The 72,089-nt window shown below is 42.4% G+C and overlaps 1 long non-coding RNA gene across 1 annotated transcript; it reads left to right on the top strand.

The window, feature by feature from the left end:
- Nucleotides 1-51,105: 51,105 nt before the first annotated feature.
- On the top strand, nucleotides 51,106-57,004 carry LOC311516719. Its single transcript, XR_014710492.1, has 3 exons — nucleotides 51,106-51,318; nucleotides 53,388-53,440; nucleotides 56,180-57,004. It is a non-coding gene; the product is annotated as an uncharacterized lncRNA (long non-coding RNA).
- Nucleotides 57,005-72,089: the final 15,085 nt, after the last annotated feature.

Raw genomic sequence — 72,089 nt, 5'->3', positions numbered from 1 at the left:
AATATTTTTTTATTTTTCAATAAAATGTAGTTGTATCATACGACGTACTCTAGTGATTCTTTTCTAAATTTTTCAGTAACTGACCTAGAGGCTCAAACCTGCAAACTAAGTTGAATTTTATTGCACACTTATCATTTAACACTTAATATAAATTGAGAACATTTCAACATAACAGTTACAAAAAGGTTACATCAGATATATTGTACTGGTATAGTCCAAATGGGAGGTGACTGTGGTATGAATAATTGAAGCCGGATCATCATCCATGAAGATAAAATGGAGTCTCCTAGCTGACCAGAAATGGTGGAAAGCATGACTCATGGATGCTGTTACATGATAGTTTAGTGTCAGCAAGGAATCCAGGATCACTCCTAAACTACATACTGAACTGACCTATTGTGGGTGGGAACCTTCAAATAAAAGAGAAGGTGCTGTGGCTGCAAACTCTCCTAGTGCTTTCCTTTGTTCCACCAGCATCACCTCTGTTTTCCAAGGGTTCAGCTACAGCCAGCTGTTCTTCAACCACAAGCTTTTTTCATTTAATCACTGGATCATCTTGGAGATAGTGGCATGGTCATATGTGGTGAAGGATAAGTACAGCTGTGGTAACAACTGTACTTATCAGGAAGGGTAACATACAAAAGCCAGTAAGAGAACACTTCGATCTTCCTAGACTTTCTATAACAGATTTAAAGGTAGCTATACTTGAACAAAAAAACTTCAGAAACAGACTTCAAAGAGAAACTGCAGAAGTAAAATTCATTTGCAAATATAACACCATTAATTTAGGCTTGACTAGGGACTGGGAGTGGCTGGCTCACTACAAAAGCAGCTTTGTGTCTCCTGGAATTGACACCTTCTCATCAGTTATTGGGAGTGGATTACATCCACCCTGATTGTATTGGCCCTGTCAACACTGGTTCTCCACTTGTGAGATAACTCCCTTCTCTTCATATGTCAGTATATAATGCCTGCATCTGTAATTTTCATTCCATGCATCTGAAGAAGTGGTTTTTTACTCCGAAAACTTATGCCCAAATAAATCTGTTAGTCTTTAAGGTGCCACAAGACTCCTCGTTGTTTTTGTGGATACAGACTAACACGGCTACCCCTGATACTTAAGTACAGGTGTGTGTCATCTGCACATTACTGGTACTTGAGTCCATGTTATCTTACCAGTTCACTTAATGGCAGCATATAGATGTTGAATAGGACAGGAGAGAGTAGTCAAGGAGAGTAGGACTCCACAAGTGTTGGGTATAATAGTGGAGATGCAGTTTTCCATCACTAGCCTCCCTGCTTGAAATCTTAGCTGAAAACCCTCTCTTGGTGGTAGGCTCCTATGCTGTTTTGGGAGAAGAGGTCCCTCAGAACTTTTAGCCCAGGGGTGAGAGTACAAACATGGAATGTGGGAGGCTCCCATTTCAAATCCCTTCTCCCTATCAGATGGAGAGGGAATTTGAACAACAAACTGCTACTTCTCAAGTGCATGCCTTAGCTAGTTGGCTAGAGGATATTCTACTGTGAGGCTCCCTCAGTCTCATTTGTTGAAATTGTTTTTACTGTGGACAAATAATTTTTAAAAAGTCACTGGAGCAGGGGGATTGGATCATGATCTGCCACATCCCAGGTGAGTGCCTTAACCATTGGGCTAAGAGTTAGGAGGCAGGCTCTTCCCCTTGTCCCAGTCATTTTGGGTAAATTCTTCTGCAGGGCTGCAATCCAGTGAGTGGGTTCAGAGGTTGCCTATTAGATTGGCCCTGTCAAATGAGCTAGGCAGAGAAACACCTATTTTCCCCTGGTTCTTGCATCACTCTGGGACTTAGGTGTCCAGACGCCTGGTGTAGGGCTGCAGTGTGCATGCTCAGAGGCAGGAACGCAGGTGGCTATGGAAATTTTCCTGCAAACATGTAGATACCATGGGTTTAGGTCCCTACAGGGTAGGGGGGATGGGCTGCTGAGGGTGTGCATGAGATGTTAGGACCTGATTCTGGGATTTAGGTGCTGAAAGCTGCAGTTAGATGCCTAAGTCCTTTTCTGAATCTAACCCACATTGCCTAGCACAATGGAGTCCTGGTCCATGACTGGGGCTCCTAGGTGCTAGGATAATAATAATAATAATAATTAATAAATAATTAATAATAATAAGTGTAAAATTCCATCAGGTAGGTCTCTCCCCCCACATCCAGTACGGAGGGAGGGAGGGAGATGGAGGGAGAGTGGGCCATGGATTTCTTCTTTGATTACAGAATGAAATATACCTGTTTTTCTAAAGCTTTGAAATTTGTGCTCATTTGCCTTCCTATGTTATGATAGACGAGTAGCCTTACAAAGGTGGTTGTTGTGTTCTGTTGCAGATTTAAATAGTCAGGCATGCAATTCACTCAGAGAGAAAATCCTCCAGCTCCCTGAATAATTATGGTGAAGCCCACAACATTTTTTTTTCTGAAATTGAATATCTGATCCCTTTTTTGCCTCGAAGAACCATTGAAATCAGCAAACATTGTGTTTGACTGTATTATATATTGCTATAAAGGTGATAAAACTAAGCGCTCAGCGAAAAACCATACAATTATCATTCCAGTTATGAGATGCTAATTTGACTTTTTAAAGCTAGAATTGCATAATTAATTTTAATTTTGGATGCTCCTCACATTTTTTTCTTTCGACATTATCAGTGTAGAATTATAAGCATGATATTTTTCTCCCTTCAGCCATACAGTATCTTGAATAACAGAATTCTATTAGCATGAATATTTGGATTTTTCCAGATGGGTGCATTTGAAGAATAGTATCCACTGAATTTCAGAGCCATTTGGACTTCTTTCCAAATAAGCTGGGTGAAATTAATGAGGAGTGCTTCTTTTTGCCTGAATGGTTTCTTTAGGCAACAGATTGATTCGGAGGAGAGATTGTTTAAAAAGTTCTTTTGTATTCTTACTTAATCTCATGTCACCTCTTCAAAGGGGTTTCTATAATAGAGATCCAGGACAATATGTAATAGCTAAAATATATGCATAAATAATTAAATTGAACAAAATAATATCATTGTGATATATTTCATATACTGTTATTGTAAGTAGTGTTCCACCGTACTGTGAAAACAACATAGTACAGAGCCCAGATATATCTACTTCCTGAGGCTGAGGTTTACTGGAAACTTAAACAAAAAAATAACAAAATATAAACTTCAGCCTAGGATTTCTCCCCAAGCTCTTACTAAAATTTCCCTACAGGTCCTTCTCAATTCAAGCTCTTAATTCCTTCTACCTCAGAGAAAAATATCAGCCCCCTTACATTATGGATGCAGCTAAGAGGATTCACCAGCCAACATGAATTAGCAGTAATAACTCGACATCTTAGTACAGGATTCTACCAGCTGATCTAAGAGTAACTTAGGGAGACTTAGTGATCTAATGGGGAGAGCAGTGGATTGGGATTCAGGAGATGGGTTCTATACCTAGCTTTGCCACTCTTGTGCTGGATGACCTTAGGGGCAAGGATGTTCACTTAGGTGCCACAGTTTCACACCTGTAAAATTGAGATAATGATACTTATCTCCTTTGTGAAGCGCTTAGAGACCTACTGATGAATAGCACTGTATAAGAACAATGAATCATTTTTATTGTTTTATTAATAGAAGAAAGACCTGCATCCTTATGCAGTATTCCAGAAACTGCTGTCTCGATGTGCAGAAGCAGGGCTCAGATACACTCAATGAAGCCACAGCAGGTGTATAAGTATAACCAGTTTTATTGCCAAAATATAATAAGCTTTCCAGCCTTTATGCATTATTAAATATGTGCTTTTTAGCAATCAAGCAGGCAAGCAAGAATCAATGCTTACGCCCCTTCTGCTACGGATAGTCCCAGACCCGCCAGCCTTGTCCTTGAGGGCTCGTAGCAGGTATTGCTCCAGCGTGGGGAGTTTCTGGGCACCCACAAGGCCAAGGTCCACAGGTGAGACTGTTCGTTAAAAGCTATTTTTATAGCCATTTTTATTATTATTATTATTTTTTAGGGGGCCTATACATCCACAAGCAGGCTCTGGCAGGAAACACTATTGCTTTTTATTTTTGCACTTAACATTTTTGGGCCCCGCTTATCTCTTCACTTGTTTATTTAGTCGGAGTGGCTGCAAGCCAACCAGACTAGTCAAAGCCAGTTCACGACTAGCTCCACCCGGACCATTTTGTAATAACAGGCCAAGGTAACTTGCTGTCAGTCCCAACACAGGTACATAGATAAAGAACAGAGTAATGCCAATTTTGAACATGGCAATTTTCTTAATGCACATTTGAGGACTTAGGCCTGAAAGAGCCACAGGAACCTGATTAACTGCTACATGCTTATGCTATTGAATATTCAGCCTAATTATTGCTTTTACACTTAGAGCTCACATTGGAGAAACAGGAATGTGTGAATGATCCATCAGAGCTGTTGTCACTAAAATCAGTACGAGTCAGTCAGAACATCTCCAGAACCCTAAGAGAGTGGATGACAGAGTTGGGAGCCCTGACGTAAGGCAAAGGTACTGTCCGTTCTCTGGCCCTGCACTCTTCCCCTTGTTGATGTAGAAGGGGGATGAAGTCATAGCAATAGCTTCATGCGTCCCCCTTCGGGGTGTTGAGCAAAGAAGATCCAGCATCTATTCATATGATAGATGTTTTCTTTTCTTCCATTGCTTGTTTTTTACCTTTTAAAAAACCCTGACCTTCCATAAAAAAATTAAAGGTAGCAGATGCCAAACCTCACCGAAGTGAATTATTATTGAACATCTGCCTTCAACCTACATAAGGCAGGACATTCATATTTAAAGTTAAAAATCTGGGCCACCATTTAGTGTTTAACTTGTGCCACTGGTAATAAAGGTGAGAAGGAAGGCATGCAGATGTTCAGAACGGAGCGATAAGCTCCATTTTTATTGTTACTTTTTTGTTCAAATGCTAGTAGTAAAGGATTACTAAATTTAGTCATGCGGTGCTCACCTAAGTAGTCCCATTCATTTCTATGGCCCATGATTGAGTAGCCTTCAGAAGGATTGCTCCCATGAGTAAAGCAAGCAGAAATAGACCTCATGTCTTTAACAGTTCTTTCCTTTCTTGGGAAAGAAATGGTGGGAAGAATTAGCATCAGAACTGACCTCATTGTTTTGTCATTATACTTTCTGTCTTCATGTATGTTTTCATAAAAACAAGGGAACCATTAAGCTGAAAATCATTTCCCTTGTATTTAGCATCATCTTCATTTCTATGCCTTTAAGATGTTAGACTGGAATGTGAAGGTATTGGTGTCAGAATACACTCACCTAGTATATACTGTAAAGACAAATTGGGATTGATGGCTTTTTCAAGCAATTTTAGATAGGAAAGGCTCTGTGATACATAATCCATATTTTAGTTTGCTTACTGCTCAGATCATTGTTTTGTTTGTTTTATAAATCACTTGCTACCTGCGTATCTTTGCTAGTTCTTAGGGTTGATGGTTAGCTATATGGCAAAGGAAGAAAGAATGTTCAACCTTATCAGCTCAATGTCATTTTCATTGGTGCTTAATACTAGAAGCTTTATTTAAAGCTAAATTTGCAGTCTAGTTAATAAACACATCTCTCTGTGTTTCCTAGGTCTCCTAAAGGTCTCTGTCTCTGCTGTATGAACACATTTAGTGTGATGCCAGAACTGCATAGGAAATTAGAGTTACCATCTTCACCAAATAATTTTTACTCCAGTTTTAACACAGAAAATTTCAGGTGAATGAAGAAGGCAAGTCAGTCCTTTTTACTGTCTCCTCCCTGCTACCATAATGAAGCAACTTCCCATACTTTTCCATTCTACAATATAAGACCTTTTCCCCCCCTTCACAGCTTCCTCTAATATTGGGCTCCTATATCGCCTATATTTAATCCAAATGCTAAACTAGATATCATTGTTGTCATTGTTTATGCTACAGTGTTGGTCACCAATATGAGAACCTAGCCAGATTAATTTCAGAGTAGCAGCTGTGTTCGTCTGTATCCATAAAAAGAAAAGGAGTACATGTGCCACCTTAGAGACTGACAAATTTATTAGCGCATGCTCTAATAAATTTGTCAGTCTCTAAGGTGCCACAAGTACTCCTTTTCTTTCTAGCCAGATTAAATAACTTGAACCTGATGTAGTTGCATACGTACATAACCAAGTCAACTAGCAATAGTTGCAAGCATTCTGTCTATCAAATGGATCAGAATACAATAACATGACTGCTCAAAAAGATGCAGCCTTCAGAAACATTTATAATTGAACAAGATAATTTTGTGACAATCCCTGTATTATAGCCTCCTTATGCACTCCTTTGCTTAGCTTACTCCCGCACTTTTTTTGTCTCAAATTTGCCTGTGCCACCTTCTTCCATGGCTAACTCCATTGTATGTCAAATCATTACCTTCTGGAGGAGAGGCCTGATTCTTCATTGCCCTCCACCTTGTTCACTGATGTCAGAGCAAAGTGGGTGCAAAACACCACTAAATCAAAATGGAAATTTTCACTCACTTTGCGCTCATTTTGCACAGATGTAATTGGCTTCACAAGGTGAAAGGCAATGGAGAATGTGACCCAACTTGTCCACTATATTATGTGCTTTAATCTGTTTTTCCTCAAGAAATGTATGCGTATATACAAAGTACATAGAAATAGTGAACTACAAAAAGAAGGACCTCATCACTTCCGTATCAACTGATTACAAAATTTCAGGGAGTACTTTGTTTGTTTCTATGTTTAGAGGCAGGGGTGAAGGGAACAAACAAACTGTGATGGTATCCCCGGGGTGCAGCCTGGGACTGTGGGACCACTGCGTCCCTTTAACTCTCCAGCCTGGGCTGTCTCTCATAATGCTTTGCTAGTGACAAGCAGCAAACCTCTCCAGGCACTGTGATCACTCAGCACTACAGCACATGGAGCCCCACCCCCAGCTAGATTGCATGAATGCTCTCAGAGCCACTCATGAATCACACAGTGAAAGGCACCAGCCAAATCTCCCCAACCCCCAACCCCCAACCTTGTGCCTCAGGAATATGCTGTCTTGCATTGCTCAAGACGAACAGTGCAAATTTATTAATTAGTTCACCACTTCATCAATGGAAAGTGGATATACACTAATCTTTGCAAACCTGAGCAGATTTACTACACACTTCAGTCAAACTCACTGGCAAAGATAAACAGTAAAACAAATGTATTGACTACAAAACAGATTTTAAGTGATTATAAGTGATAGGCAAAAAATCAGAGTTAGTTACCAAAATAAAATATAAGCACATAGTCTAAACTCTCAACCCTATTAGACTGAGCTACATCTAGATTAAGCTGTTTTTCTCACCCTACTGGATATTGCAGTCATTAATATACAGGTTTGTCCCTTAAATCTGGGCCAGTCTCCTCTGTTAGAGTCATCAGTCTTCTTCTGAGTGTCTTTTTTGCTTGCAGCATAGATAGGGGCAGGACAAAGGCATAGAATATAGCCACTGTATTCCATTTTATACCTTTAGTCCATGTGCTTGGAGAACACAAGTCCAGGCATGTCTGCTGGCCATTGCTGAGTCCCTAGGTAAGGTTGAGCAATTCCCCTGGTATGGTCTCATGCAAGTGAGTCATTGAATTGTAGCTCCCTTCCTGGACAATGGCTGTTAATGGTTTTTTGACACCCCTCCCGGGCATTGATTGCTTTCCTTGTTGTTGTCTCTGGGGAGCTAATATCTGGCTGATTCCCCAATTTACAGCATGGTTTAGTGACAACCATACAATACAACCTCATAACTTCATGTGCACTAAAGATATACATATTTAGATAGAACAGTGACTTTCAGCCAATCATAGCCTTTTCCCTGATACCTCACATGGCATGCTTTATATGCAATATCACAATTATATACAGATGAGGAATATGGGGGTTACAATATATTCCCCCTAGGTATAATATGTCACACAAACCGCAAAGCCATCACAACAATATTGCATTATATGTTTTGGATTCAAGAAGTGCACGCACTACAGTAACATTAGGAAGTTGGTTTCAGTTGGGAAAGAGATAAATGGGGCTGTGTCCAGAGGATCTGGAGAAAGCCAATATATATACTAGAAGGGAAGTTGATAAGGTTAGTATTTAGCAAGCTCGTTATGGGGAGAAAAAACAAAGGGGGAGAGAGGTCGCTTGGGTTGCTCCTGTAGGTGAGGTTTGGCATTAAGAGTTGCCAAGTATGTGGTTAGTAGAGTCAATGTTCCCACAAAAGAAACCCCCCCACAAAGAGTTGGAAAGAAGAGCTCTTATAGAATTATGCTTTCTCCCCAGACGATAAGCATCTGGTTATCAAGAGCATTGTGCCGCTCTGCTTTAGAGGAGTCGCTGCCAGAACTAACAAAGCTTACTTTTAAATGCTGACATTTTGATGCTAAAAATATTTAGGGTGTTGTCTCCTGACTCCTGGTTCTTTCCTAATAAACATGGTTTTGCTTTTCTTCCTCTCAATGGAGTGGTGGGTGTACAGAGGTAATGAGGGAAAGCAATCAGCTAAGTAGCAAAAAAATCTTTTGAATAGCATAGTTCTACAAAATAAAGCTAAAGTAAAATCAAATATCATGTAAATTATTGGTGTGGGTTGTACTGTGATACAATAATATTAAATCATATTAACTGAGATGCACTGTAGTTTAACTGAGGAACTGCAGTGGCCTTTTCCACTACCAGCTAACTTCTCTTAGGGCAGATTAATGTTAGAGAGTATATGCTGTAAGAATGACAGTTTAATCAAACACAGCTACATATAAAACTTGGTTCTAATCACAGCTTTAGGGCAATAACACCATGAACTAATGCTTTTACTAAGATTTAAGGAGGGTTAATTCTAATTGATTTCACATTAGCAATGCCCTGATTCACTTTCTGAGATAGTTATTCCTGATTGTGGAAAGAACATTTTTCTTTTTAGTGCATTGAGTTTGAGAATAGGGTGGTTTTTGTTAAGAATACAGGTTCATGTAGCACATCTGGAGCAAAAGAAACTGTAATGACTAAATTAGCACTCTGTCAGGGTGACTAAATTAGCACGCTGTCAGGCAATACGGTAGGAGAAGTCTAAAATGATCAACCACATTATGTTCTAGGTTTCAGAGTAGCAGCCGTGTTAGTCTGTATTCGGAAAAAGAAAAGGAGTACTTGTGGCACCTTAGAGACTAACAAATTGATTTGAGCACAAGCTTTCGTGAGCTACAGCTCACTTCATCGGATGCATTGTTATACAGACTGGGCTCCCATTACATCACATGGAGCCCTCACTGTGTAGCTGAGAGAAGAATCTGGACCAATAAGTACACATTTGTTTATATATAAGAATTTATGTTTTCTTCATTTGAAATCGTTAATCTTAAAGGTGTATGCTAACCAAGGTTCCCTCTAATTTTTGACAGGCCGTGTGCGCAAAAAATTTCTTCTGTGTAAATTGTTTTGCTTCTGTGCAAATTTTTGTGCGTTTTGCTGTGTGCGCAGGGTTTAGGATCTGTGTGTGCATGCACACATGTTCACAGCTTAGAGGGAACAATGACGCTAACCCTGAACATCCAGGTATAGGCAAGCTCCTGACGCCTCTCACCACCATCGTCACCAGCAACTCTACTCACTGAGAAAGAGCCTTTCCAGAAAGCACCAGCCACACCGCATATCTCTATTTGGGGAAAGAAAACTGGGAACAGGGGTGCACAAGATCTTTTCCACTTCTTGGTTAATCTTTAAGGAGGTGGACATTTTCAAAGATGCTGAGCACCTGCAACTCCTATTCACTTTTGTGGGAATTTTGGGTGTTCAGCAATTTCCAAATCAGGACACATTTGGTTAAGGTGTGCAAATATGGATTCAGGAGTATAATGTTTTGTACCTGAGTTTGAAAATGTTGGCCACTATTGGGTAATAAGAGTAGGTAAGTGGAGAAAGCATTGGACAGGGACTCAGGATACCTGATTTTGCTTCCTGGTTCAGCCACAAATCTCTGTGTATCCTTGGACAAGGTATTGAATCTACTGTGTGCCTCTCTTCCCAATCTATAAAATGGTACAATATCTCTGTATCTCACAAGGGTGTTGTGAAGATAAAGTTCACTCACTTTGAGATGGGCTCAGGTGCTACAGTGCTGAGGCCCATAAAAATACTTAGCAGATAGAGGTTCCAGGAGGGGAAAATGTCTCATTTCTGCTTAAAACCAATATTCCGAGTGAAAGCAACCTCCATTGTCCATATAGTAATGTGGTGTCACTATAACAGGCTCAATAGACCTGCTGCATTTTTAATAGCCTTCCAAAAATGACACTGAAAAATAAAACCCTCTACCTATGTGGTAGGGGAAACATAAGCTTCCTAAATTATATGCTACCTGAACAGAACCTCTGAATCAAGTAAAAGAGTTAAGCAAAACATTTAAAAAACTTTTTAAAACTCTTTACGTCCTCCTGTACTTTGATTTGTACTGTTTCATATTTAATGACACTGTGAGTAACATGACCTAATGCAACACGGCACACTTTCATTGTCTTTTGAAAATGGAACAAGGCAATATGGTAAAGCGTGAAATACCCTGGTGTGCGCCCTTGATTAATCACTACTCAAATTCACTTTATACTAGTTACAGTCTCTCCGACCCCTTGCACTGCATTTACAGACTTGTGCTTTTTAACTGGGTCTTTTTGTTTCATCCTCATATGTTGTAAATCTTCCTGCTATATTAATCAGAATTCACCACTACTGCTTTATCTGAGAGTGAGCTAAGGTCATCCTTTCAGATACACAACTGTACTTCCTTTACAACAGTCTTCTTAATCACGTTTCCCATAGTTTTAATTGGTTTTAAGACCAGAAGGGAACATGATGATCATCTAGTCTGATCCCTTGCTAACACAGGCCATAGAACTACAACCAGTAATTCCTGCATCTAGCCCATATCATCTGTTTGAGCTGTATCTTTCAGTAAGAGATCCTATCTCTATTTAGAAAACTTCAAGTGATGGAGAATCAATGACATCCCTAGGTAAGTTGATCCAGTGGTTAATTACCCTCACTATAAATAGGATAATTAACTCTTCTCTCTCTCTCTCTCTCTCTCTCTCTCTCTCTCTAGTGTGTGTGTGTGTATATATTTATATTATTTATAGCTGACTTTTTTTCTAGCTTCAGCTTCTAGACATAGGATATTGTTATGCTTTTGTCTGCTATGTAGAAGAGACCTCTATTATCAGAAATCTTCTCCCCATATAGCTACTCATTGACCATGATCAAGTCAATTCTTAATCTTCTCTTGTATAAACTAAATCTGTTGGGCTTTTTTTTTAGATTCCTCTTGTAAAGTAAATTTTCCAGACAAAGATTAGTCTTATAGCTCTTTTCTGAACCCTTTTCAATTTTTCAACACCCTTTCTGAAGTGTTGAACCAGTATTCCAATAATGATCCCAATAATGCCATGCACAGTGGGAATAACCTATCCCTTCTTCTGTTTACACATCCATGAATGACATTTGCTTTCTTAGCAATGGGTCACACTGGGAGCTCATGTTCAGTTGGTTATGAACCATATCCACTAAATCCTTTAATGAGTGAATGTTTCCCAGCATATATATGAGCACCCCTTAAGGGTTTAGTTTTCTGTAAGAAGCGTTTGGTATCCTGATGTCTTGTGAGATGCTAAGCCAGTTCAGGGAATATCAGGTGGTTGCACACCTGGGGAAGGGACTCCATAACTCCATGTGGAGGGTCACGCTTATACAAAGGTTTTGATTACCTTTATCTGGTAGGCCATATTTTTTTTTAACTGGCCCTGGAGGAATTAGTGATTTAAGGGTGAAGGAAGATTTTCTGCTTAAGTAAATGTTTCTTGTTGATACTGAAACCACTCCTGTCATAAATATAAAGGGAAGGGTAAACCCCTTTGAAATCCCTCTTGGCCAGAGGAAAAACTCCTCTCACCTGTAAAGGGTTAAGAAGCTAAGGGTAACCTCGCTGGCACCTGACCAAAATGACCAAGGAGGAGACAAGATACTTTCAAAAGCTAGGAGGAGGGAGAGAAACAAAGGGTCTCTGTCTGTCTATATGCTGTTTCTGCCGGGGATAGACCAGGAATGGAGTCTTAGAACTTTTAGTAAGTAATCTACCTAGGTACATAGAATCATAGAATCATAGAATATCAGGGTTGGAAGGGACCCCAGAAGGTCATCTAGTCCAACCCCCTGCTCGAAGCAGGACCGATTCCCAGTTAAATCATCCCAGCCAGGGCTTTGTCAAGCCTGACCTTAAAAACCTCTAAGGAAGGAGATTCCACCACCTCCCTAGGTGACGCATTCCAGTGTTTCACCACCCTCTTAGTGAAAAAGTTTTTCCTAATATCCAATCTAAACCTCCCCCACTGCAACTTGAGACCATTACTCCTCATTCTGTCATCTGCTACCATTGAGAACAGTCTAGAGCCATCCTCTTTGGAACCCCCTTTCAGGTAGTTGAAAGCAGCTATCAAATCCCCCCTCATTCTTCTCTTCTGCAGGCTAAACAATCCCAGCTCCCTCAGCCTCTCCTCATAAGTCATGTGTTCCAGATCCCTAATCATTTTTGTTGCCCTTCGCTGGACTCTCTCCAATTTATCCACATCCTTCTTGAAGTGTGGGGCCCAAAACTGGACACAGTACTCCAGATGAGGCCTCACCAATGTCGAATAGAGGGGAACGATCACGTCCCTCGATCTGCTGCCTATGCCCCTACTTATACATCCCAAAATGCCATTGGCCTTCTTGGCAACAAAGGCACACTGCTGACTCATATCCAGCTTCTCGTCCACTGTCACCCCTAGGTCCTTTTCCGCAGAACTGCTGCCTAGCCATTCGGTCCCTAGTCTGTAGCTGTGCATTGGGTTCTTCCATCCTAAGTGCAGGACCCTGCACTTATCCTTATTGAACCTCATCAGATTTCTTTTGGCCCAATCCTCCAATTTGTCTAGGTTCTTCTGTATCCTATCCCTCCCCTCCAGCGTATCTACCACTCCTCCCAGTTTAGTATCATCCACAAATTTGCTGAGAGTGCAATCCACACCATCCTCCAGATCATTTATGAAGATATTGAACAAAACCGGCCCCAGGACCGACCCTTGGGGTACTCCACTTGATACCGGCTGCCAACTAGACATGGAGCCATTGATCACTACCCGTTGAGCCCGACAATCTAGCCAGCTTTCTACCCACCTTATAGTGCATTCGTCCAGCCCATACTTCCTTAACTTGCTGACAAGAATACTGTGGGAGACCGTGTCAAAAGCTTTGCTAAAGTCAAGAAACAATACATCCACTGCTTTCCCTTCATCCACAGAACCAGTAATCTCATCATAAAAGGCGATTAGATTAGTCAGGCATGACCTTCCCTTGGTGAATCCATGCTGGCTGTTCCTGATCACTTTCCTCTCATGCAAGTGCTTGATTAGATTATGATTTCTTTAAATGGCTGAGAAAAGAATTGTGCTGAATAGAATAACTATTTCTGTCTGTGTATCTTTTTTGTAACTTAAGGTTTTGCCTAGAGGGATTCTCTATATTTTGAATCTAATTACCCTGTAAGGTATCTGCCATCCTGATTTTACAGAGGTGATTTCTTTACTTCTATTTACTTCTATTTCTATTAAAAGTCTTCTTGTAAGAAAACTGAATGCTTTTTCATTGTTCTCAGATCCAAGGGTTTGGGTCTGTGGTCACCTATGCAAATTGGTGAGGCTTTTTATCCAAGATGTCCCAGGAAAGGGGGGGTACAAGTGTTGGGAGGATTGTTCATTGTTCTTAAGATCCAAGGGTCTGGGTCTGTAGTCACCTAGGCAAATTGGTGAGGCTTTTTACCAAACCTTGTCCAGAAAGTGGGGTGCAAGGTTTTGGGAAGTATTTTGCGGGGAAAGACGTTTCCAAACAGCTCTTCCCCAGTAACCAGTATTAGTTTGGTGGTGGTAGCGGCCAATCCAAGGGCAAAGAGTGGAATATTTTGTACCTTGGGGAAGTTTAAAGATAAGCTTAGGAGGTTTTTCATGCAGGTCCCCACATCTGTACCCTAGCGTTCAGAGTGGGGGAGGAACCTTGACAACTCCAAGTAAAACTCATCCCTTTTGATGTATTGGCACTGCCAACATCAGTTTCAGCCTGCTCCAGAGAAGGTCAGTCATTATATCCCTGATCCTGCATTGACTTGTTCAACTACTTAATTTTATATACTGAGAATAATCCCACTGATTTTGTTTGGGCTTCTCGAAGTGTGTAAAGTTAAGCGCATGTGTACATCTTTTCAATATTGGAACTTATGTTTGGTGTTTGATGGAGGGAAAATAAGCTACAAAAATATATCAAACTATTTAAGATTCTTCCATTAGGTGCTCCTATGAGTCTCCCATGAACTTTAGTGGAAGTACCATATGTATCTTCAGGAGCAGGATTTAGCTCTAAATGTTTTTAAAGCACTTCATATGTATGTTAAAGAGGGCTGAGGTGTCTTAATTGAAATTTTAAGGTCCTATTTCCACAGGTTCAGAATCATTTTACAGGGATAAAGTGGGAAAGAGAAGAAAGAGTGAGAAAAGGAGGAATAAATGGGGGACAAAGCAAACATTTTATTAGTATTATTTATTTATGCATTAGTATAATTATTGGATATGTGAGAAATTTTTGAAAAACACTGAAAATGCTTCAAGTTTTCACTTTTGGGGTTGTGATGCATATGCTAAAATGCACTGTTTCCTGTGATTTTGCATTAGCAAAAATGACTGATTTGATGACAACATCATCAAAAAGTCAGCACAATTAGTGCTGATGCATTTTCAAATTCTGAGATAGGTTATGGTTATTTTTGTCCCATGATTCAAGTTGTGTTATTTCTTCAGGTTTCCTGGTTGAATGAGCATAGCTTGTACACAGAGGCAGGTCTGCAGAAGACATCTGAATGTGTTTGTTCACAGCACATATTAGGAATGAGATGTTTCAATTACCAGAGTGAGCCTTCACCAAACACATCAGAGGGCAGTAACAGCCCATCCATTCTCCTCACCTGCAATAACAAAACATAGGGGGCATTGGGGTTATCTGGTAAAGATAAAGGGAATTTGTGTGGATGGAGGGATTTGTGGCCTGGTGAAGTCATCCAGGTTTAGATGTTTTGGGGTATATCTGGGTACCAAACTCTTGTTACTGATCCAATCCAAACTACTGTATGAACACTTTAAAGTTACCACATGACTAGATTTATATGAACTTTTCTAAAGTTGAGAATATTTTACTGTCAAGGTTCCTCCCCCACTCTGAACTCTAGGGTACAGATGTGGGGACCTGCATGAAAAACCTCCCAAGCTTATCTTTACCAGCTTAGGTCAAAAATTCCCCAAGGTACAAAATATTACCCCCGTTATCCTTGGACTGGCCGCTACCACCACCAAACTAATACTGGTTACTGGGGAAGAGCTGTTTGGACGCGTCCTTCCCCCCAAAATACTTCCCAAAACCTTGCACCCCACTTCCTGGACAAGGTTTGGTAAAAAGCCTCACCAATTTGCCTAGGTGACTACCGACCCAGACCCTTGGATCTTAAAAACAATGAACAATCCTCCCAACACTTGCACTCCCCCTTTCCTGGGAAATGTTGGATAAAAAGCCTCACCAATTTGCATAGGTGACCACAGACCCAAACCCTTGGATCTGAAAATAATGAAAAAGCATTCAGTGTTTTACAAGAAGACTTTTAATAAAAAATAGAAGTAAATAGAAATAAAGAAATCCCCCCTGTAAAATCAGGATGGTAGATATCTTACAGGGTAATTAGATTCAAAAACATAGAGAACCCCTCTAGGCAAAACCTTAAGTTACAAAAAAGATACACAGACAGAAATAGTTATTCTATTCAGCACAATTCTTTTCTCAGCCATTTAAAGAAATCATAATCTAACACATACCTAGCTAGATTACTTACTAAAAGTTCTAAGACTCCATTCCTGTTCTGTCCCTGGCCAAGACGACTACAGACAGACACAGACCCTTTGTTTCTCTCCCTCCTCCCAGCTTTTGAAAGTATCTTGTCTCCTCATTGGTCATTTTGGTCAGGTGCCAGTGAGGTTACCTTTAGCTTCTTAACCCTTTACAGGTGAGAGGAGCTTTCCCCTGGCCAGGAGGGATTTCAAAGGGGTTTACCCTTCCCTTTATATTTATGACATTTACTATGAGCTGACAGCATTCAGTATTATTTTTGCAGTATTCAACATGCATAGTAGTGATACCAGCAGAACTAGTAGGTGGGAGTATATCCAACACCTTTAAATTAGAGGGGAAGATGCTGTAAGAAAAGGAGAACGAGGAGGAATATGCTAGAAAAAACCTTAAGAGATGTCAGAAGCAACTCCAAAGTCCTCAATCTTTGATGTGTGAATCTTCTTGACTCTGCATCTTCAGTGTTGTCTTCTATTTGCAGAATAAAACAGTAAGCTGTAGCATGGCTGGGACTCATGTTCACACAGAGGTATTCAGGCCCATGTACCTATGAACTAAAATGTTTGACTGTGGAGGCATGTCGTTATGAGGCCATTTTTAAATACTAAATCTATTTTAAAAGTATCAGTACCGGACAAGGATAATTTCTGATCCTGAGTCAGTCAGCAGAGCAACAGGGGAAGAAATGGGAAAGAGTGAGGACAGTTGGGGGCAAAACTTCATGGATGAATCCTCAGCTACACCAAGCTCATGCTGAACACACCTAAGGAGAAGGGTGTGAGGCTGAGGACTGCTCTGAGATAGCTTGGCTGCACCACTATGGACCAAACTCTCCTCCTTCCCTCCCCATTCCTTTCACATTCCCTGTGTGAAATGGAAGGGAGCAGATGGCTATGCTGGGCTTATGATATCTGAAGATTTCTACAAAGTAGGAGAACCTTTAAGGCAATCTTCAAGCTGCTTCACCTCAGCAATGCAAAGTAGTCAGAATGGTGGCTGAGGATTTGTTTCTCCAAGTTGATCATGAAACAAAAATTATCCTTTTCAGTACAAGTGAATACATAATTTTCTCTCTGTGTCCCTCATTCTGTCCCTTTTCCTTCTTCCTGCCAATTCCTCCAAGCTGTCAAGAATTAATATTTCTTCTGTATAATATGCATACCTGTCTGTCATATGTGTATAATGTGAGTGTGCTTAAGGGGTGAAGGTGGGTGTGCATGTATGTGTGTGTATACACACTACTCATGATCCACATACAATGCTTGTCACATGGTATTTCTCTCCTCAGAGTGCATTTTTTATGGCTGTCTATTCAAATGACATAAAAATGACATCACAACTGGGAAAAATGGCTTTATGGATACTTTGAAGGTTGCTGTACCTGTCTCTGTCTAATTTCTACCAAAACCATCTGTCATCCAGTTGGACAAATTGGCAGAGCTTCTGACTGTGACTCAAATTGGAGAGATAAAGTAGTATGTGGAAAAGAATATTGTGAAGGGAAGGTGGGGGGACAAGAGAAGGAATGCTAGTTAGGGTAATGCTAGTTAGGGTAGTCACATTAACATTAGCAGTAGTGTTTGCATAGGTAACCCAATGATCTGTGTACTGATTGCAACACAGTGGATAGCATCCAAACTTATTTAATTCATTTCCAAATGTGGTATCAAAATATGCATGACTGAAAATGTTCATGATACAATTAATCCCCAGTAGACCCAGTCCAGAAGGAGTCTTCCACCTAACACAAGTTTTTTAGTCATGAATTGACTGTATTGGGTGACCACAGTATGTGAAAAAAATAAAACAAAAAACATACAACAGTGGTACTAATTAAACTCTCATGTAATATTATGCCTCACACAAAACTAAATCTGACCCAATATTTGATGAGACCTCAGGCAGTTACTTTGAAATAATTTCTGATGGTCAAAACTATAACTGGGTTCAAAAAGAATTAGATATATTTATGGAGGATAGGTCCATTAGCCAAGATTGTTAGGGACACAAGCACATGCTCTGGGTGTCCCTAAATCTCTGACTGCAAGACTCTGCGACAGGATGACAGGAGATGAATCACTCGATAATTGCCCTGTTCTGTTTGTTCCTTCTGAAGCATCTGGCACTGGTCACTGTCAGAAGAGACGATGCTGGGCTAGATGGACCATATGGTCTGACCAAGTGTGGCAATTTATACTTTTATGTTGTTAGCTAAAATATCTGGCAAAAGTGTAGATTTGTTTTACAGAAGGCTATCTGAAACCCTAAAGCTAAATTGGTGGTACACCCCTATAATAAGACCTATAATTCCAGACCATATATTCCTTCAAATTATTTTGATATTTTGAGTATTCCCAACTAATTATAACCACCTTCTCTTGTCTTTTCCTTGTATTTGCTCCTGAGAGATTAACTTGCAGCTAGGAAAAACAACAAGGAGTCCTTGTGGCACCCTAGAGACAAACAAATTTATCTCGGCATAAGCTTTCGTGGGCTAGAACCCACTTAATCAGATGCATGGAGTGGATAATGCAGGAGCAGGTATAAATATATGAAAAGATGTGAGTTGCTTATGTATTTATACCTGCTCCTGCATTTTCCACTCCATGCATCTGAGGAAGTGGGTTCTAGCCCACGAAAGCTTATGGCCAAATAAATTTGTTTGTCTCTAAGGTGCCACAAGGACTCCTCGTTGTTTTTGCTGATACAGACTAACACGGCTACCACTCTGAAACTTGCAGCTAGGAGTTTTCTAGACTTTCATTATGTAGCAATCTGTTTGTGACTCTAACAACACCCAAATGCAACAGGGCAAGGGGCTCGCTGATGTCTGGTAGTAAGTTTCATCTGGTCTGACCAATTCAGTGTACCCCAACTCATTGGTGTCATAACCTATATCTAAAAGGTGTCATGTAAGACATCAATGGAAGGCTAATAACATAATGATCATTAAGATTATTACATGATGTACATATGGAGGACAAATGCAAAATTAAAAGCATACTGGAAATTATTTTATCAAAGCATATCTATCAGGCAAGGCTAAAGTTACTTCACCCTAGAAGAACATAGTTCTGGCACTTGGAAGGTACTTTAAGAGACAATGGGAATGCAATTTACACAGAAGGTAAAGAGGACCATCAAGCTAACAATGGGAGGAGGTAACACTAAAGCATCACAACAGGGGGAGGCGATTTCAGGAAACAGAATAATTTGCATTTTAGCAAACAACAGTGGGATAAGAAATTAGCAGAAATCACCAGACTCCATGTTGCCTTCCTCATACCTTGAATGAACTTTACTTTGTGGGGCAATAGTCAGAAGGTTGACCAGATGTAAAAGAAACGGGCGAAGAACCACAAGGGATCTTTCTCTAAGAAGACAAAGGAACCAAGCACTTTGGACTTGGTGAGAGATCCTGACCAAAGGGTTGGTCAGTCACTTTACTGGAAGGTAGTATGATAAAAAATCTCACCTTGGACAAAGACCGTAGTTTTCTTAAGTCTTATGCTATAGAAAGCATGTTTTCACTTTTATGTCCTTGTAGCTATTCCTAATTCTACCCTTTATACCTGAACTCTCTTAAAAGCATATCTCCTTTTGTTAATAAACAACTACAGGAATACCTCACTGCTAAGTGTAGCAGGAAAAGTTTTCGCAAAATTCATCTTATAGACTCATAGAATCATAGAACTGGAAGGGAACTAGAGAAGCATTAGTAGGGGAAGCAAAAGTGGATGGGAACCTGGGAGGCAGTGACCATGAGATGGTCGAGTTCGGGATCCTGACACAAGGAAGAAAGGGAAGCAGCAGAATACGGATCCTGGACTTCAGAAAAGCAGACTTTGACTGCCTCAGGGAACTGATGCGCAAGATCCCCTGGGAGAATAACATGAGGGGGAAGGAGTCGAGGAGAGCTGTCTGTATTTTAAAGAATCCTTATTGAGGTTACAGGGACAAACCATCCCTATGTGTAGAAAGAATAGTAAATATGGCAGGCGACCAGCTTGGCTTAACAGTGAAATCCTTGCTGATCTTAAACACAAAAAAGAGGCTTACAAGAAGTGGGAGATTGGACAAATGACCAGGCATGAGTATATAAATATTGCTCGGGCATGTAGGAATGAAATCAGGAAGGCTAAATCACACCTGGAGTTGCAGCTAGCGAGGGATGTTAAGAGTAACAAGAAGGGTTTCTTCAGGTATGTAGGCAATAAGAAGAAAGCCAAGGAAAGTGCGGGCCCCTTACTGAATGAGGGGGGCAACCTAGTGACAGAGGATGTGGAAAAAGCTAATGTACTCAATGCTTTTTTTGCCTCTGTCTTCACAAACAAGGTCAGCTCCCAGACTACTGCACTGGGCAGCACAGCATGGGGAGGAGGTGACCAGCCCTCTGTGAAGGAAGAAGTGATTTGGGACTATTTAGAAAAACCGGACATGCACAAGTCCATGGAGCCGGATGCGTTGCATCCGAGAGTGCTAAAGGAATTGACGGATGTGATTGCAGAGCCATTGGCCATTATCTTTGAAAACTCATGGCGATCGGGGGAAGTCCCGGAAGACTGGAAAAAGGCTAATGTAGTGCCAATCTTTAAAAAAGGGAAGAAAGAGGATCCTGGGAACTACAGGCCGGTCAGCCTCACCTTAGTCCCTGGAAAAATCATGGAGCATGTCCTCAAGGAATCAATTCTGAAGCACTTAGAGGAGAGGAAAGTGATCAGGAACAGTCAGCATGGATTCACCAAGGGCAAGTCATGCCTGACTAATCTAATTGCCTTCTATGATGAGATAACTGGTTCTGTGGATGAAGGGAAAGCAGTGGACGTGTTATTCCTCGACTTTAGCAAAGATGTTGACACGGTCTCCCACAGTATTCTTGCCAATAAGTTAAAGAAGTATGGGCTGGATGGATGTACTACAAGGTGGGTAGAAAGTTGGCTAGATTTTCGGGCTCAATGGGTAGTGACCAATGGCTCCATGTCTAGTTGGCAGCTGGTATCTAGCGGAGTGACCCAAGGGTGAGTCCTGGGGCTGGTTTTGTTCAATATCTTCATTAATGATCTGGAGGATGGTGTGGATTGCACCCTCAGCAAGTTTGCAGATGACACTAAACTGGGAGGAGTGGTAGATACGCTGGAGGGTAGGGATAGGATCCGGAGGTACCTCGACAAATTAGAGGATTGGGCCAAAAGAAATCTGATGAGGTTCAACAAGGACAAGTGCAGAGTCCTGCACTTAGGACGGAAGAATCCAATGCACCGCTACAGACTAGGGACTGAATGGCTAGGCAGCAGTTCTGCAGAGAAGGACCTAGGGGTGACAGTGGATGAGAAGCTGGATATGAGTCAACAGTGTGCCCTTGTTGCCAAGAAGGCTAATGGCATTTTGGGGTGTATAAGTAGGGGCATTGCCAGCAGATCGAGGGACGTGATCGTTCCCCTCTATTCGACACTGGTGAGGCCTCATCTGGAATACTGTGTCCAGTTTTGGGCCCCACACTACAAGAAGGATGTGGATAAATTGGAGAGAGTCCAGCGAAGGGCAACAAAAATGATTAGGGGTCTGGAACACATGACTTATGAGGAGAGGCTGAGAGAACTGGGATTGTTTAGTCTACGGAAGAGAAGAATGAGGGGGGATTTGATATCTGCTTTTAACTACCTGAAAGGTGGATCCAAAGAGGATGGCTCTAGACTATTCTCAGTGATAGCAGATGACAGGACAAGGAGTAATGGTCTCAAGTTGCAGTGGGGGAGATTTAGGTTGGATACTAGGAAAAACGTTTTCACTAGGAGGGTGGTGAAACACTGGAATGCGTTACCTAGGGAGGTGGTGGAATCCCCTTCCTTAGAAGTTTTTAAGGTCAGGCTTGACAAAGCCCTGGCTGAGATGATTTAGTTGGGATTGGTCCTGCTCTAGGCAGGGGGTTGGACTAGATGGCCTCCAGAGGTCCCTTCCAACTCTGTTATTCTATGATTCTATGTCATCTAGTCCAGTCTGCTGCCCTCAAGGCAGGACTAAATATTATCTAGGCAATCCCTGACAGGTGTTTGTCCAACCTGCTCTTAAAAATCCCCAATGATGGAGATTCCACCACCTACCTAGGCAAGTTATTCCAGTGCTTAACTTCTCTGACAGTTAGGAAGTTTTTCCTAATGTCCAACCTAAACTGCCCTTGCTGCAATTTAAGCCCATTGCTTCTTGTCTTATCCTCAGAGGTTAAGAAGAACAATTTTTCTCCCTTCTCCTTGTAACAACCTTTTATGTACTTGAAAACTGTTATTATGTCCCCTCTCGATCTTCCCTTCTCCAGACTAAACAAACCCAATTTTTTCAATCTTCCTTCATAGGTCATGTTTTCCAGACCTTTAATCATTTTTGTTGCTCTTCTCTGGACTTTCTCCAATTTATCCACATCTTTCCTGAAAAGTGCGCCCAGAACAGGACACAATACTCCAGTTGAGGCCTAATTAGTGCAGAGTACAGCGGAAGAATTACTTCTCGTGTCTTGCTTACAATAATCCTGCTAATACATCCCAGAATGATGTTTGCTTTTTTTGCAACAGCATTACACTGTTGACTCATAATTAGGTTGTGATCCACTATGACCCCCAGATTCCTTTCTGCAGCTCTCCTTCCTTGGCAGTCATTTCCCATTTTGTATGTATGTTTGTATGATTGTTCCTTCCTAAGTGGAGTACTTTGCATTTGTTCTTATTGAATTTCATCCTATTTACTTCAGACCATTTCTCCAGTTTGTCCAGATCATTTTGAATGTTAATCCTCTCTTCCAAAGCACTTGCAACCCCACCCAGCTTGGTATCATCCGCAAACTTTATAAGTGTACTCTGTATGCCATTATCTAAATCATTAATGAAGATATTGAACAGAACTGGACCCTGAACTGATCCCTGCGAGACCCCACTCATTGTGCCCTTCCAGCATAACTGTGAACCACTACTCTCTGGGAACAATTTTCCAACCAGTTATGCACCGACCTTATAGTAGCTCCATCTGGGTTGCATTTCCCTAGTTTGTTTATGAGAAGGTCATGCCAGACAGTATCAAAAGCCTTACTAAAGTCAAGGTATACCACATCTACTGCTTCCCCCCCATCCACAAGGCTTGTTACCCTGTCAAAGAAAGCTATCAGGTTGGTTTAACAGGATATGTTCTTGACAAGTCCATGCTGACTGTTATTTATTATCTTCTAGGTATTTGCAAATTGATTGCTTCATTATTTGCTCCATTATCTTTTTGGGTACAGAAGTTAAGCTGACTGGTCTGTATTTTCCCGAGTTTTCCTTATTTCCCTTTTTATAGATGAGAGCTATATTTGCCCTTTTTCAGTCTTCTGGAATGTCTCCCGTCTTCCATGACTTTTCAAAGATAATTGCTAATGGCTCAGATATCTCCTCAGTCAGCTCCTTGAGTATTCTAGGATGCATTTCATCAGGCTCTGGTGATTTCAAGAAATCTAACTTGTAGTAGCCCTGGTCTACACTGGGGGGCGGGGGGAGATTGATCTAAATTACGCAACTTCAGGCATGTGAATAATGTAGCTGAAGTTGAGGTACTTAGATCGACTTACCGTGGTCTCTCCATGGTGAGTTGACTGCTGCCGCTCCCCCGTCGACTCTGCCTGTGCCTCTTGTGGTGCTGGAGTACAGGAGTCAATGGGAGGGCGCTTGGGGATCGATTTATTGCGTCTAGACTAGACGCGATAAATGCATCCCCACTGGATCGATCACTGCTCACCGATCCGGCTGGTAGTGAAGACATACCTGAAGTAATGTTTGACTTGTTCTTTCCCTATTTTAGACTCTGATCCCCCTATCTCATTTTCACTGGCATTCACTATTTTAGACATCCAATCACCACCAACCTTCTTGGTGAAAACCGAAAAAAAGAAGTTATTAAGCACCTCTGCCATTTCCACATTTTCTGTTATTGTTTTTCCCCCTCATTGAGTAATGGGCCTACTCTGTCCTTGGTCTTCCTCTTACTTCTAATGTATTTGTAGACTGTTTTCTTGTTTCCTTTTATGTCCCAAGCTAGTTTGATCTCGTTTTGTGCCTTGGCTTTTTTAATTTTGTCCCTACGTATTTATGTTGTTTGTTTATATTCATCCTTTGTAATTTGATCAACTTTCCACTTTCTGTAGGACTTTTTTTAGTTTTAGATCATTGAAGATCTTCTGGTTAAGTGAGGGTGGTCTCTTGCTGTACTTCCTATCTTTCCTATGCAATGGGATAGTTTGCTCTTGTGTCCTTAATAATGTCTCTTTGAAAAACTGCCAACTGTCTTAAATTGTTTTTCCCCTTAAATTTGCTTCCCATGGGATTTTAACCTACTAACTCCCTGAGTTTGCTAAAGCTTGCCATCTTAAAATCCATTGTCTTTACTTTGCTTTTCTCCCTCCTACCATTCCTTAGAATCTACCATTTCATGATCACTTTTACTCAAGTTCCCTTCCACTTTCAAATTCTCAACCAGTTCTTCCCTATTTGTCAAAATCAAATCTAGAACAGCCTCCTCCCTAGTAGCTTTCTCCACCTTCTGAAATAAAAAAAATGTCCCCAATACATTCCATGAACTTGTTGGATAATCTGTGTCCTGCTGTGTTATTTTCTCAACAGATGTCTGGGTAGTTGAAGTCCCCCATGACCACTAAATCCTATGCTTTGGCTGCTTTTGTTAGTTGTTTAAAAAAATCCTCACCTGCCTCTTCTTCCTGGTTTGGTGGTATGTAGTAGACCCCTACCATGACATCAACCTTGGTTTTTATCCCTTTTATCCTTATCCAGAGACTTTCAACATGTCTGTCTCTTATTTCTATCTCAATCTCAGTCCTAGTGTATACATTTTTAATATATAAGGCAACACCTTCTACCTTTTTACCATGACTGTCCTTCCTGAGCAAGCTGTACCCTTCTATACTCATATTCCAGTCATGTGTATTATTCCATCAAGTCTCTCTGATGCCAACTATGTCATAGTTGTGTTCATTTACTAGCATTTCAAGTTCTTCCTGCTTATTCCCCATACTTCTCACATTAATATACAGACATCTAAGATACCAATTTGATTCCCCCCAAGTTGTCTTGTCTCTCCCTATCCCTTCTATAACAGCCCATTCTCCCCCCAGATTCTGATCCTTCTCCCAGGTCTCCATGTTTTTGACTTACCTGTGGGCTTTGGTCACCTGCCCCTGTTGAACCTAGTTTAAAGCCCTCCTCACTAGATTAGCCAGTCTGTAGCTAAATATGCTTTTCCCCTTCCTCAATAGGTGGACCCCATCTCTGTTTAGCAGTCCTTCTTCCTGGAACAGCATCCCATGGTCAAGGAAACCTAAGCCCTCCTGGCGACATCATCCTTGCAGACAGGTATTCACCTCCAGGATGCATTTGTCTCTGCCAAGACCCCTACCCTTGACTTGAAGGACTGAAGAGAACACCATCTGCACTCCCAACTCCCTCACTCGTACTCCCAGAGCCCTATAGTCACTTCTGATCTGCTGAGGGTCATACCTTGCAGTATCATTAGTGCCCACATGGATGAGTAGTATGGGGTAGTATTCAGAAGGCTGGACGATCCTTGCATCTTAGTGCAACTGTAACATTGAGAAACCCCAGTCGTCATCGGCAGGATTGAACCTGAGGCTTCTGGAGCTTAGTGTATGAGCCTCTACTGCATGAGCTAAAAGCCATATGGCTCTTGGTAAGGCTTTAGTGCAGACACATTAATCTCTCTAAGTCATCTCTGTGCCACTAGATGGGACAGAACACCACACCCAGGAAGGGTGTGGGTTACACAACTACAACAGTTAGCTAATCATGTCTATCCTGAATCACAGTGCAGATTCAGGGCTGGAAGATCAACCATAGACATGATATTTTGTCTGCATCAACGCCAAGAAAAGTGAAGAACAGCAAAACGAGCCATTGCACATCACCTTTCTGGACCTAACCAAAGCATTTGACATAGTCAGCAGAGCAGGTCTATTTGCAGTACTATAAAAGTTAGGGTGCCCACCAACACTGTTAAGCCTTATACGTTCATTCCATGACAACATGAGAGCAATTGTCCAGTTTGACGGATCCACTTTGGACATCTTTGAGATGAAAAGAGGAGTGAAGCAAAGATATGTTCTTGCCCCTACACTCTTTGGAATCTTCTTCTTGGTACTCCTGAAATGCACATTTAAGGACATGAAAGATGGAGTGTATCTCCACACAAGATCAGATGGGAAACTCTTCAAACTGTCATGACCTCAGTCAAAGACTAAAGTCAAAAAGGTGCCAATCAAGGAACTTCTATTCACTAATGATGCTGCCCTTAATGCCCATGATAAAGATCTACAACAAGAACTCATGGACTTTCAAGTGCTTGTTAGCCATTTGCTCTCACCATCAGCATTAAGAAAACGGTTGTATTAAGACAGGGAGGTTCACAAGATTCTTCAATTAGCTTAAACCAAACCAGCTAGAAATAGTCCAGAAGTTCAGCTACTTAAGTTCTACAGTGACCTCCGACCTCTCTCTGGATGAAGAACCAAATGTTCACGTTGGAAAGGCTGCCGCCACCTTTAGCAGACTAACTGAAAGAGCATGGAACAACTCAAAGCTTACCATCAAGACCAAAATGCTATTGTGCCAAGGTTGTGTCCTCAGCACTCTCATGTATGGCGTGGAAACATGGACAACTTGTGCTCATCGGGGAAAAGGTTAAACAGTTTCCATCTACATTGTTTATGCCACATACTCAACACCAAATGGCAAGATAAAATCACCAATGCACAGGCCCTTCAAATGGCAAATTTACTAAGTGTGACAGCCCTGCTCAAGCAAAGATGACTGCACTTGCTGGGCCATCTGAGTAGGTTGGAAGACGGATGCATACCCAAGGACATGCTATACGGGAAGCTATCAGAGGGAACAAGAACAACAGGACATCCCAAGCTTTGCTGTAAAGACACATGCAAGCAAGATATGAAAGAATTTGGAATCGGTCCTGACCGATGGGAAATCTTGGCAAGTGATCATAACAAGAGGCGCCATTGTCTCCATCAGGCATCAAAACCATGGCAGGAGCTGGCTCTTACAGCTTGAAGAGAAAAGAGCTTGTAGGAACCAAGCAGCCCCCAAACAAGATACATACATTTGCAATAACTGCCAAAGATCATGCAAATCTCAAATTGGACTATTCAGTCACATGAGACATTGAAAACCATCTACATCATAGGCTGCAATTCCCACCATCTCTAGCAGATGAAAGGATGCCAACAACTTTTTAATTAAACCAATCTAGTACTGTGTTTGATTTAAAGTGAATGTTAATTCCAGTTAATGTGGCAGGAACAAACAAATGTTAATATGTCTCTGAAAGGTCTAGGAGAGGGCTGGACATTGCAGACCAGATGGCTTTGAGACAATTCAAGACTGGGGGTGTTTGAGTCATCTTGCTAAGTGAAACTAGAATGTGGCTGGGTTGTAACAAACAGGCTGCTGGAATCAGAGCTGTTTAACACACACACACTCAGTCCAGGCTTGTATGCTGGCTGGGAGCAGCCAGGCAAGGGCTATGCAGCAGCAGAGCAATTTAAGGCATCCAGGGTAACAAGGCAGCGAGTGACACAACCCATCACTGGTCTGGATTGCCCCCCAGAACATGACAATGTTCCATTTAATTTCTCATCATTTGTATGTCTCTCTTTTTCATCCAAATGGCCGTCTCTCTTAAATAAAAGTTGTGTCATAAGAACAAAAAGTAATATTCTTCCCCCCTTTGCCCTGGTAGATCCCTGAAAGATGATAATTTGACAGTCTAATGAAAAATCAAGTAAGACAGCAGGGCAGGGTTTCTTTTTAATTGCTATCATAGGATATGGCTTTTTGGTTTCTTGTCAGTAATGTGTCAGTGCTTAAAATCTAAATGAAATGCTGACTTCTGATAGCATGAGAAACTTCTAGCTGGGGAGTAATGGAATGAAAATGTGTGGGAGAGACTTAACTAGCTCAATTATTTGAGGAGGCTGTCAGCTTTCTTAATTCCACAATACATCAGGCATGAATCCACTTTAACAACTGGAGGAGGAAGCAGTGGTAGCTAATTTTAAGACTCCATACAATCAGATTGAAATAAGTCCTCTTATTTCTGACCTCCGGAATGTGTACTTAGCAGTCCACACCAAAGCCTGTGCAGGAAACAGTGCTAAGAAGTAATAAAATGGCAACCATCAAAGTGTTAGTTATGTGTTTATTCTACAAAATTATTTTTGGATTTTTTTTCTTTGAGTATCCTTGTGTGAAGGACAGTCTGAAAAGGTGCTTGAGAATACCTTATTGACATTTCCTGTAGGCTGTCAAGGCTAGGCCTACAGTGCTATCATTTTTTTCCCTTTATGTGCTTCTTAAAATGGATATATTTTAATAGCTTACTGAATTTATTTAACTATGATTTTGCTAAGATTTTAGCCATCAGCTGTAAAATCACAAGACCATTTAGTAAATGACAGAACTGATCACAATCTGCAGGGTCACCATTTGATTAAATTATTTCACAAGATTTTTCTTACATTTGCAAGCCAGGCATAAATCTGTGTTCTCTGTACCATCTCCTCAGTAAAGTTGTTCTGAAAGTGTCAGGAGGCACTTTATAGCTGATCTACACCTCAATCTTTTGCAAACCTGTTCGCTGACTTCATAAATAAAATGAATTCTCTCTCACTGACTCTGGTTCTGATATTAAGTTCTGTGCAGTTTTCCTCTGATATCTTTTTTATAGTCAGAGACAGGGTTGGGGCTAACACACATGCAATGCAATCTAAATATATACACAAACAAGCAAGACCGCCTAAGGTTTTTGGAGAATGATTTCCAATCAGCAATATGGTTACCAATAGTTTAAAGGGGAATTGATTCTATTTCAGTCTTATTTACTCTATTCTACATAAGTTCTTATATCAGCCAAGTACCTTCCAATATCACATGAAGTGATGTGACTAACATCTGTCATGTGTGGTTCATTTTCTTTCATTATGGCTGATCACATTCTGAGTATCTGTGTGGTTGTGGCATAACCTTCTTATTGAAGTTTACATTGCACATTTATGTCAAAGTGTGAGTTTTTGCTGGCATTTCAATTGCTCAATTACAAAAAGAGATATAGCTTTCCTCTGTGTGTAGGTAGCATGTGCTTACACACATTTCGTATGTGAAAGTGAGAGCCATGTGTTACATTACAAAGGCATGTGACACATTTATTCATCATTCACCTATGTGCATTCATTTGCTCTTCATCCACGAATCCACCACAGCAGTATTTACTCTAACATTCTAGATCACTGAGCAACTTCATGCAGCTGCTATTAAAAAAATAGACACAGAAATCTTTCTTCCTCTTCCCTGCAAAAGTGGAATTTCTCCCCAAAAATTATACTTGCCTGAGTCCCAGGATGGGCAAAATCCAGTCCTTCAGCAACAGATTTCTACACATAAAATAATCAGATCTTTAAATCTGTGATATGTCACCAACCTCAGAGATGGAAATAAGGGGGCTTTTCAAGAGGACGAGAGGATTTAGACACACATTTACAACCTATCCTGAAAGATGACCCAACACTCTCACAAATCTTGGGAGACAGGCCAGTCCTTGCCTACAGACAGCCTCCCAACCTGAAGCCAGTACTCACCAGCAACCACATACCACACAACAGAACCACTAACCCAGGAACCTATCCTTGCAACAAAGCCCGTTGCCAAATGTGCCCACATATCTATTCAAGGGATACCATCACAGGGCCTAATAACATCAGCCACACTATCAGAGGCTCGTTTACCTGCACATCTACCAATGTGATATATGCCAGCAATGTGCCAGCAATGCCCCTCTGCCATGTACATTGGTCAAACTGGACAGTCTCTACGTAAAAGAGTAAATGGACACAAATCAGATGTCAAAAATTATAACATTCATAAACCAGTCAGAGAACACTTCAATCTCTCTGGTCACGCGATTACAGACATGAAAGTTGCGATATTACAACAGAAAAACTTCAAAACCAGACTCCAGTGAGAGACTGTTGAATTGGAATTCATTTGCAAATTGGATACAATTAACTTAGGCTTGAATAGAGACTGGGAGTGGCTAAGTCATTATGCAAGGTAACCTATTTCCCCTTGTTTTTTCCTACCCCCTGCCTCCCCCCCCCCCCCCCGTTCCTCAGACGTTCTTGTTAAACCCTGGATTTGTGCTGGAAATGGCCCATCTTGATTATCATACACATTGTAAGGAGAGTGATCACTTTAGATAAGCTATTACCAGCAGGAGAGTGGGGTGGGGGGAGAGAAAACCTTTTGTAGTGGTAAACACCCATTTTTTCATGGTTTGTATGTATAAGAACATCTTCTGTATTTTCCACAGTATGCATCCGATGAAGTGAGCTGTAGCTCATGAAAGCTTATGCTCAAATAAATTGGTTAGTCTAAGGTGCCATAAGTACTCCTTTACATTTCCCATAGTCAGGAAGTAGCCATAAGGAAGGTCTCAGTCATCCAGTTCTTTCATGGCACTAGTAGGCACCAGAATGGGGACCAAGAACATGGGTTTTTTGAAGAGCTGGAGGCCAGGAGGTTAGATGGAGGCAGGAGACTGTGTGGTGGATGGTTTTACAGAACTGAGGCTTGGGGAGGGGACTTGCAGGGCTTGGGGGACTGGTATCCAGAGGATTTAAGGTTACGGTAGCAGATGCAGTTAGGGCAGCTAGAGCTAGGGGGGATTTGGGGAATGTGGAAGACCATATGTTTGGACTGAGGATGGGAGGAGTTGGGGAGATTGTAGGTTGAACTGAAGTATGAAAAGGGGTTTGGGATAGCTGAAGATCATGGAAGTTTGGGTCTCAACTTTTATTGAACTAGAAACGAGATTTGGGGCCCGGCTTGTGGAGACACTTGGTCGTTGGAAATGCCTTTCAGAGCAAGGAGCATGGTCCAGGTGGAGCTTCACACTCGTGAAATGAAGCACAAACAAGACCCCTGACTTTCTGATGTTTGGGATCCAAACCAAATATAAAAAGTGGTTTCCCTGAAGTTTGGCTCTGAATTCAGATTTGATAGTGTGCTTCAAATTGTGCTGGTGTGGTGGTCTGTATTTCTGGTTCAGGCTAATCTGCACATTTTATTTTTAAAAGTTCTTTCTTTCTCTTTCTCTCTTTCTCTCTTTCCCTCCAAAATAGTTAAGATTTTGCTTAACTATTCAAATATGATTTGAAAGCTTCTTTGGTTCTTTCCACTCTGTATAAGATCCTTGCAACAACATCTGAGAGAATAAGCAACAGTGTCTTGACAGCTCAAGTTGGAGCAGCACAAAAAAAAAAGGAGCATTGAACTAATTTGTCAACAGTTCTAATTCCACTGTTATTCATTTTGTTCTGATGAGACAACCCCAGTGAAATCAAATTGTATTCCATGATTCAGTGGTTAACTTAAATGCATGAAAACGCAAGGCTGTGGCCTTGAATGTCAGTGTGGCATAAATCCATTCCACATGTTGATTACCGGGTTATAAGAAGCATTGCGAATGCATAAATATTTAATTTTACTTGGTCAAACAGATACGCTTGTCAAATACATTTCAAAACATAGATAGCGTATGAAATTGTTTCAGACTTCTTTTCTCTTTTAAACTGCCTTTTGATAATTCCATCAGTAAAGATAAGATTATGTTATGACTGCACAGCAATAAATACCACGTGCATTGCTGTACTATTTACACCATGTTGTTCTACTCCTGCGCCAAAAGCCATAATAGAATAATCAAATGCATCCATTGATTTTTACCATAGATGCATTTGATCTATTGTGTATTAAGGGGCGTGAACTGACAGAAGGAAGGATCAATGCATGTAAAGTAGGATTTTCAGAAGTCTTCAGTTGCCATTAACTTCAGTGGGACCAGAGTTAGGCTGATGCTAAGCATATATTAAAAGACTACCATTAAGGTCCTTAGTCTAATTTTTTTGCATCAGTTTTCCAGACAACCCTGTCCTGACCTTTTATGACTTCTGCATGGATGGCGCAACAAAGTTAAATAAAATGGTTTTTCATTTAAGGTGGCTTCAGAGTTACGGTTTCCATGGTTTTTTTGTTTGTTTGTTTTTTGTTTCATAGTAGACTAGAGTTGTAAAGCACAGAAGGATTTTTGTGAAGTTTTAATGCATATGGTTCTCTAAAGATCTTAGATACCAGAGAAGAAAATTTCTTCAAATAACATTTTTTTCAAAATATTTCCCTGTATCTTTCCTAAAAACTCCACCTGTCCCATAATAGTAATCTATTAAGGCATTGGCTCTCAAAAATGGATACTCTCATAAAAAAACAACCTTCCACACAAACTTCCTCGTGGCTGGACTTTACTAAAACTAGACAAGCCATTTACAACACACACTTTGCTTCCCTACAAAAGAAAAAGGACACTAAACTTTCTAAACTACTACATGCCACAAGGGGCCACAGCAATGGTTCCCTCAACCCACCCAGCAATATTGTTAACCTATCCAACTATACTCTCAGCCCAGCAGAAGCAGCTGTCCTATCTCGGGGCCTCTCCTTCTGCCCCTCCACCCCCACGAACATGATACAGTTCTGTGGTGACCTAGAATCCTATTTTCGACGCCTCCGACTCAAGGAATATTTCCAACATACCTCTGAACAACATACTAATCCACAGAGACCTCCCTACCAACACTATAAAAAGAAGGATTCTAGGTGGACTCCTCCTGAAGGTCGAAACAGCAGACTGGACTTCTACATAGAGTGCTTCTGCCGACGTGCACGGGCTGAAATTGTGGAAAAGCAGCATCACTTGCCCCATAACCTCAGCCGTGCGGAACACAATGCCATCCACAGAATGCCATCCACAGCCAGCCTCAGAAACAACTCTGATGTCATAATCAAAAAGGTTGACAAAGGAGGTGCTGTTGTCATCATGAATAGGTAGGAATATGAACAAGAGGCTGCTCGGCAGCTCTCCAACACCACTTTCTACAAGCCATTACCCTCTGATCCCACTGAGAGTTACCAAAAGAAACTACAGCATTTGCTCAAGAAACTCCTTGAAAAAGCACAAGATCAAATCTGCACAGACACACCCCTGGAGCCCTGACCTGGGATATTCTATCTACTACCCAAGATCCATAAACTTGGAAATCCTGGGCACCCCATCATCTCAGGCATTGGCACCCTGACAGCAGGATTGTCTGGCTATGTAGACTCCCTCCTCAGGCCCTACGCTACAAGCACTCCCAGCTACCTTCGAGACACCTGACTTCCTGAGGAAACTACAATCCATCGGTGATCTTCCTGATAACACCATCCTGGCCACTATGGATGTAGAAGCTCTCTACACCAACATTCCACACAAAGATGGACTACAAGCCGTCAAGAACACTATCCCCGATAATGTCACGGTGGCTGAACTTTGTGACTTTGTCCTTACCCATAACTATTTTACATTTGGGGACAATGTATACCTTCAGATCAGCGGCACTGCTATGGGTACCTGCGTGGCCCCACAGTATGCCAACATTTTTATGGCTGACTTAGAACAACGCTTCCTCAGCTCTCATCCCCTAACGCCCCTACTCTACTTGCGCTATATTGATGACATCTTCATCATCTGGACTCACGGAAAAAAAGCCCTTGAGGAATTCCACCATGATTTCAAAAATTTCCATCCCACCATCAACCTCAGCCTGGACCAGTCCACACAAGAGATCCACTTCCTGGACACTACAGTGCTAATAAACGATGGTCACATAAACACCACCCTATACGAGAAACCTACTGACCGCTATTCCTACCTACATGCCTCCAGCTTTCACCCTGACCACACCACACGATCCATCGTCTACAGCCAAGCTCTGCGATACAACCACATTTGCTCCAACCCCTCAGACAGAGACAAACACCTACAAGATCTCTATCAAGCATTCTTACAACTACAATACCCACCTGCGGAAGTGAAGAATCAGATTGATAGAGCCAGAAGAGTTCCCAGAAGTCACCTACTACAGGACAGGCCTAACAAAGAAAATAACAGAACGCCACTAGCCGTCACCTTCAGCCCCCAACTAAAACCCCTCCAACGCATTATTAAGGATCTACAACCTATCCTGAAGGATGACCCAACACTCTCACAAATCTTGGGAGACAGGCCAGTCCTTGCCTACAGACAGCCCCCCAACCTGAAGCCAATACTCACCAGCAACCACATACCACACAACAGAACCACTAACCCAGGAACCTATCCTTGCAACAAAGCCCGTTGCCAACTGTGCTCACATATCTATTCAGGGGACACCATCACAGGGCCTAATAACATCAGCCACACTATCAGAGGTTCGTTCACCTGCACATCTACCAATGTGATATATGCCATCATGTGCCAGCAATGCCCCTCTGCCATGTACATTGGTCAAACTGGACAGTCTCTACATAAAAGAATAAATGGACGCAAATCAAATGTCAAGAATTATAACATTCATAAACCAGTTGGAGAACACTTCAATCTCTCTGGTCACGCGATTACAGACATGAAAGTTGCGATATTACAACAGAAAAACTTCAAATCCAGACTCCAGCGAGAAACTGTTGAATTGGAATTCATTTGCAAATTGGATACAATTAACTTAGGCTTGAATAGAGACTGGGAGTGGCTAAGTCATTATGCAAGGTAACCTATTTCCCCTTGTTTTTTCCTACTCTCCCCCCTCCTCCCCCAGACGTTCTTGTTAAACCCTGGATTTGTGCTGCAAATGGCCCACCTTGATTATCATACACATTGTAAGGAGAGTGGTCACTTTAGATAAGCTATTACCAGCAGGAGAGTGGGGTGGGAGGAGGTATTTTTTCATGCTTTGTGTGTATATAAAAAGATCTTCTACACTTTCCACAGTATGCATCCGATGAAGTGAGCTGTAGCTCATGAAAGCTTATGCTCAAATAAATTGGTTAGTCTAAGGTGCCACAAGAACTCCTTTTCTTTTTGCGAATACAGACTAACATGGCTGTTACTCTGAAACCTGTGTTTGAGTTGAGATTCTGCCTCTGAGAGGAACGGGTCCTTCCTCAACCTCCCTATGTGCATAGGGAGTGTACAAAGCTACACCATCCTACGTCTGGTCCATTTCTCCCTTACCCTATGGGGAACCCTGGGGAAGTAGTCCACACCCCAGGGTTTCCATGGGGCCCACAACAGTGGAGAAGCTCCTTCCTTTATCCTTCCATGTGCATCTCACAAAGGCAAGTTAGAAGCTGGCCCTGGGTGTGTTAATTTTGATTGTGACAAACACTGGTTTTCATGAGTCGCAGGAAAATTGAGGCTGTTATAACTGTACATAAACACACTGCAAACATCATGTAAAGGCTTCCACTGGTGTGAACATTTAATTGTTTTTCATATTTTGTGGTGTTTTAAAGCTAGGAAGTAGAGCTACATTGACAGAAGATGACACAAAGAGGTCACCCAAAGCAAGTGATGTGTTCATCAATAGCTAACCTTGAGGTTAAGTGGTAAGCATCAGTGGCATTCAGCTCGACAGACATAGCAAGAGATCATCTCACACTGCTGCAGTTTCAGAGATGTGCTCTCCAAAGCAGATCAAAGAAAAAGACAGACGTACCAAAAATATGTTTTAAACTATAAAAACGTTTTAGTCACTTTATCATTTATCACCTGGCCACTGGATATTTCTGTCACTTGTGCCATGTTCTCAATGAGGACAATCCTGTTCCACAAGTCTTATTCAATTCTCATATTTACAGGTATGACATAAAGCTGTTTCTGCTGGAATCTTTATTGCCTAGAAAAAAGGGATAGCCACACTCTTAATTTTCAGAAATGGCAGAGTTTTAATTGGGAAAAATTGTGTCAATGGCATCTCATTATGGGGAATAAACTGTTTGCATACATTTCTGTAAGGTTTTTTTCATTGCTGGCTTTCTCTTCCCCGCCCGCCCTTAAATGAAGTTAGTTTTCATGGAAGTTGCCTGACTGACAGATCAGGAGAGACAAGGAGCATGAGGAAATATCTTTTATTGAACCAACTTCTGTTGGTAAAAGAGACAAGCTTTCAAACAGGAGAATTAATTACTTTGTTTATGCAGAGAAGTAGGACAGCAGAGGTAGTAGAAGTACAAGCTTCTCCAGAGCTCTTTGGGGCAGCAAGTGTTTCTTACTATGTATTTGTGTAGTGCTTAGCACAATGGGGCCGTGATCACTGTTAGGCCTCCAGGTGCTACTATTATACAAATACTGGTAGAAAAACAATAAGGTACCCCAATCCTAGACATTCACTATAAGAATGGCCCTGTCTCTGAGGGGCATAAAAGACATTCAGTAAGATTTAATTCTGTCATTGTAGAAATGTATTTCAAGAACAAAAAACTACTTGTACCTACCTACATGTAGCATCTGTCTAGGATACTTGGTTCAGGGACTAAAATAGTCATTTTTTAAAAGTTCTTCTGCTCCAGAGTAAGGTATCAGAGTGATAAGAAGAAAGGTGGACAGATTACCACCCATTATCTGTGTCATGCCTGCACACTTCTGCAGCAAGAGATTATTAAACACAAAGCTCCTAAAAACGACTTGAATTAATTACAGTGGCAACTCTCCCTGATACACACTCACTCTTCAAGGATGAAGGTTGCATTATAGACATCTTCCTGCTGGGGTTTAGGGTGGAATAGATTGGTAAAAGGAATGACCATGAAAAGAAAATTAGTATGTCAGCATTTGACACCCATTCTGTTCAAATGTAGATAACTAAACTAGGTGCAAGGTAGTGAGAATTAGACCCCATCGTCTTACTTTGGATGTAATGTCATGAAGTTATACTTGCTCCTATTTTTCTGTGTTGTGATATCCCTGCTGTGTGACTAATGAACAGGCTCAGGGAATGAAATTTAAATGATTTGCTGAGGGTAAAGCCCTTTGGACTTGACAAATGCCTGAATCTGGATATTATTTGTTGTGTATGTCCAGTCTAGTCAGAACAGTCATTCCAATATCAAAAACAGTTTCACTTATTATTATACCATGTCTGTTAAGTTCCATTCTTATTATCAGCATTGTCATCAGTGCTGCTATTAGCATAACCTATCTTTGAGTTACTAACACTTGCCCACAGGTTTTTGGTGATCATTTAGTGGAAACATCATGTGATTTTTGCTTTGTTCAGATAGGTTACAACAAATCCTCTTTCCCCTACTCCCCCTTCATATTGTTGCTGCTCCTAAAGTGTGCTGGATTTTCCTACAAAACGTTTATAGAATCCATCTGTAACTCACCGGTCAGTATGTGTTGTGTCCCCTCTGTGCCAGATCCACTCCACAAATCCTCATCAATAAAGCCTGGCTTTTTATCTCAAGCTGTAAATATTTATACATTTCACTTTAGAGGTTTCCAGTTTGGTCCCTGGTGTCAGTCAAGAAGACAGCTGTCATGCATCCATTTTGCTGTGAAAACCTTTGTCCAGGACCTGGTTATTTCTTACTTCAGTCACTGTGTTCTCTTCCTTTTTGACCACCTGGATTCTCACCTGGTCCCTGATGAGGGCAAAATAATTTGATGCAAATGATGCAAAATAATTTATTTAAAAATGTATTCAGTTTATCTAAAGAACATAAGAGCTGCCACACTAGGCTGACCCAGTAGATGATATGAGAGAAAGCCTATTCACCCTTGATGACTTTGCACTCACTGCTGATCTAAGACACTTCACAAGAGATGGGGCTCTGATTCAGAGTTGCCCTCTGTCTTTCAGAAACACCTGCAGTTCTGTGGATTGATGCTGTGAGTGCAGATGCTCCTGATGAACCCTTTCTTCTGTGACCATCTCACTGTCTTTCTTATCCATCAAGCCCAAGACTAAATGGTCTTGTGTGCACAGGCTGTTCAGCTTTAGTCTGAGTTAATCAGCTCTTTTGCTGTATTCTGGCTCATTGTAAATCTGATCATTCCCAGCACTGACTTCTCACTCCTCAATTACCGTGTCAAACAAGTGTAATTTAATCTAGTTATTGACTGACTAACTCTATAATCCATAATCTTTTCTATCTTTCTCATGCTCCCTTGCTCTGATGCTTGGAGTAAAATCTGTTCAGTGTCAGGCTAGGGAGGCAAAGGCCTCCAGCGAAAGCATAAAAGAAAGGGCTCTGTCGATGATCAGGACAGAGCAAGCTCATAATGTATTTATCCACTGATACCATTGCCAAGGCTCAGGGGAATGGTTTTTTCTCTGTTCAGATAAAGAGGTTGAAAGTGCTGCCACCCTTCAAATTGTGCTGATGATACCAGAACTTAGCACTGCGGCCTCAGCATTAGGCCTGCCCCACGCTGTCTGTTGTGTTTATATTTAGCATGCCAGTGTGCATTGCATCATGAAGTATATCCAATGATCTCTCATAACATAACGCAACACAGTAACATGCTAAATTCAAACAGAAGGGGAACTGGGGCCAGACTAGGCCTCCACCTGCACCGCCTGGTTCAGCTTTGTCCTGAATTCAAGCGCCCCTCAGATGCAATTGTGGGTTCAACTACTGTTGGCCCAGACCCTCTGTAAGCCAGGACTCTGCTGAATTTTCCATCCACTATTTGGATGGAATTTTTGAGCATTGAAGTGCTAAAGGCCTCCTGGAAGATTTCTTTGCACTCTTGTAGGTCCGTGAGAATCTTTTCTGACGCTTATCTGATCGAACCACAACCCAGGCAGTCTGAGCATTGCTCCTTCTCACCACTTCTTCTTGGCATGACAAAGTTATTTGTAACTCTTACTCAGATTTCTCTCTTTTGGGACAAATTGTAAAAGAAAATTGCCTGTGAAACAATGATTTACTTTTACAAACACTTCAGTGGTTAATGAAATAGGTATTCTTACACAGACCATTAACATCAGAAAATATTTGCTCAAGTTCATTAGTGTCGCAAGTTGGCAATAAATTCTAGTTTGTTCCTTTTAGTCTACTCCTCACTACCTTGGAACTGTTTCTGAGCCCATGCCTTTTTCTAAGCCTGTAAATATTTTTTTTTTCCTAATTGCTAAATTGAAATATGAGGCGTTTTCACTATAGTTCCTTAACATTAACATAAACAATAATGCACTGACTACATATACAAAAAACTAAAGATTTTAAGGTATAACTGGTTAATATTTTATTTTAATATTTAATTTCTCTATCTGCCTGGGTTCTTTTGTGTGTGCTCCACACTTGCCTAGCACAGACTGCCACCTTATCAGGACTGTTACCGGTTACCTACAGACCAATGCAGCAGAGAGCATACAGTTGGCTTATGCATGCCACTGGAAGTTCTGCAGTCAAAAGGTCAGTCCCAAAGGAGGAAAAGACTAAGAGCTTTACATGCTGCACAGCTGGTAAGCCACTTCTCTGCACACAATGCATTTTAATAATAAGAAAAGGTAAGACATGGCCTTGAAAGGCTTTTTATAATTTGTTCTCTCAGAGGTGAAGTATCCAGCAACATAGGCTGAATTCACACTAGAATGCGCTTCACGTAGCACTTGTTACTAAACCACTCCTAGAATACAGGTACAATCTGTTTCTTTTGCATACTTTATCCTGGTAACAAACCTGTCTATTCAGTGGCAGAAAAATAATATATTTTCCTTTTCTCTTGTTCTCCTGGTTTGTCGTTTCTTTTTTTCCTGTACCTTAGCTGCATTGTCTGTTCAATTAGTCTTCATTCTCATTTCAAGAGTATTGTCTATACTTCCCCTCACCCCTTACATTCTCCCTTTCCTCCTGATTTCCTTGTCATTTGCCTAGGCTGCCCAACTTCGTGGTGTTTTCTGAAGACTCAATATTGTTAAAGTCTGATAAATAGGTATTTTCACATGGGAGCATATTCCTTGTCCTCTAAATACTCAGTCCATCTGCTTATGACAGTGACTCTTGACTACACAGCTCCACTGGCTTTTCTGTCAGCACTGTTTGACTGTACTGTGGTTGTGGACAGATTTACTATCTCACAATTTGGATTATGAATGTCTACACTGCAAAAAAAAAATCATGTAGCAGTGAGTCATAGAGCCTGGATCAACTGACTCAGGCTTGCGCTATGGGACTAAAAATAGCAGTGTAGACAGTGATGAGCTGCCAGAAGCTGAAGAACCATTTCCTTCAGTCGCTCCGGGTCTTCGGCAGTACTTCAGCGGCACGTTCTTCAGTTGCTCTGGGTCTTCGGCAGCACTGAAGGACCTGCCACCGAAGTACTGCCAAAGGCCCAGAGTGAGTGAAGGACCCACCGCCGAAGTGCCATCAAAGGCCCAGAGCGAGTGAAAGAGCTGCCGCCAAAGTGCCGCCAAAGGCTCGGAGCAAGTGAAAGACCCGCCGCCGAAGTGCCGCCGAAGTGCCGCCGAAGGCCCAGAGTGCCGCTGGGTGAGTAAAAATTCTCAGGGGAGCTTCCCCAGCTGAGAGCTCAGGCGTGATGGAAAGGACGGGCCCGCGGGCCGCGTGTGGCCTGCAGGCCACAGTTTGCCCACCCCTTTAACAACTGGTTCTAAACCGGCTTCAGAATTTAATAACCGGTTCGCGCGAACTGGTGCGAACCAGCTCCAGCTCACCACTGAGTGTAGACATTCCCAGTTGGAGTGGAGCCTGGGCTCTGACACCCTTCCTGCTCACTGTGTCTCAGAGCCCAGTCTCCAGCCCAAACAAAGACAGCTAAAGTGCTATTTTTACTGTAAGCATGTCAGCCCGAGTCATTTGACCTGGACTCTGAAAATCACTGTCATTTTTTTGAAGTATAGACATACTTTTGATATCTGTATAATTTTTAGCACTTTTATTCTAGCTTTGTAGGTTTGTAGGTGCACTAAAAAAATACGGCCACAATAATTCCTTAGTGATGCTGCTTTCTGAGCAAGCACATATTAACAGAACACTGACTCCTGCTACCCTTAAAAGAGACACTTTTCCACATTAAGATATATATGTGTGCATAAACTGGAAAAAATACAAAGGATCAAATTAACTGCTGGTTCAAATCTGCTGACTTCACTGGATTTTAACCAGGAATTAATTTAACCTAATGTTTTTGTGTAATAGAAAACACACAGGAGAATACCTAAAAATGGATGATTGACCATTACAAACCACAACACTTGTCTGAATCATGGTTATGTGTTTTTTTATTAATACCTACCTGTGGCAGGGCCAGTACCTTGATGGCCCCTTAAGTCAAGGGAACGGGAGGTAACACAGCCTCTCTACACGCAAGTCTGAGTTCTAAACCCCTCTGTAGTTAGCACAGTATGGCCCAAGGGCCAGAGTCCATCTACTTCCCCTTCCCTAGTGGGATAATGCAGCCATCCCGGCTCTTCTCCTGTCGGACTGTCATCTGGGGCTTGGCTTTCATTGGCTACTTTGGGGTCTTCCGATGTGCCCTCCATGGGGTCCTGTGGCTCGGTTTGGCCTAACAATCCATGTCTCCCAGGGCAGATTCTCCCCTTCTTCATGGGCCGTCCGCTCCACCCCCAGAAAGGTCAACGAAACCCAGCCAGTCGTGCCCCAGAATCACAGGGTAGGCTAACCTAAGGGCCACCCCAACTAGGCACCACCCATCCTGTTGGGCTGCTGCTAGTCAGACCCAGATGATGGGGTAAGATTTCACATCCCCATGTATACATTGCAGCCATATCGGTGCCCCAGTGAGGCCGGAGTGCTCTACTAGTCCAGTGAGGATGACAGTCTGGCTGCACCCCGAGTCCACCAATGCCACAGTTGGAGTTTCCTCTATTCTCACGAGGATCACAATCTCCGGGCTCTTCGGTCCACTTCTAGGGCCGGCTCGTAATTGCAGTCCATGTAAGGACACTCTCTCCTGAAGTGTCCTATTTGTCCACACTTGTAGCACTGGTCCTGGCTCCCCTCCATGGGTGGAGTGGTTTGTAGTAGGCCCGATCCTCTCAATGATTCCTACTGGGCCCAGGGCAGGCATGCCTCCGAGGGGCCCCATGTTCTGGGGGTTGTCGGAGACCCCGTCTGCCCGGCGTATGACCCAGGGCTTCCCCTTCCTGTCTTACATAACCCTCCACCTGGGGGCCAGTCCCCCCTTCCTGAGCTCTTTGACTTGGGATCGCTCGCTTCTCCTGCTCGGCCGCCTTGTAGTCTTCGGCAAGGGATGTGGCCTCCGCGAGGGTCTTTGGGCGGTGCCACTGCACCCACTCCTTCCCTCTGGTGGGCAGGATCAGAAGGAACTGCTCCAGGGCCACAGCTTCGGCCACTTGGCAGCTAGTCCAGTGTTCCGGCTCTAGCTACCTCCAACAAAGGCTGCGGACCCACTGCGCCACTGCCCACGGTCTGGCCCCTGGCAAATATTTCTCTTGGCAGAGTCTCTGCCCGTATGTCTCTGGGTTGATACCTGTCTAGTCTAGGATAGTGGCCTTAATCTTCTCATAGTGCAGCGCCTTCTTTGGATCAAGATTGCGGTAAGCGGCCTGAGCCGATCACATTAAGTATGGTGCTAGAATAATGGCCCAGTATTTGGGGGGCCACTGATTGGCAGTAGCTACCCTCTCAGAAGTCACCAAGAAGGCCTCAGGGTCATCCCTGGGCCCCGTCTTTATAAGACACACCGGTGGTCGCCCAAGGCCATCCCCAGGCCCCGCTCCGGATTGGGTGGGTGAGGGACTTCGAGCTGTCCTCAACAAGGCTGCCATCTGTTGGAAGCTTTGGTCCTGATTTACTTGCTGCTGGGTGGCCAATTCCCAAAGCAGCTGTTGCTGTGATTGTTGTTGCTGTGCTGCCTGTAGTTGCCGCCTGCTGTTGCTGGGCAGCTTGTTGCTGCTGGTTTTCCAGCAGCCATTTCAGGAGCTTCTCCTTCCTGTAGGCGTGGGTCCTTCTAGCAGGCCCTGGTCAGTGCCCACATTCTCCACCATGTGTCGCGGGGCTAGTACCTTGACGGCCCCTTAAATCAAGGGGGCGGTAGGTAACACAGCCTCTCTATGCCCAAGTCCACGTTCTAAACCCCTCTGTAGTTATCACAGTGTGACCCAAGGGCCAGAGTCAATCTACTTCCCCTTCCCTAGTGGGATAATGCAGCCTAGTGGCCGGAGTCCATACAATGCACCCCTAGGGCAACGTGGCCCAAGGGCCAGAGTCCATCTAATTCCCCTACTCTGGTGGGGTAATGCAGCCTAGTGGCCAGAGTCCATACAAGGCACCCTTGAAGTCAGGGCTATGCAACCTAGTGGCCAGAATTAAAGAAGTAGGCCGCCACCTGGGGGTGGGTGGTGGCAGAGTTGGTAGGGGGACGCAGCCTCTCCCTCTCGACCAGTTCCCAGACCAGGGCCCTGTCAACAGTGAGCATGGTCACCACCCAGTCAGCAGGGATCCTTCCTCAACACACTGACCTTCTTCAGGTATGAGGTATCACTCACTCCACCCCCCTGGGCCACTTCCTACCATGTGTCCTGAAGACAGGGTCCATTCGTCATCGGGGACTCCAAGCTCTCTGGTGCAGGTAACTTGTTGGGACTCCGACTCCTGTCAACTAACTGTGGGCAATCGGTCTCTGGTCTGGGCCTCAGACTCTCTGGTTTCTGCCGTCTGGGGCTGAAGGGGCTCCCGGGCTGGAGCCCCCACTAAGCATCCTTCTTCCCTGGCGGTCAGCCCTGACTGAGCAGCTTTGCAGGCTTTTATATCTGATTTCCAGGTGGAGCATACCCAGCGGAGCCTCAGGGGCGGGGTTTCTTCTGTTAGGAGGGAAGGATTAACCCCTGCCATACCACTGTGTGACCGATCTGCTCCATCACACTACCCCACAAAACAAAAATTTCATCCCAGGAAAACACTTGGAAATTTAATTAATGTGATTTTTTTTTTGTTTTGATTGTGGCTATACAACAGTTTACAGACTGATTTATCAGACTGCCCTGCAATTGGCTCCAGAAAGCAAACCAATTAAAGAAGCATATAAAAGCCAGAACATAATTTTATACTTCACTGAAATATTCCTAAATTTATATATCAAATATCTTTTACTGCAGTGAAGTCCCACTGCAGCTTTGTTGCAGTAAAGATAAAATTACAATATGCTATAAAGAGTGCTTCTATTCAATTTTAATTCACGGGACAGACAGGTAACTATGAGGCAAGGCACTTTAGCAGTAAATATGGGGTGACAGGTCATTAGACCAAATTTACTGCAATAGCAGATTGTAAGGAAGTGGTACAGTTGAAACACAGTAGCACTTTGTTAGATGACTACCTCAATTGTTAGCTTGAGACTAGTTATCACAAAGCACACTAGGCCACAGAATTTTTATATGTATTTTTTGCATATGCTTGTGAATATAAGGAGAGAGAGGGATATGGACGTATTGTGCATATGTCCATAAAATTTACTGCGGAAAGGTATACTTATTTTTTAGCTGTTTGGGGTTTTTGTAAGCACATTTCACCTCTGCAAGGGACCCTTTCTCTTTTTGAGATATGGGTGCAATTTCCTGTACAGTTACACCAAAGAGAAATTGGATGGATCTGAAAGGTCTTGATCCTGCAGCAATTTGCACAATAAGAATCAGGGTGCATAAGGCTGTTGAAGTCCATCACATTTGCCCCAATCCCCAACCGCCACCATGTTTGATAAGCTCTGCTACTCACAAGTAAGTTGAAAAAGGAGCAGGTTTTCTGAGAAGATAATAAATTAAGAATAGTCCTCATGATGTGTGTCCCTCCAATCCATTACTCCTGATACTAGCAAGAGTAATTTGGCACTTGGGCAGCAGCGCTCTCCTCAGTGCAGGTTCAGATCCTGCTGCATGCTGGGTCTACTTAAATTTTACCTGTTCCTTGTATGTGTAACACTCCACACTACAGAATATGAAATCAGGTCTTATGTCACAGCTCAGCAACTGACCCAAGGAGCTTCCCCCATGGGAAATGTTTGGAGATAGGATCTGTGAATGATCCAGCTCCACCCTGCACTCCCTCCCTGCACAAGTTTCCAGTCCTCACTGCAGAGCCAACAGGAGGTTGCACAGGAACCATCTGCAAAGGAGTGGGCTGGTTTTGTTGCTGAGTATCATCTACATGCAGTATTTGTAAAAAAAATCTCCTGTATTTACAATGATTAGACGTTTCAAGAACTACTCAAAGATTCCTGAGAATTACAACCAATGAAGATTCCTCTTTTATGGAGAAGTACATCTTATTTAGAACCAAGTGCATTTTTCTCAGATTTTCTTTAAAACAATCATGGCAAACATATCCTCTTGCTTGTATTTTTCTTAGAATCTATGGATTGCAAAGACTGCATGTGCCACTTATTTAAAAATGCTTTGTTAAGGTTTTGTTGTGAAGCAATTGCTTGTGTCTGTTCACTGTTGAAAACTTAAGTCTCCATATCTTCCTAGCTTTAGTTTATCATTCAGAGTTAATAGAATCAATGTCACAGCAAGGAAAATAACTTTTCCTTTTTCATCTCCCCACTGTGTGTCTATATCTGTTACAACTACTGGTTCAAAGCTTTTTCTGCCCCTTCTGGGTCTCTGGTGAAATGGCTGGATCACTGACATTTTTCATCCTTGATGTTCTCAGCAATTTTTTTTTTTATTACATTGTAAAGATCATCTGGTTCAGTTTCATGTGTGACAATAATTCTTCTTGCTCCTTTGCCTTTGCATCTAAAAAGTGGCAAGGTTTTTTTCCTCTTCTTTCGTGGTCAGATAAAGGATCTTAGAGGCTGCCTTTGGGATTATAGGAGGGTTTTTCTTGAAGAAACTATGCACACTTTCATTGCGGGCTTAGGATTTATTGTCTTTTTGTGGGAGTGGAATGTTGAACCACTCATATTTTATGTACTTGAATTTGTCGGAAGCTATAAAACCATCCTAAGGGATATTAGTGGACTGCTAATGCCCCCTGTGGAACCAGGACTGAAAGACAGAGTTTAATTTTGACAAAGACCAGGATACTGGGAAGTATGCTGGCCTACCATCTTCTAGAGAGGAAAGATAGGCTTGTGGTTAAGGCACCAGGCTGAGACTTATGCAATCTGGCTTCAATTTCTGCCTCTTCCATGGACTTCTTCCGTGACCTCAGGGGAGATTTTAAAAGACACAAATGACAGGCACCCGTGAAAATCAATAATATTTAGGTGCTTAACTGTCACTTTGAAAATCCCTTTGAAAATCTCCTCCTTAGTATCTGTGTACCTCATCTCCCGCTCTGTACAGTGTGGGTATTACTACTTCTTTCCTGTCTCTGTCTCAACTTTTTAGACTAAACTTTCCTAGGCAGGGACCATATCTTCATGTTTTTGAGGTCAGTGCGTTGCACAGTAACCCCCTTCCACAGACACACACATATTTTGGGGCCTCTAGGCTCTACTGTAATACAAATAATAAAAATGTCTACTACCTCTGTTTTTACTAGTATTTAACACAAGAGCTAGAGTACTTCCTAAGGGATGACTCAGGATTCACAAGTTGCACTCCCTGATCCCTGATGAGGTGCAGTGATGCTCACACATTCTTGCTGAACTACACTCTGATCTACACTCTGAGATCCTGATGCTCTACACTGGTTTTACACTGTGCCCACTCCAATAGAGGCACTCCTGCTTTACAGCCATGTAAGTGAGCTGAGAATCAGACCTGGGTTGTGCTTCAACCTACATTTTTAACATTTGAGTTCCTGCGAGCAACAGGGGGAAAATTATCTGTTTACTTTTAATAAAATCACATTGCTTTCTAATTTCTTCATTATTAAAAAAAATCTCACAGTTTAAAAAAAACTTTAGGTATTCTAAAAACATTTAGAACACAAAACTCTTGAAGTTTGTTCTGCTGAATATATAAATTGTTTTATATATATATATATATATATATATATATATATATATATAACAATGTGTTGAAAAGTTACCAACTGAATCAGATCAGCATAGGTGCATTGCTAGATACATATGGTTAAATTGTAAATTGGAATGTAGAAAAGGAAGTAATGTTCAATAGCTAATTCTGTTCTGTATTTGGAATGAAGCAGCAGATTGAATCTATCGCATATGAAATTGTAGACAGAAAGGAAAATTTACCATCTGTAACAAAGTGAATGTGAGGCAGTATCTGCTAAAATTAAGTATTTTCAAATCACCAAGCCCAGGTAACTTATCTCCATGAGTCTTAAAGGAACTAGCTGAGGTGCTCTGTGAACCCCTGATATTTTTGTTGTTATTTTTTTAACAAATCTTGAAAATTTTGGGAAATGCCTAAAGACTGGAGGGCTGACAACGTAGATCCAATATTTAAAGAAGGGTATGACCCAGACAACTGTAGGTCCCTTAGCCTGATGTCAGCCCTGGGTAAAATAATGGAATGGTTAATTTGGAACTCTGTTAATAAAGTTTTAGAAGCTAAAAACATAATCAATGCCAGTCATCATTGTTTCATGGAAGGTAGGTCTTGTCAAACAAATCTGTTGTCTTTTTTTGATAAAATTACAGGCCTGGTTGATAAAAACAGTTGTGTCAGTAGAGTATAGTTGGATTTCACCAAGGCATTTGACTTAGCACCACATGACATTTTGATTAAAAATAAATCTTACATTATATGAAATTAACAGGGTCCACATTACATGGATTACAAACTGCGTTCCTGACACACCTCAAAATTTAGATGTTAATGGAAAGCTATCAATGAGCTGCACCATTTCTATCAGGGTCCCCCAGCGATAAGTTCTTGGTCCAACACTATTTAATATTTTTAGAAATTATCTAGACAATGACACAAAATCTTTACTTGTAAAGTTTGCAGATGGCACAAAGATTGTTGGGTTTGTGAAGGAGGAAAAGGAGGAGGAGTTAGTATTACAGAGTGATCTGAATTTTCTGATTAAACGGTCACAAGAAAAAAATCATTTTAATGTTGCCAAATGCAAGGTAATATATCTAGGAATAAAGAATGTAGGCTATACCTACAAGTTAGGAAAGCAGTGATTTTAGAGAAGGACTTAGAGGTCATTATAGATAATCACCTCAGCATGAGTTTTCGGTGCAATGCTTTGGGAAAAAAATGTTAATGAAATCCTTGGATGTACAATAGGACCTCAGAGTTACAAATACGTCAGGAATGGAGGTTGTTCATAACTCTGAACAAAATGTTATCGTTGTTCTTTCAAAAGTTTACAGCTGAACATTGACTTAATTCAGCTTTGAAACTTTACTAAGCAGAAGAAACATGCTGCTGTTAGCCATCTTAGTTTAAAGGAAACATGCAGAGAAACAGTTTCTTTACCTTGTCAAATCTTTTTTTTTAAACTTTCCCTTTATTTTTTTAGTAGTTTGTCTTTTACACAGTACTGTACTGTATTTTCTTTTGTGTGTGTGCGTATGTCTCTGCTTCCTGAATGCATAATTCCAGTTCCAAATGAGGTGTGTGGTTGACTGTTTGTAACTCTGGTGTTCATAACTCTGAGGTTTTACTGTATAACTAGGGGAATATCAAATAGAAGTAGGTAAGCGATCTGTATACAGCATTAGTAAGACCACTACTAGAATATTGTGTCTGGTTCTGGTGTCCACACTTCAGGAAGGATGTAGAAATACTTGAGTGAGTCCCAAGGAGGCCACAAAAATGATCTAGGAGGTAGAAACAAGCCTTATGATGTGAAGTTTAAAGAGCTTGAATTTTTCAGCTTATCAAAGAGAAGGTTGAAAGTGACTTGATCATCGTATCTAAACATGGAAAATTTCTGATAGTGGGGGCACATTTCAACCTTGTTGCTAAAGGCATAACAAAAGAAAGTACCTGGAAGTTGAAGTTGGACAAATTCAACCTTTAAATAAGATGCAATTTCCTAGCAGTAAGGTTAACTAAAATTTGGAACAGCTTACCAGGGGAAGTGGTGGACTTGTCATCAGTATGAGTCTTTAAAATAAGATTACGCATCTTTCTAAAATATGCTTTCATCCAATTCTGGGAGAAATTGCAGGGGGGTGGGCTGGATGGTCATGGTGGTCTCTTCCGTCCTAGGAATCTGTGAATTGCCCTGGTTATCCCTTTCATTCATGGGGAGAACAGAATTGCCTGCATTGCCCTCAACGTGCTCATAACCCATAGACAATTACTATAAGGCAATCACATGCTTCAGGGGTTCAGGGGTCAAGAAGGATTTATTTCCCTTGTGGACAACTGGCCAGATGTAATCTGGGTGATTCCTCACAACCTCCTTCATCTGAAGCATCAGAGATTGGCCATACCTGGAGATAGGACACCAGATAGGGTGGACCAGTGCTCTGAGGTGGTACATCTAGGCATGACTCACTTAATAATTTCCCACTATTGCAGGGACCTTTTGGCTACTGGTGGCACCTTGCGTGCTCCAGTTCTCTGACTGTAGCACATACCAGTTCAGTCTTCAGTGGACTAAAGATCTTTAGCCTAACTAAAATCATTGGAGTTTGTATAGGGGTGAAATTTAATATTCTGTGATATACAGGAGGTCAGATTAGATAATCTAATGGTCCCTTCTGGCCTTAAAACTCTATAAAATCTCTATGACATCTATGAAATATTCCACTGAATCAAGACCCTGCTTATATTTATCAAGTATTTTTGCACAAGTGGGTTGTATTCATTCATCTTTGCAGCATGCATCAGATGGCTTCGTTCTGTTATAAAAACCCTGATTAGAAGCCCTTCTTTTTTCTTCTTTGGGTACAGTCCTGTATTACATTGATCAGTTGTACTCAACAGTTTGAAATAAAGTTTTTATACTTCATGAAAGATGGGTCTGTTGGGTCTAAGTTTATATAATGGAGTCTGCTTATTGTGAACTTGGTCATTTTTCAGTTTTCATTCAGTTGAACAATTGAAATAGTCCATGAGAAAATTCAAAGAAAACAAGCATTTTTGAGAGAAAATAGATAGAATTTTTCTATTTTTCTTCAGCTCTCAAGATAAGCTACAGCTGCCAAGATGAAAGAAGGTGAACACATCCAATAGTTTTGCATATGAAAAAGGCAAGTAAAATAATTATAGTGTTTTAATAAGGATGTTTAATGAGTACTTCTTGGGTTCCAAATTCTCCCTAAGTGACATTTAGCTTTTTGAGTGACAGAAGATTTTCTATGGCGTGCTTGAGTGAGTGGAGCAAGTTTTTCAGATTCAGTTTTCCTATCACTACTAATGATAGATTAAGGCTAATGGTACATAACACTTTCCAACCAAGTCCCCAATGTTATCTGTCCAATATGACAGAGCAAATCCTTGGTACAGCTAGGACCCTGATTCACAGTCCCATGAATCACCAACAAAACTATCTTCTAACAATAGCCATTGAAGACATCAGATAGACTGTGACAGGGGTTAAACCTTCAATAAGCCTGACCTATGTCATCTATTTGGGCAGGGAATAAAGATGGGCTCTTAACAGTACTTCTGTGTGCCACACCTTCATTAAATCATCCTCTCTTTATTTGTTTGAGTTTTTTTAATTTAATTTATTCCATTCCCTATTTTACCACTCTTATTGATGTATCAGCTAGAAGCCCCTGTCAGAAATCAGGACCCCATCATGCTGGGCACCATATAGACCCATAACAGAAAGACAGTCCCTGTTTCAAAGAGTTTGCTCTTCCTGTTTTTTCCCTTCCACAATTGTCTTTCTTTGCCCGCCCTCTGATCTTTCTCTTCCCATCCTCCTGCAATAGTCTGGTGTCCTCTTCCCTTAATCTTCCCTTTCAGTTTGTCTCCTGCTCTCCAATTTTTGTTCCCTCCTGGTTCTGTCCCCCTCTCCCTATTTTATCCAACCCTGAAGGGTTCATGTTTAGTTATTCCACCTGGAAGCAGGCAGGGCACACCCTGACTGTTTTGTAGAAGCAATGCACACATTGCTCTATCCAAGGACAAGGGCTAGATATGAACTATGAGAACTTGATTATTGGGACAGTGACTGTGGGAAGCTTTCTTAGCCTGGGCTCAAGGCCTGAGAACCAGGATTGTAGTAGATAAAAGATGGTAAATAAGTATATTAATCAACGTCATACATTCCTTTGTGTATCTTTTTGCAGTAGCAGTGTGTAATGCTTAGGGGGGAGAAATATAATAAAAGGAGAAGGTGGAAGGCGGGGGGCAGAACAGCCCATCTCAGCTGACCAGCCTGCTTGCTTGCATAAAGCTGTGTTCTGTCTCATCATTGAACTGCCACAACTGGCGCCCAAACGTGGGGCCCTCAGCACTCACCTCGCCCGGCAAGGGTTTCAGACGCGTCACTCATCCGCTTCCTGGATCCCGGTGAGTATTTTTCATTGTGGTAAGTATGGGAAGCTCCCTCTCTGCTTTGCAAGTGCAACACCACAATGAGCTGCAGTATTTGCTGCGTAAGGCTCAGCATGACTGTCCCACTAGAGAGCTCACTCTCCTGCTACAGGAGGTGCGTGCCCAGTGCCCGTGGTACCCTGAAGCCGGAAGCCTTAAGCTAGCGGACTGGGAGCGATTGGGCCAGACATTGCACGAAGAGCCTCGGGCGCCCGTGCAGGCTTCACATGCCTGGCACCTCTGTCACGACGCGATACTGCGTGTCACCTCGGATAGGCCCTCTTTCACGAGGCTGGTGATCTCGCCATGCCCGTCGGCTCCTGTAGCCATCCCCGTTGCAGCTCCCCCTCTTCTACTGATGCAACCCAGCGTGTCGCTTCGGAAAGACCCTCTCCCGTACCCACAGCCCCCCCCTCACTGCTTTGCCCCCAGTGTCTTCATTACCACCGCCTCCCTTGCCTTCCCCACCGGAGCCGGTGTGTGATCACCCTCCATCCGTGGGGCCCCATGCTCTGGGGCCCCGTGGAGGGTCATCTGCATCTGCTCAGAAGCTTTCGCTGGTGCAACAAATAGTTCACGCAGCAAAAGCTCGATCAGATCTTACAGCGGAGGAGCTGGCTGATCTGGTCTCAGTTTGCCCAGTGACCTGGCAGAATGATGACCAGGGCAACCCCGTGGGCACCTGGACCACTTTGCCATACCCGGTGGTTAGAGAGTAAAGACAGCAATTTGTGAGTTTGGCCTGACTAGCACCTTTGTTCGTGGTCTCATTGAAGGGATAGGTACTGGGTACTCCCTAATCCCTGAGGATTGGAAAACGCTGCTGCGCATGATGTTATCACCCAGTCAGTATGTTATTTGGATTAGTGAGTATCGGCAGATGGCAGAACACCAAGCTCAGGTACATAGAGAGCACGGTATCATTTATGAGCATTTGGCAGGGGAGGGCCCGTTTGCTATTATTGAGATGCAGTCTCAACTCCCTCAGGCCGTCGTCCCCATTATTTCCACCTGTGCCCAGCATGCTTTCAAGAAGGTCCCGGATTCAGGCAAGCCTACCAAAAGCTTTGTCAGTATCCGTCAGGGTGCCTCAGAGTCCTTTTTGGATTTTACCAACAGACTGCATGAGGCTATCCTCCGACAGGTGGATAACACTGAGGCAGCTCACGAGCTCCTGTTAAAATTGTCAGTTGAAAATGCAAATGAGGATTGCCACCGTGCTCTCCAGGCAGCGCAAGCCTCTGGTATTTTAGAGCTCTCAGACATGCTGCGGGCATGCCAGAACATCGGCACACAAGCCCACAAGGCTGGAGTTCTGGCTGCCGCCCTGAGAAAAACCGGGAAGGAGGGGAAGCGTTGTTACCGCTGTGGTAAAGAGGGTCATTTTCAGCGGGAGTGCCGCTCATCTAAGGCACCAGCCCGACCCTCCAAGAAGTGCCCCGAGTGTGGGAAAGGTTATCACTGGGCTAATCAGTGTCGTAGCGGGTCGGGAAACTGCGCGACGGGTCCCCCCCGAACCCAGGGGCAAACGGGGGTGTTTCCCACTCAGACAACTGCTCCTCTGCCTTTAAAATCCGTAGACTCTATGAGAGTGGCGACTGCTGGAAGTGCGGGGCTTGATTTGATCATGCAGGAGGACACTGACTTTTGGCTGCCAGGGGAGGTCTGTGCCATACGTACACAGGTGACGGGACCTCTCCCTGCCGGCTTTGTCAGTCTTGTTCTCCCTCGCTCACATGCTGGGAAACAGGGCTTTTTTGTCATTCCAGGGGTCATTGATGCTGACTACACAGGCATTATTAAGGTTCAGGTGTGGACTCATCTTCCACAGTCGCTCCCGCATGGACGGTCAATTGCACAATTGATTTTAGTCTCCTATCAGGTGCCAGCTGCCGAGGATCGAACTCGGGGCGGAGGCGGCTTTGGATCGACGTTGTCTCACTCGCCGTCTCACAGCACGTCTTCTCCACTTGTTGCTCTGACAATGTCAGTCTGCCCCTCGAAACCTCAGTTAACACTTCTCTTAAATGATGTTCCCTTTACAGGGCTGGTGGACACTGGAGCTGACGTTACGGTGATTCGTGATCTGGAGTGGCCGGTCAGTTGGCCAACAGTTCCTTCTAAGGAGTTGTGGGGGATCGGGGGTAGTAAACCCGGGCGCCAAAGTTTGTCTTGGGTCACGGTCTCTAAACCGGGAGGCCGTGCCCTTGCTACAATCCGTCCTTTTGTGCTCCCTGTCCACCTCAATATTTGGGGCCGTGATTTACTTACAAAGTTAGACACCACCCTCGATATTAACATCTGATGGCCCAAAAACTTCCCTCACCCACCGTGCCCTCCGCATTACCCTTGGTATGGCAATCCTTAGAGCCCGTATGGATTGACCAGTGGCCCCTCCCTCTAGAAAAGCTAAAAGCGCTTCATTCGCTTGTGCAGCAGCATTTGCAAGCACAGCGCTTGGAACGCTCCACTAGTCCCTGGAACACCCCGGTGTTTGTTATTAAGAAAAAATCGGGTGCTTGGCGGCTGTTACATGATTTAAGGGAAATAAATAAACGCATCCAACCTATGGGCCCCTTGCAGTTTGGCTTACCAAATCCAAATTTAATTCCTCAAACCGATCAACTTTGTGTGTTAGATTTAAAAGATTGTTTTTTCACCATCCCCCTTTGTCCACAAGATCGTGAAAAATTTGCATTTACGGTGCCACAATATAATAATCAGCAACCCTCTCAAAGGTATCAGTGGAAGGTCTTGCCCCAGGGAATGCAAAATAGTCCAACCTTATGTCAGCTTTTTGTGGATCGGGCCCTTGCCCCTTTCCGTGCCCGGTACCCTACGCTAAAGGTCTACCATTACATGGATGACATTTTGCTTAGTGGTCCCCGGGTCACGGCACAACAGCTTGAATCTTTGTCTCAGATTCTCAGCCAAAATGGCCTGTTAGTGGCACCAGAAAAAATCCAACGCTCTTATCCCTACCACTACCTCGGACATAAGGTTTTACAAACCTATGCTGCTCCGGTTTGTCCGGAATTAATTCTACCTCAACCCCTAACCCTTGTTAAATTACAACAGATTTTGGGTCATTTAAATTGGATTCGGCCCTACTTTCGTCTCCCCTCTTCAATGCTGCAGCCGTTGTTTGAGCTCCTGCGTGGAGCCCGGGCACCGGGTGCGGTTATTGCCATCACTGAAGAGCATACTGCCTGCATTCGACAAATCAATGCAGCATTGAGTCAGCAGTTTGTGGACAGACTCCCAGAGGTCCATCCCTTATGGTTGGTTCTTCTTGCCACTCCTCATACGCCAACTGCAACTCTGTTTGTACCCCGTACAGACACAGCCGTTTCTATTATAGAGTGGCTATACCTTTCATCCACCCCTCCTCGAAATATTTACCCGTATTTAGATGCCCTATCTGATCTTGTTCGTAAAGCCCGCCACCGTGCAGTGCAACTCACTGGCACTGATTTAGTTGCCATTGTGCTCCCCTTGTCCCGTACTGAATTTGACTCCTTGTGCCACACCTCCTTGGCCTGGCAGGTTGCTCTTTGTGATTATGTGGGAGAGATTTCTTACAATCCTCCAAAAGATCCTCGGTTGGTTATTACCCAAAAGGTGCCCCTAATTGTTCATCGTCTTAGCCGCTCTCAACCCATTGTTTCCGCTGTCGCTCTTTTTACTGATGGCTCTCCCCACCGAGGTGTAGTCACTTATCAGTTGGGTGACCCCCCTCGTTGGCATTCTCGTTTTACACTGCCTCAGCGTTCTGCACAGCGTTCAGAATTGGCTACTGTTATTTTGGCCTTTCAACTTTTTGCTGATTGCCCCTTTAATTTAATTGTGGATACCCATTATGTTTATCAGGTAATTGATCATTTACCCCTTGCCCTCATTACCCCTCAGGTTGATGCGGACCTCCTTCGCCTGTTTTTGTCTTTGCAGCATCTTATTGCCACTCGTCATTTCCCTTACTTTGTTGCTCATATTCGCAGTCATACCCCTCTGCCTGGGCCACTCACTGAGGGCAATGCATGCGCCGATCGCGCGTTGCGTGGTCAGGTAAATTCCCTTTTTTCTGACCCCATTGAAAGCCATGCCTTTTTTCATCAGTCTGCCTCTGTTTTGGCCCGGCAGTTTCACATTCCTGCTGATCATGCACGTTCCATTGTTCGTTCCTGCCCCCACTGTGCTGCTGCTGCTCCTACCTTTTCTTATGCCATTAACCCCAGAGGTACCGCAGCAAATCAGCTGTGGCAAATGGATGTTACTCATGTGCCACAATTCCGCCCCTATTCGTTTTTACATGTTTCCATTGATACTTATTCGGGCTTCCTTTGGGCAACCCCACAACGTGGGGAAGCCACTAACAAAATTATTCACCATTTGCTGGCCTGCTTTTCTGTTATGGGTCGCCCCTGCCAAATTAAAACAGATAATGCCCCAGCCTACTGCTCTGCAGCCCTCTCCACCTTTTGTGCCCGCTGGGACGTCTGTCTTAAACACGGAATCCCTTATAATTCCACGGGCCAAGCCATTGTTGAACGTGCCAATCGCATGCTCAAAACCTTGCTTGATAAACAATTGAAACAAGGGGAGCTGCGTCTCCGAACCTTAGGAGACATTCAACAACAAATGCATATCCTCTTGTTTACTTTAAATAATTTAACACTGAATACAGATCAGTAGACCCCTGCGGATCGGCATTTTCACAAATCTGAGGTACTGGAAAGACCGCGTGTCTTTTACCGTCAGCTGCCCGATCCACAGTGGCTGGGCCCAGTACCTCTAATCACTTGGGGTCAGGGATATGCTGCTGTGTCTCTCCCTGCAGGACCGTTGTGGGTTCCAGCTCGGTGTGTGCGACCGGCACTTAAACAACATGGCATGGCACCAGGGGCTGTCGAATCCCATACCAGAGTTTCAGCTGACTTTGGAGGAGACCGCGTTGCCCTCCGAGTCGACAATGACGGGACGGAAACGGAGGAGGCGTAGTGTCCCAAACTGGCCCGTGACATGGGGAGCAGTAAAAGCATTGGTCGCCGCAGCCCAACGAAGACTGGCAGCAGATCAACAGCCAGAGACTCCTGAGACTTTGTTTGTGGCGATTCTCGCCCAAATCACTGCTAATTCTGTGATGATTGTGTGCCTTTTGTGTCTGCTATTTCCTGTAGGGGTTGGCTCGGAAGCGCTTCCCCCGTTACGAGCCCGAATGACATATAACATATGGGAAAGATTGGCTTCCATAGCAAATGTTACCCACTTTTGTCTATCTAATTCTGTAGCAGCCGGAGATTTGTTAGGTACATGCCTTATTCCAGTATGTCATCACCCTGAGGAGATGGAAAATAAGATACTGTTTTCTGCTTATGCGAATCTTTCTTCCCAGTACTCTAGCCTGGCTAATTGGGGCCCGGCCAACTATACTCTGCCTCGCACGGCTATATCCCTCCACACACCGTACCCGGCTGGGGCTGACAATGTCACCTGTGCGCGTGTAGTTAACTGCACTAGTACAAAGGTGCCCTTGGGCTGTCGAAAAATTTCTCAACCCCTTTTAAATTGTTCCCATGCTGTTAATGTTTCATACAATTATGGCCATATCATCCTACCATCAGGATAGTTTTTTACTTGCGGTTCACGCACCTTTAATTATATTCCTGCAAACTTAAGTGATGGCACCCTTTGCTGTCTTAGTAGAATGACACTTATATTGCCTTTTGCCAGTCAAAAATGTAGTAGAAGAAGTGTACCCCTTTCAGATGATTGTATTGCAGATGTTGAGCTTTTTAGTCGTGCTGAGTATACTGCTTTAGCGGCCTCTATTGTTGGGGTCCCCGTGCTTGCCATGTATTCAGCCAGAACTTTAAATAACCTGGCATGCTTTGCAGCAAAGGCAATTAATACAACATCCCAGGCTATTGCCTTACTTAACACAGAACAACACGAATTTAGGGATGCAATCTTGGATAACAGAGCAGCCATTGATTTTCTGCTCCTGAAACACCATCTAGGCTGCTCCATGTTTCAGCACATGTGTTGCTTTAATTTAACTGATAATAGTCGCTCCATAGAAACTAGACTGGCTGAATTGGCCAATCTTACAACACACATACGCCAAGATCTGGGGTTTGAGGGTTTTTGGAATTGGCTTACAGGTTGGCTGCCCTCTCTAGAATGGCTGCGGCAGCTTTTCAGTTATGCTGTGTTTGTAATCATTGGGCTTATTTTTTGCTGCTGCTGTGTACAATGTATTCCTTCCTTGTTAAGACTTTGTGAAATTTCGCCCTGGAAAGCTCCCCAAGTTATGTCCTTGTCTGTCTGGGAGTTAAATAGCATGACAAAACAAATTGACGTCTACCATGAGATGGCCGAATATCATTAAATAAAAAAATGGGGGATGAAGGGTTCATGTTTAGTTATTCCACCTGGAAGCAGGCAGGGCACACCCTGACTGTTTTGTAGAAGCAATGCACACATTGCTCTATCCAAGGACAAGGGCTAGATATGAACCATGAGAACTTGATTATTGGGACAGTGACTGTGGGAAGCTTTCTTAGCCTGGGCTCAAGGCCTGAGAACCAGGATTGTAGTAGATAAAAGATGGTAAATAAGTATATTAATCAACGTCATACATTCCTTTGTGTATCTTTGTGCGGTAGCAGTGTGTAATGCTTAGGGGGGAGAAATATAATAAAAGGAGAAGGTGGAAGGCGGGGGGCAGAACAGCCCATCTCAGCTGACCAGCCTGCTTGCTTGCATAAAGCTGTGTTCTGTCTCATCATTGAACTGCCACACAACCCCCTTCCTATCTCTCCCCACACTGTTTCCCTGTCAGGTCCTGTCTCTCCCAGCCACACATGTGCAGTGTCCCTCCCCCATGAAGCTCTGCTCAGGGTGGTATATGCGGCTTCTGTTCTACAAGGCTACATGTTCTGCAAGGCTACATGAGTAGGAGGTAGAAGATGCAGGTATCTCTCTCTCTCTCTCTCTCTCTCTCTCTCTCTGCCTGCCCACCTGCCAGCCCTACATTGATGCAGGAAGAGGTACAGTGGAGGTAAATCAATCACTAGCAGGAGCAGTGAGTTGGGCAAAGAAGCCTTGTCTGCCTGCTCAGCAGTACTGAGAGTAGTCTTCTAGTGTCTGGGAGGAGGAACTGCAGGGGAAACCTCACTCCCTGCAGCCCTGTTCAGCAGTAACATTTCAGATAGGATGACTGATGGTAGGGCCTAATGCAAAGCTAGTTCAAGTCAATGACATTTTTTCCATTGACTTCACTGGGCTTGGATCAGTCTCAATGTCAGAAGGAGACAATGTGTGACCATTATATCTAATTATTAGTATTAATTATTTGTATTATGGTAATAGCTATTACAGTACTGTCTATAGTCCCAACTGAGATTTCAGCCTCTTCATGCTAGCCACTTTACAAATAGATGCTAAGAGACAATTTCAGGCTTGTATCGCTTTCAGTCTAAATAGACAAGAGAGACAAATGGTGCGCAAAAATAAATCCTGCCCTTACATAGTGTGGAACTGAGGCAGAGAAAGATTAAGTGACTTGTCCAGGAACACACACAAAGATCATGGGAGATTTGGAAATCCATATAGAAGTGCAAATTATGGATGTGTTTGTAAGTGGTATTTCAAGGAAGTACAACTAAAGTTACAGATCAAATCAGAGCTAATACTAGAAGAAGCTGGTAGAATGCCTTGTTAATTGAAACTTATTAAGCAGAAAAATACAGTGCTGGGAACAGATGGATGATGATACTTATTAGTCAATTCAGTTAAAGCAAGCAAGCGAGAGAGAGAGAGAGAGAAGCAATCAAATAAGTTCCAGAAAAGTGGAAGATGGGGAACTAGTATAAGGCCAGGTTGTGCCATGTGCTGACTGTAGTTGCAAGCATAGGCTGGGGGAAAACTGCTCAGCAGCAAACAAGAAATACCACAAACAGACTGGGCACTTTCAGGTGGCTGACTATACTAAAATGGGGAGTGAAGTAGCTGAAAGTAGACAGGAAAAGGAAGCATTCTTTTTTTGGGACTGATTACATGTGAAAAGGATGCAGATGCATTTTGGCAGGTGTAACTACAGCTGTTTGGCAAAACGGTGGTATTCAAGATTGACAGAGCAGCAGATTTCAATATAATACTTATAAAAGATAACAGGGCCTCACACAGCAAATATAGCTAAAGACTATAGTGATTCATTTTTAAACCAATGCAGGGAAATTACAGTATCTTGAAAAGTTCATGGCACAGACAAAATGCAGTGAAAAAAACCTATGAATTGAATTAGTGACTTCATGGTGTCAGTTACGTGTATAAACAATTGACTGGGGCCAAAGCATAGCTGTGAAATGGGTTTTGTGCATGGAGGAAGTACATCTAGATGTCTTTGGGGATATCGGTTTGGTTAAATGAGCCAGTGAAAAATTAACCTAAAGAAAACGCTAGTGCCTGTAGTGTTGCTTACTCCTGGCCTGGTGCCATTTTCATTGCTTTCAAAAATGTGGAGGAAGAAATAATGAAAATGAAAAATGTGGATGTCAAAGAGAAAGTTAAGAAGACAGCTGATTGATGTGCACCTGTGATTCCTGTGACAAGAGAGAACAGAAGAGTAAAATTTGCTTAGCTCTTGGGCAGTTGAATGAGAAAGTAGGAAAGATGTATTCATCTGTCATTAGAAGATGCTGCTGCAAAAATAGCTGGGGCCCATGAAGTCTCTTCACTTCAATTCCTAAATGCTAATGGATTTTGGCAGATCTGATACTTTACATCTATGCAGTGAGAGAACTAAATTCACTCTGGGCCAGATCCTCAGCTGGTCTAAATTGGTGTATACTCATTGAAATGGAGTTTTGCTCATTTACACCTGCTGAGGATCTGGCCCCATATTTATTTCCCCGTTCTGGAAATTGTTCTTAATTAATCCCATTTGGAATCACCCCGTACCAGAAATATTCCAGAGGAAAATAATTGAGATGTGGGAGGAGCATGCGGATGCAATAGTTAATGGCATTATTCTATACAGAGAGGGATACCGTGTGCATTTACCTAGTTAATATGTAACCCTGAGAGAATCTGAATAAAAATAATTAAAACAAAAATGGAAGTTTAAGGAAAGTGAAATTGAGTATTTTTACAGAGTGGAGTAAACTTAACCCAGCTGTTCCAGAGCCGTCCATACTCTGGTATCAATAGAGTTATACCAATAGATTGATAAGATTAACTTTTTGGCAGATTTTTCTACCACAGTTTAACTTTCTATGATCTCTTTCAATAATTCAGATGCTGGGGAGATCATAGAAAGGATTTGTGCCTGCACATAGCATTCTGTGATATCTGAAGATTGACAGTGGTGAGAACCAATTTAGTTTTGCTGCAGTACATGGGGAAAGGCTTCTTTCAACTGCATTTTGTTCCCAATCATTAACTGTTTCAGAAAAGAGATGCTCAGATAGGGAAGGAATGTTTAATAGGGGTAGGGTTCAGTGAGCAATTTACATACCATCTGTATAGATCATATTTCTTCCATCTTCTAATAAACCACAAACTACTAGCCTCCTTGATCAAGACCCCAAAAATGGCACTCACCTGCCTCAATGGGTGGGGGAACTTGATTGGGCCAATTAGGGACAATCTCAGAAGCGAGGGAGAGAGACACTTGCTAAGGGACACAAGGTAGTTCCTCCTCACGTGGAGTCTCTGGCAGCCATTGGCCAGCTTGCAGGGGTGTGCGGGTTGGCCAGCATTCCCAAACTCCCTAGATTTAACCCAGTGTTGAGGCCATATGGAGCTTCTTCCAACCCTGTTCCAGCAGTGACACTCTGTCCATCCTGAACTATGAATGGGAACCTGTTCTGACAGATGCTGCAGGTCTATCCAATCACATGCTTGGGGGTCAAGAAGGATTTTTTCCTCCCATTGGCAGAGTACAAGGGAGTTTTTTGCCTTCCTTGCAACACCTTCAATCCACAGTGTAAGTAGGTATGCACTTAGTACCTAACTGAGATACTTGGGTGGAGTTAATTTATTGCAACTTGTGGCTGGTTTCCAGTGAGATCAAAAGGATAAAATGAACAGTCTCCAGAAGTAAAAGACCTGGGATTTTGTTGATGGGCCTTGGTTCATGGTTAGGGTAACACTTTCTGGCCTTCACTGGCTAAGGTTCGACCTTGTGGCCCTCCTGGGACATGGTCCCCCCTCTTCTGCAGCCTCTGCTCCCCTCATGGTGGGGAGAGTGCTAGGACTCAGAAAGAGCTGAGTCGTGGGGGTAGACTAAAGAATTATTACCCCAAATTATGGATTATATGTAAGGAGCCCTGTAATGTTACCTGCACAATTTAGGGCTCCCACCCCCTACCCTCCCTGGGTCTGGGTTTGAATGTCCCCCTACACTCTTGTGGGTACTCAGGTTGTAAGGGACCCACCTCTATGGGTCTGCAGGATCTTTTCCCAGTGAAAGAGCCTTGCACAGTAATATCCTAAACTTGTATTTATTAACAATTAATCAATAGAATGCACTCACTAAGCATATAATGCTCACCACTCCTGATAAGACAGATGAGCTTCTCCCAATGGCCTTGGAATTGGATCATCTGGGGGCTCTGGCTTCGGCATGGAATGGTCGTGCGGGTTATCGAGTTCTGGCAGCTTTGATCTTGGGCTGTGTCCTGTAGTTAGGTTCCAAAGAACTTCCTTTTGGACCCCATTTTATATAGTTAAACTTAGGTCCTGCTTATCTGTACCTTAACAATCAGTTTTACTAAAGTATTATGAATCAATATTTTAACCAATCCTAGCACATTATGAAACAATTCTTTAGCCACTCCTAGAACATTACCACCTACATACAAGAGTTAATGCAAATGTTGTGAAACCAATTACACAACAGAAAGAAACAAAGACAATTAAACAATTTAAGGTAAAACAAAAAGGGAAGTATAGAACTTCTCAACCAAAAAGTGGTTCTGCTAGGCAGAGTGTTATCTTGCAAAACATCTTAATGTCTGCCTGTTGATGAAGACACTCTTGGTGCTTATACTTCCTTAGGGCAGGAATACTTTCTTAACAACCTGTATACAGGTTTAGATACAGTTTAGATGGTTTTGATACAGTTTAGATGGGACATGGTTCCCCTGCTTTTAACTAATAGCTGCTGATCCGTTACTGCAGAAAAAAGCCTCAGATCACAATTCCCCTCCTTAATGACACTTTCACCAAACCTGTAATTACAATTACAGGAGTCCAATACTTAGACCTTCTGAGCTTGGGTTTGCCTCCTGGATGAGATTTACAATGGGCTTATTTGACTTTGTATGTCAGACTCTTGTGTTTTCTGAACAATTCTTTTCATCCAGCAAGCCAAAGCTATCATGCCTACCAATAAAGCTCATTGGATTCCAATGATCAACACAATGGGGTGAACCATTGTTTAGCATTCCAGTCACAGAAGGCGACCACTTTCATATTTTCCTACCAAGAACTATGTCCTGTGTCTGCAATAGTTTTCAGCACTTGGGTGATGTCTGCATTATCATGTTGTATTTCAGTACATATTTGCTCTCCTGTCTGTGCAATATGTTGTAGATGTGAATGTAACCTATGATGGACCAACAATTTCCTTATCATAGTCATATTCATGCCTAAATTTACAGGCATTATACTGTGATACAACTTTGGTTTAAAACTTAACTAGTTTACAGTCCAAACAGGTACATAGAATTCAAAATCAATTCAATTCAATTCAAAACTCTTAATTTTTGTAATATTGTGAAAAACCTCTATTAACTAAATAAGTCATAAAATACAATTCATTATTGTCTACTACCTCCACGGGACAATGACTTCTAACACAAATACATCCCCTTCCTGCATATACAACAGGTGACTTTTGCTCAGTAAATATGTCAGACATACATCTTTGGGTTCCTTTGTTTCTGACATAAAAACATTGATCCCTTTCTTGTAAATTTTGATCCTCACATAAAGGACAACAGTGAGCATGTGCAAGATTGGCAACTATTGAGCATGCATAATAAGGGGTTACAGAAAGGTCAGTTAGCTAAGCAGCTAGCTGGTCAGAGCCCACTCATTCCAGTCACAACTTGATTTAAACGTTAGAGCTGTCAAGCCAAATTCTGAGATGAATCAAAACTGAGCATTTGCAAGTGAGGTAACTGTTGCTAAAAATAGATATATAAAGAAAGAGCTACAATGTAGCATAAAAGGCCAGCTACCAGCAACAGTCTGAAGGCTGTGTCTGAGAAGGAGAGAGGCATGCAGGGAGAGCCGTGAAGCCGGCAAGAGAAGCCAAAGAAAAATTGCGGCAAAGAGAAGAGAAAAGAAAGCTGGAGCAGCCACTCCTAGCACTTTACCGTCTATATACAAGAGTCAATGCAAATGTTGTGAAACCAGTTACGCCACAGACAGAAACAATTAAAGCCAATTTAAAGCAACAATTAAACAATTTAAGGTAAAACAAAAAGGGAAGTATAGATCTTCTCAATTGAAAAGTGGTTCTGCTCGGCAGAGTGTTATCTTGCAAATCTTTTCTTTAATTCTTCTAAAATATTGACCAAAATTGAACAGCAGAAGTTATTTGATTTTTAAAAGATTTATAGAGTAAGCTTAATATTCTTTTAATTATAGTTTAGTATAAGGATAGGATAGGATATAGGGTTAGTATGTGTATGCTTGAAATATGGGTGTCTGTTTTATGTTTTAATTATGTTTTACTTATGTAAACTTTAAAGCAATTTAAGATCTGCTTTCAGCAATTTGTTGCAAACTGGCCATTTGCAACAAATTGCTTCATTTGGAATCATTTAAACTTTATGCTTTTGTAGTTTAAGTGTTCTTTAACTTGCAGTAAGGGATTTGTGTCTCAGGGATTTTGTGCTTTGTTAAATATTTTTAGATTATATCGATGTAGGGATTATTAGTTACTTTAATAAAAAGATAGGTAGTATTCTTTCTGAAACAAAGTTTGTCAATTATGTTATTGGAACGTTATATCCGTGTCCTTTGTTGTTTTCCTTATCAACCCCGGGAACTTTTATCTCAGGAAGAATGGATTAAGTGGGCAATAGGTAGGTTATTGTAGCAGCACCCCAAAATTCATCTTTTGGGGAACAAAGTAACCCCTGGGTTAGAACCAATTAAATGCCTGGTATGGGTGATGGGCAGGTAGTCATCTATCTCCTGTGGTAAAGTTTAATAAAAGTTGTGACCTGCTGCTTATTTCCATGCATGTGTCTGTCCTCATTTTGCCACTGTGTCCACATCAATATAGATGAAGCAACATCCTGATGTCAGCAAATCTTGATATCACTTATGAGACCCAATGCTAAGGCAAAACAAATGCCAAGGAGAAGTCTGATTGTCACAGGGACATATTCAAGGCCTTCTGTGTGCATTAGAAATAGCAGGAGTACAATTCACCTGGATCACCTGGATTGATTGGTCTTCAGCTGTCTTTAAGACTGCGCTGATCACAACACGTCCGCCATTCTTCTCACACTCTTGCTTTCTTCCCAACGTTCGTTCAAAATGTTTAACTATGTCATCTTCCCATCTTCTTGGAGGCCGACTTGGTGGTCTTTTCTGTTCTCGCATCTTATCCTTTCTTCTCCTCCATGAGATGGTTTAACGTTTACTCCCTCACCAGTGACCTACAATTGTAAGTACACATGGCAAGGGTTGTCCTTTTCCATGTTGGCCTAGCACCTGATATTTTTAGCAACCTCTCATTGTTCAATTTCTACTCCACCACCATAGAATGGTTCAATGATGCGCAGGGAACTAAGACCCATTTACTCATGTTGTTTTAGCTGTTAACTTCAAGCCATCCCACTGGCTAGGTGGGCAGGCATGCATACCTCCTCAAGCTTAGCTAGCCTTCAACCTCTAAGGAGAAGGAAAAGCACTCTTTCCTCTGAGAAAGCAATTCCCCTCCCTGGACTGGATAGTCCAACACCTTTGTAGCATGGTTAGACCTACCAGGGCATATGCCCCGCTACCATAGCTGTCAGACAGCCAGCGTCACTGCTGCGCCACGATGAGGCGCTGAGGTAGGATTTTGCAGCAACATAGCTGTCAGATGGTCAGGGTCACCACTGCACCATGATGAGTACAATTATTTGTGCAAAAAGTAAATTAGGTGCCAAGAGATTAAATAGCGCTAGTGAGAGAAGCAATACAAGATGTGAAAATATACATTTTGCTACCTTGTTTTTTACTAACAGTCCCATAATGCTTAGCACCTAGAAAGCAGTAGTGCTCTTGATCTTCAAAGCCATTTATAGACATTAACCACATATCAGGTTAGTGCTTGTGACTGTCAAACAATTGAAATGAGAGATTATCAAGTGCTTATGAAATATATCTTTATGCTGTGAAATTCCATTTTTTCCCTTTGTCCTGTAAACATAAAAACAGAAAGCCTAACCTGTAAAGAACTTCTTAAAAAGAAAGAAATTAGCAATTGTGTTGTGATCCTTCCTCTCCACTTTCTTTACAGACAGGGAAATAAAGGGACAGTTTCTAATACTTAAATAAACCCCTGTTATTGTATCCTCTTCCTAGTATTGTGCCCCTCACAGTATGGCCCAGTCTCAGGGAGCTTTTAAGAGGCAATGTATTCCTTTCCAATTGCTCCATCTTCACTTTCTTTGAGGAATCAGATCATGAGGCTCCTTTCATTAACTTATAACCTCTAGATTTAAAAGTCTTAGATATTTCAGTTCTCCCCACAGAGCTGATGCAGTCAGATTTCTATTTCTAATGTCAGAACTTATGATCTTGAGCATCCCATTGTCATGTTAAATATTCTGCTCCAGGGTACAGTAGGAGCTGATGTGCAGAATCAAATGTGCCAGCACTAAAAAGAAGGTAGAGATTCCCTTCCACCTGCTGCTTTGAATTTTTGTTGATGTCATGAGCTACTTTAACTTAATCTAGATTTACACTAATAAAAAGTCTATGTTGAAAGTTGACCCCCTCCATTAGACTTCCCACACTATTAACACATTGAAGCGCTTATAAACTCAGCCTTGTAGAAAATTTTCTCCAATTATAAAGATCTCCATGGCTCTTTGCTTGCTCAGAAATTCTGTCATTTTGTTTCCTTTTCCATTGTCAAGTTCTATTCCAAACAAACCCATAACTCCTTTTGTTTTCTTTCCCCATAGCCACTTTTAATATTAAAGTCCAAATTAGTAATGTTCAATGTTTTAAATCAATCTAGCTGAAAATCTTAAAGTCCTTACATGTACTTTTCAAAACAGTGGTATTAAAACTACACTTCTTGATTTAGATCCCACTGTTGTTGGGTTTTGTTTGTTTGTTTTATAAATATTGCTTATTTTTACTATGCTTTCACACAATGCTGAGTTTCCACATGGTATTTGTAAAGGATGAAACCATCTCATGCATTGCTGTCTGTAACAATAAACACTCTTTCTTTTTCTCCCTTAGATTATATCTTCTCTGATCATTAATTTTAATGCATCAGGAACAACATCTGTATTGCCATTATAGAGCAGACCAACAATATACTCAGTTCCTAGTCTTGTCTATAGTGGTAAACCATATCTGATGTGTCAGAGGAACTTGAAAAAGCTTATAATGGACTTAGCCAGTGTTGCCTTGATACTAATTGGCAGAGGACAGAGTGTATAGGGTTTTACATGGATCCCCTGGGTTGGATAGCAGGAGAGTAGGTCACCAAAGGGTGGCATGTGAGGTCTCTACCAACAGCCAGCACCCAACTGGTCATTAAAATAATTGCAAAATGTATGGATAGATAATATATAATGAGTTATACATCTATACTGGAAATCATGTTCTTAAGGTCTTGGAGTTAAAGCATGCCACTGAGAGGCAACATACCTTGGAAATGTTACTTTCATGCAGGAAATAACAGACACCTATCTTCCTATTTAGCCATTTCTGTATTGGGTGGGTCACAATATATGCCTATCTGCAGACCCAGCCAAGTGCAGATTGAAAGATTGCAAAATCTACAAGAGAAGAAATCTACAGAAATAAACAAACAGTCTGGGGTGTCCTGTTTATGAATAAGATAACGGATTGGTCTGTTAGATTTTGGAGTGCAGAGAGAGAAACTGAATCATTCACTGAGGAGGCAAACTAACAGTGTACTTATCTCATAAAGAAGGGTCACAGCCAGCCTGACTGTAAAGCACTAAATGGATTTTGGATGAACAACACTCTACAAGACTTAAGGTATCCTATTAACTAAGTCTACGCTCAAGAATAGGTGTTATGATTCAATTTTACATGCAACCATTTTCCCAATACTTCTACTTGCTACTTCCTGAATCTATGTTTTGTTAAATAGATTTATATTTGGTTTCAATATAAATGTATCGAGGTTCTGGGTGTTAAGCAGAGTGGTGATCAGAGATGGAACTGGTAAGCTGGGGTGTACTGTTTCTTTGAAAGCAGCAAATCTGTGAATACTGCAAGAGTACAATTGACTAGGGGCTGGATACTCTGGGAAGATGCTCAGAGGGGTCAGTGGTTGTGATGTGCCAATCATTAACCTCTAGAGTGACAGTGAGGACCACGAGGCCTAGAGGAGTGCTTGGGTGGCCCGTGGCCAGTGGAGTTAGGGAGCTGAGCCATGGCAGGCACAGACAAGGCTTCTGCACACTAAGGATAGGTGGTAGCAAGGTGCCTCACAATCCTGGGTACTCCCAGGAAGCATCACAGCCAGTTGCACAATACATAGTGAAACAAAGTTCTAACCAGCACCTTTCTTTCCCTTGTTTTATGTCTGTAATGACAAAACAGGCCTATTCACTTGCTGACAAACAAACATTGTTGCATAACAGACGTAACTGCATAAGCCTTTAGTTTAAAGAGCCCTGTTATAAACATACAATTCCTGAACTGTTCTGTTTCATGAATGCATGTCTGCTGCCTATTTTTTCCAATCGCCCTCTCCTCTCTCCCCTCCTTCCCCCTCCCTGCACATGTATCAACAATGCACAAGAAGCTGCCTTCTTTTAGATGGTTGCCCCAAGGCTGAAAAAAGAGGAGACATTTCAAGCAGTGTCAACCCTTTCCACTTTAGCTACACAGAAAAGTGAAAAGAAAAGGAGTACTTGTGGCACCTTAGAGACTAACCAATTTATTAGAGCATAAGCTTTCGTGAGCTACAGCTCACTTCATCAGATGCATATCGTGGAAACTGCTGCAGACTTTATATATACACAGAGAATATGAACCAATACCTCCTCCCACCCCACTGTCCTGCTAGTAATAGCTTATCTAAAGTGATCATCAGGTGGGCCATTTCCAGCACAAATCCAGGTTTTCTCACCCTCCACCCCCCCACACAAATTCACTCTCCTGCTGGTGATAGCCCATCCAAAGTGACAACTCTTTACACAATGTGCATGACAATCAAGTTGGGCTATTTCCTGCACAAATCCAGGTTTTCTCACATCCCCCCCACCCCCATACACACACAAACTCACTCTCCTGCTGGTAATAGCTCATCCAGACTCACCACTCTTCAAGTTTAAATCCAAGTTAAACCAGAACATCTGGGGGGGGGGGGAGTAGGAAAAAACAAGAGGAAACAGGCTACCTTGCATAATGACTTAGCCACTCCCAGTCTCTATTTAAGCCTAAATTAATAGTATCCAATTTGCAAATGAATTCCAATTCAGCAGTTTCTCGCTGGAGTCTGGATTTGAAGTTTTTTTGTTTTAAGATAGCGACCTTCATGTCTGTGATTGCGTGACCACAGAGAGAGACCTTGCCTACAGACAGCCCCACAACCTGAAGCAAATACTCACCAACAACCACATACCACACAACAGAACCACTAACCCAGGAACTTATCCTTGCAACAAAGCCCGTTGCCAATTGTGCCCACATATCTATTCAGGGGACACCATCACAGGGCCTAATAACATCAGCCACACTATCAGAGGCTCATTCACCTGCACATCCACCAATGTGATATATGCCATCATGTGCCAGCAATGCCCCTCTGCCATGTACATTGGTCAAACTGGACAGTCTCTACGTAAAAGAATAAATGGACACAAATCAGATGTCAAGAATTATAACATTCATAAACCAGTCGGAGAACACTTCAATCTCTCTGGTCACGCAATCACAGACATGAAGGTCGCTATCTTAAAACAAAAAAACTTCAAATCCAGACTCCAGCGAGAAACTGCTGAATTGGAATTCATTTGCAAATTGGATACTATTAATTTAGGCTTAAATAGAGACTGGGAGTGGCTAAGTCATTATGCAAGGTAGCCTGTTTCCTCTTGTTTTTTCCTACCCCCCCCCCCCCCAGATGTTCTGGTTTAACTTGGATTTAAACTTGAAGAGTGGTGAGTCTGGATGAGCTATTACCAGCAAGAGAGTGAGTTTGTGTGTGTATGGGGGTGGGGGGGATGTGAGAAAACCTGGATTTGTGCAGGAAATAGCCCAACTTGATTGTCATGCACATTGTGTAAAGAGTTGTCACTTTGGATGGGCTATCACCAGCAGGAGAGTGAATTTGTGTGGGGGGGTGGAGGGTGAGAAAACCTGGATTTGTGCTGGAAATGGCCCACCTGATGATCACTTTAGATAAGCTATTACCAGCAGGACAGTGGGGTGGGAGGAGGTATTGGTTCATATTCTCTGTGTATATATAAAGTCTGCAGCAGTTTCCACGATATGCATCTGATGAAGTGAGCTGTAGCTCACGAAAGCTTATGCTCTAATAAATTGGTTAGTCTCTAAGGTGCCACAAGTACTCCTTTTCTTTTTGCGAATACAGACTAACACGGCTGTTACTCTGAAACAGAAAAGTGAGGAACTCCTCTCTCACGTTCAGACCAGCCAGTGTTACAGAGACTGTAGTTTTCTTTGGTGTAAATGGCAGAAGGAGAGAGACACTGTAGCTGTATTTCAAATTAAGTCTACGTTTGCAAGAGAAACATTCAAGTAACAGAACTTTTCCTTCTCAGGTGGAGATTCCAGTCCTATTCTCCTCCATTCTTTCTCCTCCTAACAGAGGTTGCAGTTCTCTCTGCACTTTTTCCAACCTCTTCTCCTCTCACATCTGCCACAAGATAGCATAGCTGCAGCTGGGGTATCTTTGTCCCTCTATCCTAGAGAAAGAGGAACTCCATTATTCCCAGCACATTACAATAAATCCAGAAGACACGGTGTCAAGGTTCCTCCCCCACTCTCAACTCTAGGGTACAGATGTGGGGACCTGCATGAAAACCTCCTAAGCTTACTTTTACCAGCTTAGGTTAAAACTTCCCCAAAGTACAAATTAATTTTATCCTTTGTCCTTGGAATATCCACTGCCACCACCAAACTCTAACTGGGTTTACTGGGAAACGGAGTTTGGACACGCCTTTCCCCCCAAATCCTCCCAACCCTTGCACCCCACTTCCTGGGAAAGGTTTGGTAAAAATCCTCACCAATTTGCATAGGTGACCACAGACCCAAACCCTTGGATCTGAGAACAATGAAAAATCATTCAGTTTTCTTACAAGAAGACTTTTAATAGAAGTAAAAAAATCCCCTCTGTAAAATCAGGATGGTAGATACCTTACAGGGTAATTATATTCAAAACATAGAGAATCCCTCTAGGCAAAACCTTAAGTTACAAAAAAGACACGCAGACAGGAATAGTCATTCTATTCAGCACAATTCTTTTCTCAGCCACTTAAAGAAATCGTAATCTAACAAATACCTAGCTAGATTACTTACTAAAGTTCTAAGACTCCATTCCTGTTCTATCCCCGGCAAAAGCAGCATATAGACAGACACAGACCCTTTGTTTCTCTCCCTCCTCCCAGCTTTTGAAAGTATCTTGTCTCCTCATTGGTCATTTTGGTCAGATGCCAGCGAGGTTACCTTTAGCTTCTTAACCCTTTACAGGTGAGAGGAGTTTTTCCTCTGGCCAGGAGGGATTTTAAAGGGGTTTACCCTTCCCTTTATATTTATGACACTCCACCCAAATCTCAGCTAGGGTGAAACACTGGCTGGGATTTCTTCCTGGAGCTCTAGGAAAAACAGAGTTAATAAGACACATGCGTCTCTAAATATACTACCAAGTACATAAAGACTAACAATATTTTCTACATCTCAAGGACAATTTTAACCAGTTGATTCTGGGAAACTTTCATGGGAGAGTGCATCAGCCACTTTGTTAGATGCTCCTGAGATGTGTTGGATGTCGAAATCAAAATCTTGGAGAGCAAAACTCCACCGAAGAAGTTTTTTGTTATTTTCTTTGACGGTGTGAAGCCACTTCAGTGCAGCATGGTCGGTTTGCAGGTGGAAACGCCGTCCCCAAACATATGGGCGTAGCTTTTCCTGAGTGTAGACAATGGCATAACATTCTTTTTCACTGACTGACCAGTTGCTTTCCCTCTCAGACAGTTTTTTGCTGAGAAACACTACAGGGTGGAATTCTTGATCAGGTCCTTTCTGCATTAAAACTGCTCCCACACCATGCTCGGATGCATCTGTGGTTACTAGGAATGGTTTGTCAAAATCTGGGGCCCTTAGTACAGGGTCAGACATGAGTGTCGCTTTAAGCTTGTTAAAGGCCTTCTGACATTTTTCGGTCCACTGAACGGCATTTGGCTGTTTCTTTTTCGTTAGGTCTGTCAGTGGGGCGGCGATTTGGCTGTATTGTGGTACAAATCGTCTGTAATAACTGGCCAAGCCTAAGAAGG

The sequence above is a fragment of the Lepidochelys olivacea genome (genome assembly GCF_965140295.1).
Source record: "Lepidochelys olivacea isolate rLepOli2 genome assembly, chromosome: 2".
NCBI classification, from domain to species: Eukaryota; Metazoa; Chordata; order Testudines; family Cheloniidae; genus Lepidochelys; species Lepidochelys olivacea.
This window is presented reverse-complemented; position numbering and strand designations above follow the sequence as displayed.